Below are 71,186 nucleotides of genomic sequence, written 5' to 3'. Positions count from 1 at the left end.
AATGATAATAACTGAGTGAATGGTAGAGCACTGAAGCTTGTAAAGTCGTTTTTTTCCCATCAGTAAAGCAGAAAATAACCTCTATAGATAAATTGCACAGAAAGTGTTCAATTTATTGGCAACTTAAGAACTTTGCCCTGCAGATATTAACCTTTTTCTTTTTCTTTGTCTCTCTCTCTCTCTCTCTCTCTCCTCTCTCTCTCTCTCTCTCTCTCTCTCTCTCTCTCTCTCTCTCTTTTCTTTAATCTTTTTTCAACTTGAAGAAGGAAGTTTGGTTTTTTAACTCTAGGAAAACAGCCTGGAGGAAAAGTGTGCCTTTCTCTGCTCTCTCTTTTCCTGACTCTGGAGAATCAGGCTTCTGCCTTCCTTAGTCAACAAGACTTAGTCTCTTCCAAGTTACCAAGGATCTCTTAATTGCCAAATCCTTTAGCCCTTTCTCAGGTCCCCATCCTTCCTGACCTCTCTGCAGCCTTTCACACGGTGGATCACTTTCTTCTTTTGCATATTCTCTTCACTCTGGATTTTTGAGACACCCCTCCCCTTGGTTCTCCATTTCCTACTGCAATCTCCTTTGCTGGGTGTCCCACAGTCCTCTGGGTGTCCTTGGGGCCTCTACTCTTCTTCCTCTCTGCTTAGTGACCTCATCAGCTCCCTGCCAATCAATGACCCTTATGTTGATCATTCTCAAATTCAGCCCTGACCTCTCTGCTGACCTGTTTCCAGACATTTCCAACTTCCTTTCAGACATCTGTCTTCCCACAAATAGCTTAAACTCAACATTTCCAAAAATAAAGAAAAACATTCTCTTTCTTTCTGGAGGCAATCAGGGTTAAGTGACTTGCCCAGGGTCACACAACTAGGAAGTGTCAACTGTCTGAAGCTAGTTTTGAACTCAGGTCCTCCTGACTCCAGGGCTGGTGCTCCATCCGCTGCACTACCCAGCTGCCCCAATTCATTCTCTTTCTCCCCAAACCCTTCACTCTTCCAAATGTACCACGGGCTGGTCCAGCATGCCCAGTTCTAACATGGTGCCTGCTGTATCTCCTACCACTTGGGTGAGGGTAGCCTCTTTTGAATGGCTGTCTGGATCTTTAAAAGTGGTATTCTTTTCGGCCATCCTTTTGGGGGTCTCTTGTCTGCTACCCCCAGTTAGATGCCATGGACTGGTGAGAGGGGAGAGACTTGCCTTCCCCTGCTTACCTCTCTTTTACCCCAGATATGAGAAATGGGTGTGGGAGGGGGCAGGCGTTGTTTCTGTTCTCTGTGGTTTGCCCTCAGTTTGAGCCTGAGATGGTCCCCACTGGATCAAGCCATGGTGACCTTCGAGCCAGGATCGTAGGTGGAGTGGTGTTGCCGACCAGCCTGGAATGGAAACCCTGGCACTCAATTGGGGGCTGGGGGAGGGGCTAGGTTGGACATGAAACAAGGACTATGCTCTATGAGGGAGGTAAACTATGAACGTAATCCTCTTCCCCTCCCCAGAGACTGAGGATTGTGCTTCCCACGTGTTAGGGGAGAGTGTTTGTATATTTGTGATTATACCTTTGCAAGTAAACATTCCTTTGTAAAAGGTCCAATGTTCCACTAACGTTTCTATTACTATATATTGAGGGCACCACCATCCTCCCAGTTTCCCAGGCTCATAACCCAGGCATCACCCTCAACTCCTCATTATCTCTCCCCTCCCTCTCCCCCTCCTTCACCCCCCCACATCCAATCCGTTGCCAAGACTTGTTGATCTCACCTTTGGAACATCTCTCAAGTACACCCTCTTCTCTCCCCTGATACTGCATTACCCCTGTGCAGCCCTCGTCTCCTCACTCCTGGACTCTTGCACTAGCTGCTGAAGGGGTCCACCTGCGTCTTGTCTCTTCCCACTCCAGGCCATCCTCCACTCAGCCACAAAAGTGATTTTCCTAAAGCACAGGTCCAAACATGTCACTCCTAAGTCACCAAACTCAAGTGGCTCCATATCAAATACAAAATCCTCTGTTTGGCATTCAAAGCCCTTCATAACCTAGCCACACCCCACCCTTCACTCACTTTCCAGTCTTCTTACAACACATTCTTTGCTACCTACTCTTCAGTCCGATGGCACTGGCTTCCTGGCTGTTCCCCAAACAAGATACCGTCATCTCCTGACTCTGGCTATTTTCAGTGGCTGTCTCACATGCTGGAATGTTCTTCTTCCTCATCTCCACCTCCTCCTGGCTTCTTTCATACCCCATCCAAAATCCATCCTTCTACAGAAGCCTTTCCCCATCCCTCTTAATACTAGCTCCTCCCCTTTGTCGATTATTTCCTACTTGTCCTGTCCATGTTGTTTCCATATTGCCTCCCTAGACTGTGAGTTTCTTGTGCCTTCTTCATATACCCAGCACTTAGCAAGAGCCTGGGACTATTGTTGTTGTTCAGACATTTTTCAGTCACGTCCGACTCCCCATGACCCAATTTGGGGTTTTCTTGGCAGACACAATGGAGTGGTTTGCCATTTCCTTCTTTAGCTCATTCATAGATAATGAAACTGAGGCAAACACAATTAAGTGACTTGCCCAGGGCCAGATTTGAAATTGTGCCTTCCTGACTCTAAGTCTAGTGCTCTTTACACTATACTACCTAGCTGCCATGTCTGGGACATTAGGTACTTAATAAGTGGTTCTGAGAAGCTATGGCATGTGCAGCAGCCACACCCCAGTTAAACCGCCTTGGCAGGCAACTAAACTAGGTTGAAGGTAACCCATAGGTAAATTAGGGGGATGTCTACCCAAAGCATGTGAAGACTTCCCTGGTGGAATGGGCAGATGAGAACAATTTGTTCTAATAGCTACAAAGGCAGCTGAAGCAGGTGCTGTGGAACACCTAGAGCTTGATCAGACATCAAAAACACTAAGGTCATCTGCTTCATCCCAGACCATCACCAGTCATCTTGACTTTTGTCCTGCCACTAGAGCAAGGGGGGGGGGAGAGAGAGGAGAGGAGAGGAGAGGAGAGGAGAGGAGAGGAGAGGAGAGAGGAGAGGAGAGGAGAGGAGAGGAGAGGAGAGGAGAGGAGAGGAGAGGAGAGGAGAGGAGAGGAGAGGAGAGGAGAGGAGAGGAGAGGAAGGAGAGGAGAGGAGAGGAGAGAGAGGAGAGGAGAGGAGAGGAGAAAGGGAGAGGGAGAGAGAACAAGAGAGCACACTTTAGTCTAAGACCTCAATGAGAAATATATAAGGATACTCTTCAAAGTAGAAAAAATTTAAGTACAGTTCTGCTTTAGGCAAATATTAATGCTAGACCACCTAAAGACAGTGTCTCTAACTTTTGATGTCCTAACAGCAGCAACATAGAACCAGAAACTCCTCATTTGGACAAAGACCAGTCTTCATTTTGTGTCAGCTCTGAGGTTCCCTTTTAAAAGCAGACTGCAGCAATTTTAACCTGAGTTTAAAGACATTTTAGACCTCATTGAGGCATAAGAAGAACATTGAGACAGGAGAAGAGCAAGCTAGAAAGAGATTACCTTGCCAGTAGAGCTAAAAAAAAAAATGCTTGTTTCCCCCTCAGGCAGGTATAATTAGATCTGAAATGTCTAATGATTTGCAAGCTTAATTGCATAGATGCAAATATTTTTGTGGTTTGGGGAAAATATTTTAAATGATGGGGTAATTGCTGAAACTGAGTAATTTAAAACTCATGTTCATCTTGGGCAGGATAAATTAATTGGGGACAATAATTATCCGTAGCATAAATTGTGTTCTGGATAGTAATGAATAGTGCCCCACCCTTGTAACTGAGATTTAACGTGCTTTCTGAATGCATAGTGACAAAATTGGCTGAGAGATGAATGGGATTTTTTTATTTGGGTGATGGGGCGGGGGGTGTCCATGTAGATTGGTGTCATTGGATCAATAGTGATGAGCTGGGTTTTTACATTTGTGCTTTAGCTAATAAGATTGTTTTATATTGATGCTATGTATACAAGTTTCTGGCATCATAATTTAGGAAAATATTATAGACACATAGAAATGATGTTAATGGGCGGTGAGGTGGCAAAGGCGATTGAATGTTGGACTTGGAGTCAGGAAGACCTTAATTCAAATCCTGCCTTGGACTCTGTGTGACTCTGCTAGACACTTTTTATCTTAGTTTCCTCATCTGTAAAAATGGGATAATAATGGCCCCTACATCATAGGCTTGATATAAGGAAGAAATTAGATAACTTATGTAAAACTCTTTGCCAGCCTTAAAATTCTATACAAATGCTTGTTATTATCACTATGGCAGCTAGGTGGCGCAATGTATAGCATGCCAGGACTGGAGTCAAGAAGATTCATCTTCCTGAGTTCAAATTCAGCCTTACTGGTTGTGAGATGGGACAGAGAAAAAAACAGATTTATGTTCACTGGAAAAAATTGATCTAACTTAGAGACAGCTAGGTGGTGCAGTAGATAGAGTTCCAGCCTTGGAGTCAGGAGGAGCTGAGTTCAAATCTGGCCTCAGACACTTGACACTTACCAGCTATGTGACCCTGGGCAAGTCACTTAACCCTGATTGCCTCACCCAAAAGCCAAAAAAAAAAAATAATCTAACTTAAAAAAATAAAGACATTATTTGCTCTCTATTCTAGGCCCCGCCATCTTGTCCAAGGAACATTTGAACTAGCTCCTTCACTACCGTCTTCTGCTTTTAAGGACCCTTCCAGTTCTGACATTCTCTGTTCTATGTCCTAAGGTCCTTCAAGTCAATCAATAATTGACAAATCCTATTATTTCTACCTCCCTAGCATCTTTCATATAAGTCCCCTCCTCTCCCCATTCACAAAGCCACCACCCTAGTTCAGTCCTTAATCACCTTTCATATTGACTTATAACAGTTGGTTTGCATGTGTATAATGACCCTCTTGGGGCACACTCACCCAGCTTACGCTGGCACTGACTTTGGGTTCCCGAAGGTGAGGCTGCCATTACTTTCAACATTATAGGAATAATCCTCTTCATATCGGTCCTCCTAACCACTACCTCATCAGCCCCCACGAGGGTGCTTCTTCTTAACAACCAGCCAGTAAACTCAGTTGTTTGGCAGAGGCATCTACTCAAATGGTAGAGCAAGATAATAGTTATTAGAATTTCCCCCAATACTGGGAGCAAAATGTCCCACAAATATACCCAGAGTCTAGGAGCAGAGAAAGAATGGAAATAAATGTAAAAGCAGTGGTAGTGAGGCACATGGGCAGGAAATACATATGGCCAAGGGAGCTCAGAACTCCCACCCAGCTTCAATGCCCTTTCTCTCTCCAGAGGGTCCTCACAACATTCACTATAGGCAGCAGAGTCAGTGATGGATGACATGAGACCTCCATCAATCTCTCCAACTGTTAATGCTTTGCCCACCCCCCCCAAAAAAAACACCTTTGTCTATATTTAAAATCATGCTGCCTCTTCTAATAAATGTAAGCTTCCTGGAGGCAGGAGCTACTTCATTTTTGCATATATATCCCTAGCATAAGGGTGATCAAAGACACAAATACTTGAGGTGGGATGGAGAGGGGAATGAGCAATCAGGGATATGTAACACCCTCTCCAGAGAACAAGAAGCAGAGGAAGGAAGAATGGAGGGCACATGTGCTCCTTACCACAATTTTTTCTGGTCCTCAATGGTTCAGGAGAGTGATGGACTTCTTTCTGCAAAGAAGCACCCCCTGCTATACTCCATCTTGCCTGACCGAGCAGAGAATAACGGATTACCTTTATTGAATGAATTTCCAAGCACAAGCAGAAGACATCAGGTCAGAGAGGAGGTGAGGGAAATGAGTGACCGTGAGTGAACAGGGCACTGGCCAGAGGCTGTTGACAGTGGTGTCATGGCGAGACATTCAGGGCCAGTTGGACACCCTCTGGCTTTCCCTTCCTAATAGGCGCCCAGCCCATGGAAACTGTTTACTCCCTGATTTAACTATCAGGCTGCTTTCTTCACATTATCCTTTCCAAGCACAAGGAAATAATGCGGGAGACAGGCGGGAGGCTCCCGGCTATAGGACTACGACAACCTAACATGGGAAATTTAGAACTTTCAGATGCTTATTCAAGTTCTTATGTTATTGGAGATGCTAATTAAACCACGGAGCTTTTTTTGGGGGGGGTTTGTTTTGGGGGATTTTTTTTAGGCAGTCAGGGTTAAGTGACTTGCCCAGGGTCACACAGCTAGTAAGTGGCTGAGGAAGGATTTAAACTCAGGTCCTCTTGGCTCCAGGGCTGGTGTTCTATCCACCGAGCCACCTAGCTGCCCCTCATGGCTTCTTTTACTGTAATTCATGTCCATGCTCATGAGGGCAAGGTCTGAGAGTGAGAAAGAGTAACTCACCCCTCATAGACACAGGAAATGTTCTCCTGAGTATACACTAAGGTAACAACCACATCCAGTGAGAGAGACTTCGGCTACTTTAAGTTTTTAGGAATATATATATATATATATATATATATATATATTATATTCGGCTACTTTAAGTTTTTAGGAATATATATATATATATATATGTAAATATAAATTCATACACGTGTAACCCAGGCTGGCCTTTTGTCCATGACTCAAACCCTGATCCCATGGGGATTACTGCCAACATCCAAACAGCAACAAACATCCTCCAGCCCATTCCTTGCTGAGGTAAGAGAGGTAAGCAGCTTCTCAGCAGAGACCAACTGAAAAGGTGGTGGAAGAGAGAATGACCTATTCAGTCTCACCAACTTTAAAGATGCAGGCAACCAGTCAAAAGACTTACCTCTACTCATGTGGCTCAGAACAAGGTGGGTTCCACATTAGCCAAAGTGGATGTGCGCAAAAGGTCAGCCTGGGTTATATGTTCAAATGCCTGGACTTTTCTTTTTTTTAATCCAGTGTGAGAAAATCCAGTTAAGTAGAACAAACAGAAGAAAAGTCCGTGAGCTAGGGGAGGAGGTAGTAGGAGAGAGCGTCTCTTTTGCCTGAGGGTCCTAGGAGCTGACGCTTGCTACCACATTAACCTGAGGGCATGTAGGTTATAATATATATGGGCTCCCCTTGGAAGATGATAGTTATGCCCACATGAGTTGGCTAACCACAACTCTAAGAAGCATAGGTAGATATCTCTGGAATCTTGCCCACCCCTCACTAAGAGAGAAAGTGATCGCTACCTTGGGGGGAGCATGAGATGAAGCCACAAGGCTGGCCACTCTGTTCTCCAATCTCTGAAAGAAAAGTATTGAACTAGACATATCTATCTCTTCTCCCTCCCCTCTCCAACAATATTGCCGGTCTAAGGGTACATAGGTTCAGAATAAAGATGTTTTCCTAGCTAGGATCTCCTAAAGGGGAGGGGGGAAGGTTGCTCCAAGCCTCCAAGTACCACCCTGGCCCCTTCCCACCAAATTCTAGTTATATAAAAGACCTCATTCTCCCCATTCCCACATTGCCTTTTCTCAGAAGAATTTGTGCAAGGACACACAGATCAGTAATATAATGGTTAACTGCCTTTATCTTAGAAAAATAAATTTTTTAAAAAAGAGGGGGCAAATTCCAGAGATTGTAGAAAAAGTACACATTTCATAGGGGAAGGGAAAAGCATTTCAATAGCACCTATGTGCCAGGCACTGCGTTAAGTTTTAAAAAAAAGTCATCTCATTTGATCCTCACAACCCTACTGTGCTGCTATTATCCCCATGTTACAGATGAGGAAACTGAGGCAGACAGAGGTTAAGAGACTAGCCTGGGGTCACACAGCTAGCAAATATCTGGGGTCAGATATGAACTCAGGTCTTCCTGACTCCAGGTCCAGTGCTGTATCTACCATGCAGCTTTCATAACCTGGGAGATCAGAGGTGTCAACCTTAACCCAACTCTACAGCTCTGCTTCCATGCCCATGGTGAGGCGTCTGCTCGTTATGCACCCTGCTATTTGTCATTGCTGCTTCCCCTAGCCCCTCCTACTCTCCCATTTCTTCTATACCCACCTCTCATCCTCTCTCCCCAGAGGTTGCACTGGAGCCATCTCAGACTTGATGGGGAGAAGGTGATAGTTAAATTTTCCAGGAGCATTTACACCTGAGAAATTGGCAAACACTAAGAATCAGGGCTTTAGTTTTGTTGATTGTTGAGATTTAAAGTGATGGGGAAAATATTAATAATACAAATTAAATATACAAATGTGTCCAGTTTTTCAAATGGCCAATTTGTTAAATATCGACCAGCACCCCTTTGCCCTTCCTGCCATGTGCAACTTGTGGCTTAGGCAGTTTTTCTGGCTCCTACAATCATACCAGTCATCTCAAGGCCACGTCCCCTCTTGTCTGCTCCCTGGTGCTTGTCCTTGCTAGCTCTTCTGATGGCATGCTGCCTCTGCCCTCTTTCCTTGAGATTGGAGGACAGATTTGTCCATCAAGTCCATCTGTGTTAATCTAGGAGCAGGATTAATCCCCTGGAAGAAGCAAAAGCTGAGGGATTTTTATCCTGATTAGTACGCATCCATCTCCAGCATCCATTGCTAAGGGCTATTGAATCTGTAATGCACTTTACAGTTGAAACAAATGCAAAAGCCAGGGTGGTGCCAATGAGCAATGCACCCACGTATTCCATACATTGTACCAAGAAGCATTGGAGGCCACCCTATGGCCACAAAAGCACTAAATGAAGGCTTTTGATATCTGAGTCAAGAAAAACCTGGAACTGATGAGAAAAAGATTGTACTGGCCCAGGATGGCAGCAGTGATCACTAAGAAGTGGGAGATTTGTGCTTGATATTTTCCAAGAATAGTGTTCCCGATTTGTGCTTCCTATTTGGAGAATATAAGTATTAGAGAACTTTTGGAATTAGTCTGTCTTGGCTACTTCACTCTAAAAGGAGAAAGTAAGAATAGAAACCATATCTCTGTGAAGTCTGAACATTTCAGCAGGTATGTACAGGCATACCTAGCCAGGAACAAGAAAGCTTCCATGGTTGCTAACAGGTGGTGGAAATATTGGCCAGCATAGGGCTCTATAAGGATCTATTTTGACCAAAGCAGAGACTTCTGGAACAAGCCACCCAAATAAACACTAGCATTGCCAGGTGTCAAAAAGTCTAGAACTACACTTTGCCCTCTCCAAGGAGACCCCCAACCTGAGTGTTTTAATTGCATGTTGGGAATAATAAAACCAGAATAAAAATCGCAGTGGAGTCAAGATGTGGCATTTCTACTACATGCACAGCACTCTACCAGGAATGCTATCGCAGGTTTACTCCATTCTTGCTAATATTTGGCCAAGAACCATGTCTTCCTATTGATTTCTGCTTTGGTGTCCCAGAAGGTGGGGAGGAAGCAAATACTCATAATGGATACATGTCACAGCTGAGTAAGAAGCTGAAGGAAGACTACCAACTAGTCATGACTTCAGTCCAGAAGACCTCTGACAGAATGAAATGACAACAGAGAATGCCCAAGCTTATTGCCAAAACAAGGTGTCATCAGTTGTAGGTATTCATCAAGGCAACCAAGTTCTACTGAGAAATCTTGATGACCAAGGGACCCATATATCAGTACTTTGGGATGGAAAGCTAGTCCATGCCAAGTTACTGAGAAACTTGCCTGTTTACAGAATAGTCTTAGGAGAGTTGGGGGTCTATAAAGACAATTTGCCACACTCAACCACCTAGTGCCTTTAGGAGAGTTCATTGGATTCTCTGATGAGCAGCAGGGAAGGAATGATGGACACTCAGCCCAGAGGAGTCTGTATAAGAGACCACCCACCAGTTGTATAAAGACTCTCAGAACCAGACACTGGCTCAGAAAATGATATTTCTGGGGATGAATACACTTTGTACTGGTGCCCAAACAGTCTTGCCTCAGGAGGATCCCAGTTCAGATGAGTAAAAGAACTAAATTCAGAAGCAGCCTCTTTTCTGCCTAGAATTTTAGCTGCCTGTCTTTAACCATAAGGGACAGAGACAATTTGTGCAGCCTAGAAATGCTGACAGCCAGGCTAGTCTGCCAACAAGGTCATGTTTAAGAATACAGCCTTGTGCTACAGTGATGATGATAACGATGATGATGAAGATGATGACGAAGAGGAAGAGGAGAAGGAGCCAAAATCATCAACCAGTTCAGGTACAGGAATAGAAATATAACCAGGTCACCTGCCAGGGCTATTTGATCTCTGATATAGGCTAATCCATGATACTACAGATGAAACTAAAAAGGTTACACATGTAGTCAGATATCAAGTCTAATATTTGCCCATATTATTGGTTCCTTCCACATCTTATATATAAAAATGGTAGCATGTTATAAAGTAGCAAGCTGCATTTTCACTTAGAAAACTACAAATTAACATTATCTGTGTTGTATTATATTTTCATTTATTTTGTTAAATATTTCCCAATTAAATTATTTTAATCTGGTTCAGGCTGCACTTGGGAGTTTTGTGGAGTTTGACATCTCTGTTATGAAGGATAAAGTTTTTGCACAAACAAAATCAATACAGCCAAAATTAGAAGAAAAGTAGGAAATTGGGGGAGGGAGTATATGGCAAATTTCTGTGATAAAGACTTCATTTCTCAAATATATAGGGAACCAAGCCAAATGCATAAAAATAAGAAATATTTCCCAAATTATAAATGGTCAAAGGATATGAAAAGGCAGTTTTAAGATGAAGAAACCAAAGCTATTGATAATCACAAAAAAATGCTCTAAATCACTAATGATTAGAGAAATACAACCTAAAATAGCTCTGAGACACCTCACCACACCCATCAGCTTGGCTAAAACAACAAATGCTGAAGACAACGTGGGAAAACAGGTACATTAATGTACTGTTGGTAGATCTGTGAACTAATCCAATCATTCTAGAGAACAATTTGGAGCTATACTCAAAAAGCTATTAAACTCTTTAACCCAGAGTTACCACTATTAGGTCTATACCTCAAGGAGATCAAGGAAAAAGGAAAAGGAAAAGTATGTACAAAAATAGTTATAGCAGCTTTCTGTGGTGGCAAAAAAAAAAATTGGAAACTGACGGGATGCTCATCAATTGAGGAATGACTGAACAAGTTATGGCATATGAATGTGATTGGAATACTGTTGTGCTGTAAGAAATTATAAAGGGGATGGTTTTGGAAAAACCTGGGAAGACTGGCATGAACTGATGAAAACGGAAGTAGGCAGAACCAGAAGAACGATCTACACAGGAACCTCAATATTATAAAGATCATCAATTGTGAAAGACTCAGTAACTCTGATGAATACGTGACCCACCAAAGGACTCATGATTAAAAATGCTATCTACCTACAGCTAGAGAACTGATGGACTCAGCAGACTGTAGCACTTTTTCTGGTTTTTCTTGTTTCCCCCAAAAAAATTGCTAATGCAGAAATATGTTTTGCATGACTTCATGTGTATAATGGATGTCACATTTGCTGCCTTCTCAATGGATGGGGAAAAGGGTAGAAAGAGAAAGAGAATTTGGATCTAAAATAAATAAAATTTTAAAATGTTGAAGTTCATGGCTAATTTTTAAAAAGGATTTCTATTGATCAACAGTTTTCTCATTTTACCAGTTTTAAAAAAAAAAAAGTAAGCACAAAGAATAAATACTAAAGCTTCACAAAGCTGGGTGGAAGTACCTAAAGTGTGTAAATAATCCACAGAAACATTCAACTTTTCTCCCCTGGGAATCAGGGGAAAGGTGAGGGAAGAGGAGAGTGTAACTGATCTCTCTCCCCAAGCCAAGCTGAATAAAAAATGCAGGCTCTGCCAGGGCAGAGTTCATGCTTTAATCATTTTGAGCAGCTCAGCTCAGGAATCATCATAGCTGCTTGCACTAACCAGACCCCAGATATCTGCTCTCCATGTGTCTATATCCTCACCTCCTGCTTTTGATGGCCTCTTCTTCCTTCTTGCTTGGGTAGCGATCCCCCGAAATACTTCCCCTAACTTGCAACTCAAGACTTGTAGAATGAGTCCCAAAACAATGATTACTCTAGGGTTCTAGGATACCCTATAGCTAGTGACTATTTCTACCATAACTCATAAGCTCCCACCAATATCCTTCTCATGAATAAAATCAGGCAATAGATACAATTAGGCCTTAAAACAAGCCTAAAGCACACTTTACTACCAATACATACAGAATCTACAGACAGAATAGACCAAAACTTACAGAACAATGAAAGAAAGTATAGGATACACTTGTGGCAAAGGCAACGTGCAATTCCTGGTTCTTCAGATTTTTTTTTCTCTTTGTGCGGTCCTCAAATACCTTCCTTTGAGTACATCTCTGCTGCCAAGGTTATTCAGTTGAGTTCTCAGGGTGTAATCTCCATAGTCTGACTTTCTTTGATGTTGCCAGGAGTCACGATCTTAGAACAGCTTTCTCCCTCAGATGACCATCTCTCTGTAGTCATAACTGTCTGGAATGTTTTTGCCTTTGCTTCCCAATGGATTCAGTGTCTCTTACTCATTCCAGTAGCTTCAAGACTATATCGCCGTTGGAGTGGCAGGGAACAGTAGGAGAGAAAAACTCCCTCCTTAGCCCCTGCAGGGGTCTCCTTTACAGGGAATTCCAGGATTATCATCTCTCCCCCTCTCCAACTGCTAAAATTCATCTGGTTCAAAGAACCCAGAGGCATGGCTAACTTGTTTGTTCAGTCCCTTCCTGACTCAGAGAGTTATTCTTACTTTTAGTTAAACACCTCATTAATACCATCCGATTAGGTTGTATGGGGTGTTCAGAAGAATTAGCATCCTTGGTGTGAGGTCTTGCTGAGCCCTTTTCAGAGCTCCTCACCCATCTTTGGAGTCCACCTGTCCCCCAACTCTCACCTGTGGCTCTAAGAAGCTGTAGCATGTGCAGCAGCCACACTCCAGTAAACCATCTCTGCAGATGGACTAAATCAGGTTGAGGGTAACTGATGGGCCTCAAACCCATCAGTGAATTGGGGGGGAAGGGGGTGTCTACCCCAAGCATGTGAAAACTTCCTTAACCAAATGAGTAGATGAGAACAACTGGTTCAAATACTCATGAAGGCAGCTCAAGCAGGCACTATGGAGCACTTAGAGCTTGGTCAGACATCTAAGATGCCAAAGTCATCCACTACATATGAGGCCATCACCAGTTGTCTTGACTTTTGTCCTGCCACTGGACTTTAATGATTTTGCAAGAGAGAGTGAGGCTGATGACTTTATGCAACTCTGCCTCACTTAAATCCAATTCACACATGAGTCAAGACATCACCCATGATGTCTTGGTCCTCTTCAAAAACAAAGGACGTACAACAATACCTTATGATTATGTTGTAGGCCTTCAGAGCAAGGAGGTTGATCAAAGACCAGCCTCTCTCCACTTGGCTTCCTGGTTCTTCCAAGGTCAGAATCCCAAAGGTGAGTGAAGCCTAGGAAATACTAGGTAAGTTACCCACATGCAAATGACTTTCCAACTCCTACTCCATTGTCAAGACATGAAGAGTTAAACATATGTTCAAAATACTTATAACAGTACTTTTGGTGGTAGCAATAAACCTAAAGGCAAGACAGTGTCAATCAACTAGGGCATGGCTGACCATGAAATGATGCCTCCCCAACCAAATTACCTTTTATTTACTTTGTATGTACTTATTTATGCGTATTTGTTTCTTCCTTTAGAATGCAAGCTCTTTGAGGACAGGGATTGTTTCATTTTTGTCCTCATTCCCAAGAACGTAGTAGGTACTATGATGAATGAAAAACCCAAGGGACAGGGTTTCTGGGTAATTAATAGTTAATTCGTTAATTAGATTAGCTAATAATCACTAATTTGATGGTCAGTGGTTTCTCTGGGTAACCAAAGATAAAGACATGAAGAAACTGGAAACTTCAATGTAATTTTGGGAAAGAGGATGTCCCTGAAGGAGAAATCTACCCTGACTGGTAAACAATTAATGAGGAGTTGAGCTAAAAGTCTTCAGCTCTTCCTGTTGACAATGTGGCTTGATTATGAGATTCAGCCACCTCCAGCAATCTGGACAGGGGAATCCATCTCCACTCAGACCACTCTGGTTGGTTTTCTCCTTCATGAGCTGGGTCACCTAAATTCCGTTGGAGAGGCACAAGGGCATGGGCTCATTGATTTGGGGCAGGAATTCACCTAAATTAGATTCTGTTTATACTCTAAACAGAAGTAAGGTCTCCCAGTTGTGTGAGGTCCTGCCCGAGATTGAAGGGGCATGTTCCCCAAACATTAAGGCAATCTCATCCATCAAAGACTGACTGACTGGGCCCTAAGTGAGGAAATAAGGGAGGAAAACACCCGGATCTTAGTTAATAATTAGTTATTAATATAACATGAAAAGGATAACTTCTCTCAGCACTTAAATGCTTTATGATTCTGTGATTACTGCCCTTTAAGCAATGATTTTGAAGAATTCAGAGAAATTTGGGGAGACAGTTGGCACAGAGCAAATGTAAGTAAAACTAGGGAAATCATTCACTAAAATGGGTCTCTGGTAAGTGGAAAATATTGAAGAGAGGGACAGGAGAGGAAAAGAAAACATTGAAAAAGGAAGGAAAACAATGAAAAATTTCAGAGCTCTGAGCAATGCAATGGCCAATTCAGAACTTCAGGGTGGCAAAGTAGGCTTTCTGACTTTCAACACAGAGGTGGCGGACTATGGGTGTGGAACAAACCATACATTTTCAGACATGGTGTGTTCATTTGCTTTGCTGTTTTACTCTACTTGGGCAGTTAAGTGGTGCAGTGGATAGAGCACTGGGTCTAGAGTCAGGAAGACCTGGAATAAGGAGTTCAAATTCAGCCTCAGACACTCAACAAGCTGTATAACACTAGGCACATCACCTAACCTTTTTCTCATCTGTAAAGTGAACTAGAGAAGGAAATGGCAAACCACTCTAGTATCTCTGCCAAGAAAATCCTAGATGGGGTCACAGAAGGTGGGACACTACACAACCATTGACTGTACTTACTTGGTACAAAGGAAGGTTTTAACTGGGGTAGAGAGGAAGTCACTGAAAAGTGACAGTGATTGAAATAGAGAAAAAAGCATCAATGACACCTTTTTTTAAATTTTGTGAATGAAATTTTTATTTACACATTGTATCTAGAAGCAGATACAGAAGTTCTTATACACTTATTTTCCAAAAATGTGCAAGAAATTACTATAATTTTGTTTACAAACCAAAACACATATTAAAATTAATGGACTTCGGATAATTCTCATTCTGTGGTGTGCTCAGTACAAATGGTATACACCTGGTTTGACGTATACACAAGTGTAAACTACAGCAATCTGGATTGCAAGTATTAATTTCATGGCACTCCATCACCACTATAAAATTTCTTTAACTCAACATGTACACTTAATACAAAATTCTACAAGAATTTTTCATGATCTGTGGGTGTATAGTATAGAATGCTTTTCAGACATAGCAACTACACAATATTTGCCATGTTATGATTAATTATTACTAAAAAGGATGTTTATAAAAACATTCTTTACAGGATTAAAAAAGTATTAGAAGAAACAAAATTTGCAATTACTACCGTACCAATAATTTTAATTTGGGATTTAAAAGTTATTCCTGGAACAGGGGATTGAATTATACCTTTTTTTAAAAGGCTAAGTCTTCGAGGGAGAGACCCTGCTTGTCTGGAGAGATCAGGGTGGATTCTTAGGGAAGGGGTTCTGTATCCTGAAGGCAGAGACTGATTTTGAAAGGTGAAGATGAGGGGAAGCATAATCCACTTCTGGGGGATGGATCAGGTAGACACAGGCTTGCAAGAAACAGCATGTCAAGTGTAAGGAACTCAGATTTCAGGTTATTGGCGACATCCAGTGCCGGAAGACAGAAGTAAAGGAAGCCTGGTAAAGAACGGAGATGAGTGGTGAGGGGCTTAAGGGGCAGAGTGGCTGGGATGGCATTTACAGGCAATAGGACCCACCAGGGACTTTTGAACAAGGACGTAATATGATCACATCTGTGTATCAGGAAGCTTATCTGGGCAGCTGAAAGACCATTGGGATTCTACAGAGAAGGACAAAAGGAAGAGTGATTGTAACAGTTCAGGAATGAAGTGATGGAATCAGAACTAGATCGGTGAGCTTGATATTTTCCCTTCTATGGCCCCTCCCAGCTCTGACATTCCCTGTTCTAAGTTCCCTTCCAACTCTGATATTCTCTGTTCTAAAGTCCCTTCCTGTCCGGATATTCTAATGTCTAAGGCCCCTTATGTCTCTGACATTATTTGGTCTGTATGATAAGATCTCTTCCAGTTCTTACATTTTATGGTTTGTTTTGTTTTGTTTTATTTGCTAAAGGTCCTTGTGACACTGCTTGTTCTCTGCTCTAAAGCCCTTCCAGTTCTGATATTATATGTTCTCACTTTCCTTCCTAGTTCTGATGTTCTCTGCTGCATGTTCTAGGGTCTCTCTCAGGACTCACTTTAATCTGGGTAACCCTCATTTACCAGCTTGCATGAGGAGGAAGTTGTGATGAAATCCTAGGATTTCCCCAAGGGTAACATTCAACTCTGAAATTCTAAGATTTTTTTTAAAAATGCACGTCATTGTAAGCCCAGAACAAGGTGACCTGAAGATTAGGAGATCATCTTCCACTTAGCACTTCTCTCACCAAGCTGCTCCTAAGGAAATGGAGAGAGACACGATCCAGGCCCTAGGCCCACTGAGCCCCTGCCTGAGAGAGAGGCAGAACCTAGACATGGATGCATGGTGACTGGAACAGGGCAGAGTGAGCATGAGGCCTCGGGATGACAGACAGACAGAAGAGGGGAGGGAGAGTCAGAGATGAGAGAGGCAAAGACAAACAGTGCAAAAGAGCCAGAGTGGGGAGGGAGAGAGAGAGAGAGAGAGAGAGAGAGAGAGAGAGAGAGAGAGAGAGAGAGAGACAGAGAGACAGAGACAGAGAGACAGAGAGAAGAGAGGAGAGAGGAGAGAGAGAGAGACACACACACACAGAGACAGACAGAGAGAATGAGAAACCCAGTGAGAGAAACCCAAGAGTCAGAGAGATTGATAGAGGCAGAAAGTCTGGAACTGTGGGTGTTACCTCAGTGGTCCACCATGCCTAGGCCTGCCCCAGCCATAGTTCATTTCACACTCCCCTGTTATCTTATCACCAGATGCCAAGTTACTATTTGGCTCACACCATCCCCTCCTAACTTTCCAATTCCTAAACAATAAACAAATCAACCCCACCATAGTTCCTGGAAAGGGTGTGGGTTCTGGAAAGCTGACTCCTTGAGGTGGCTCCAATCACCATTCCTGTGACTTTCCAAACCACAGTCCCCTTCCTTGGCCCCAACTCTCCAATAGGAGTAGTTTCCAGTTAGAAGGTGAGCTCCTTGCAGGCTCGCTTGGTCTTCAACCTAGTTTTGGTTCCCAGGACTCAGCACAAGGCCCAGCCCATAGTACATGCTTAGTTAAGGCTTCTCCTTCCTTTCCTTCATTTATTCATTCACCTGATGGGCCAGTTCAGCATTATCCTGGTCCTCCTAGGTCTTTCTGCTTTAGCCAAGAAGGGAGACTAGGTGCCTTTGGGAGCCCACCCTTGTCTGGGCTATGAGCACAGAAACTGTCTCCAGGCAAGGAGTGATTGTGAACAAGTCTCAGGACACAGATCAATAAAAGCAGTGGATCTCCAGAGAAATACAAAGAGAAGCAAAAACGCTGGAGAAAAAAAAATGATATGCAAAGACAAAAGGCACAGAGTGACAGGTATGAGTAGAGCCATGGGAAAGACAGCCATGGAGACAGAGGCTTTTAAGAAAAAATTAGAAGAGAAAAAGACAGACATAGAAATTGAAAGAGATAGAAAACAGGGACTGTGATAAGACAGACAGGGATTGATAAAGTTGGCAGAGGCAGAGAGGGATAGTCCAGAACACCCTAGGCTAGGAGCCAGGAAACCTAGCCGCTAGCTGGTAAGTTCCCCTCTGGTCCTCAGCTTCCCAGCAATCGAAAAGTGCTAGACCTGGGTTTCATTCCTGGTTCTAATGTGACCTGAGCAGATCACTAACCTCTATGAGCCTCAGTTTCCACATCTGTAAAATAATTGTGCCTCCCTGGAGTCATTGTGAGAATCTAAGGAAACAAAGTGTGAAAAATTACTTTCCTTTAAGTATCATGTAGATAGCAGCCATTATCTCACTCTCAGGTTTTTTGAAAAGGCTCTAAGGACAAGGGAGTTAATCAATAGTTGAGGGGAGAGAATAAACATTTATACCACTGCCAGACAGCCTGTACTAAGCACTTGATCTTCACAACTACCCTGAGGGGTCTGTGCTGTTATTATCCCCATTTTACAGTTGAAGAAACCAAGGCAAACAGAAGCTGTGTGACTTGCCTGGGGTCACATAGCTACTAAGCATCTAAGCCAAGATTTGACCTCAGCTCTTCTGACTCCAGGTCCAGTGCTCTGTTCACTAGCTGCCATAAGGGCCAAGTGACTAGCTTGGCACAAGAGTTACAGAACCTTGCCCAAGCAACAAACTCCATGAAAATTAAAAAGCACCAGATAGAAGCCAGGAACTACATGAGATAACAAAAATATTAAAACAAAGTCAAAAGGGTAGAAAAACAGAAGAAAATGTAAGGTATTCCATAGCAAAAAAAAAAAAAGATTGACCCGAAAAACAGACAAGGAGAAAAAAACTGAAGAATCTACTTAATTTAAGGACTAAGTGAATACCATGGCCAAAAAAAGAGCCTAGACATGTTATTTCAAAATATTTTAAGAGAAAATGCTCAGATCTGTTTGAACCAGAGGGCAAAGTGAAAATAGAAAGAATTCACCAGTCACCTCCTGAAAGAAATCTCAAAATGAGAACTCCCAGGAACATCAGAGCCAAAATCCAAAGTCAAAGACTATATATTGGGGCAGCTCAGTAGATACAGTAGATAGGCCTTGCAATCAGGAGGACCCGAGTTCAAATCCAACCCCAGATATTTGACACTTACTAGCTCTGTGACCCTGGGCAAGTCATTTAACCCTGATTGCCTCACCAACAAAAGAAAGAAAGAAAGAAAGAGAAAAGAAAGAAAGAAAAAAGAAAGAAAGAAAGAAAAGAAAGGAAGAAGGAAGGAAGGAGGAAGAAGAAGGGAAGGAAAGAAAGAAAGAAAGAAAGAAAGAAAGAAAGAAAGAAAGAAAGAAAGAAAAAAAGAAAGAAAGAAAGAAAAAAAGAAAGAAAGAAAGAAAGAAAGAAAAACTTTGTCAGAGACCAAATATTGCAAGCAGCCAGAAAGAAAGAATTCAAGCACTGAGCACCAAGAACCCCAGGCAGGATCACACAAGATTTAGCAGCTACTACTATAAAGGAGCAGAGAATTTGGAATACGATATCCTGGAAGGCAAAGGACTTGTAACTTACCCAGAAAAACTAAGTATAATGCTACAGGGGAAAAGGGGGCGAGAGAAATAGACCTTTAATGAAATAGAGGACTTCCAAGCATTCCTGATGAAAAGATTGGAGCTGCAGAGAACTTTGAATTCCTGTTCAGAGGAGCAAAGAGAAACCAAAAAGTCAACATGAATGAACAATATTAAGTATTAAACAAGGATAGACACTCTAACATAGGAAGATCATACATGTATCACCTCTGATTCCTCTCTTCATCAGGGTCCACAGAGGGAGTCTAATTAGACCAGGCCCGGAAGTCATTCTGTTATGTCCTGATGATCTTAAGAGAAGAATGGAAAGAGAGGGAAAGAAGTATACAGAGAGGGAAAGGAAGGTTAGAGGAAATTATCTCACATAATCAAGGTACACAAGGAAAAATCTTTACAAACTATAGACATTTATACAAAGGAGGTAGAGAGGAGTGGCTGACACTTGAACCTTATGCTCATCTAAACTGGCTAAAGGAAGGTTGTCTGCTGTCTGTCTGTCTCTGTCTCTCTTTCTTTTCCTCCCCTCTCTCCTCTCTTTCTCCCTCTCTCTCTTTTTCTCTCCCCCCTCTCTTTCTCACTCCTCTCCTCTTTTTCTTCTCTTTCTCCTTTTCTATCTTCCTCTCTTTCCTTCTCTCTCTCTCCATATTCTCTCTTTATCCTCTTTCTCTCTCTCCTTTTTTCTCTTCCTCTCTCATTCCTTCTAATCCTGTCTCTCCTTCTCCCTCCCTCTCTCTCTCTCTCTCTCTCTCTCTCTCTCTCTATCACACACACACATACATACAATTGTGTACAGAAATACATTTAATTCAAACAGAGAAATAACAGGGAGAGTGGAGAAAGAAGGTGTGGAATTAGAGAGGGTAGATCAAGGGAGGGTTCATCTTAACAAAAACAAAATCTAAAGATATACAAAATTATTTATATTTCTTTTGAGGTGGCAAAGAATGAGAATCTGAGAGAGTACCCATAAACTGGGAAATGGACGAACAAGTTATGGTATGTAAATATCATGACATGCTATTCTGTCATAAGAAATGATTAAAGGGATGTTTTCAAAGAAAGCTAGGAGAATATGTATGATATATCCATGTATATGTTGTATGTGTATGTGTGTGTGTGTGCATGTGTGTGTGTGTATGGAAAGAGACAGACAGAAAAAGAGACAGAGACAGATAAAACAACATGGTAAAGACAAACAATGTTGAAAGGCTTGAGCATTCTGATCAGCATAAGGACCAGCCATGATTCCAGAGGAATCATGCTGAAACAAGCTACCTACCTCCTCAAAGAGAGGTAAAGGACTCAGAGTACAGAGAAAGACAAACATTGTTTTGGAAAATGGCCAAGGTGGAAATTTGTTTTCACTGATTGATTTCTCTTGATATGTGTTTGTAACAGGGCTTGTTTTCAGTCTTCAAAAGTTCCTGGGTTTGAGGTAGGAAGGTGAGAAAGCAGATTTTTACTGATTGAAAAAAATGTACTTTAAAATGAACCAAAGGGGCCAGAAAGCGCTGGGACTGGAGCCCCAAGAGCTCAGGCACTGAGCTCAGAGGCTCTACTTTATACCAGGAGGCTGGGCAGGAGAAAGCCTAATTACACAGGGCTGGGCTGCTTCTGACACACACCTGCAGGCTCAGGTCTTGCAATGCTGCTCCTACTCTTGCTATGCCTCCTGCTCCTCGCTCTGGCCCTTCACAGCAAGGGATCAAGGAACCCTCGGTGCCAGCTGCCCCCTGGCCCCACACCCCTACCATTGCTTGGAAACCTACTACAGCTTGGTCCTTCGAGTTTGGACAAACGACTCATGAAGGTAGGAGATAGCACCAGGGAGGCAAGAGCTGGATTGTAAGGGGTCCTAGATAATGGGGACCTGAGGATAGATTCATCTGAAAGGAAACAGGAAAATGCCCAGTTAGGTGCAGCAGAGGCAGACACTGAAAGCCACAGAGACAGAAGGAGAAGGGATATTTATGGGATCCTAGAAGTTGGGACTGGGAGACCCAGATCCAAGTGGGGCAGGCATTGGGAAGTCAAGACACAGTCACCCCTGGGGTTGGAAAATCAGGGTCCCAGAGACCAGGATGGGGGGAGCTGGAAGACCCAGACTTCACTGTCTCAGGACCTTCCTAAAGGTCATACTGGTGGGGAGAGTCAAGGACTAGACTGGGGGCTTGGCACACTCAGAGGCTGGGATGCCTTGGCCCTGAGGTCCTGAAGTTGAAGGTAGAGGACCCAAGACACAGACTGAGGGCTGAGGTATCAGGGGTCAGTAGGTTCCTGGACAGCTAGGGGATGCCCTAGCGCATAGAGTGCTGGGCCTGGAGTCAGGAAGACTCACCTTCCTGAGTCTGATCTGGCCTCAGACACTTCCTAGCTGTGTGACCCTGGGCAAGTCACTTCACCCTGTTTGCCCCAGTGTCTCAACTGTAAAATGAGCTAGAGATGGAAATGACAAACCACAGCAGTGTCTCTGCCAAGAAAACCCCAAATGGGGGGAATACAGTTCCAGATGGGCTATAGGGACTGGGTGCAGGGAAGCCAGGGACCCTCAGGCTTTCAGGTAGGAGTCTGATCTGGGTCCCTGTCCCCTGCAGCTGAGCAAGAGCTTTGGATCCGTGTTCACAGTGTACTTGGGCCCACAGCCAGCCGTGGTGCTGAGTGGAGCCAGCACTCTCAGGGAAGCTCTGCTTCTGCAGGCAGACGCCTTTAGTGGGCGCGGTGGCATGGCCTCTTTTGACCGCTGCACCCAAGGCAAAGGTGAGGGGGGTCAGGTACAGAGCCTCCCTTCATGCTGAGGCCCTGGCATCATGTCTTCATCTCTCCCCATATCTCTCCGTTCCCCCTCCATGAATTTCTGCCTCCTTTGGGTCTTCATGACTCACGTCTCCCATTTCCCTCAGTCTCCATTCCATTTTTCTCTCTCTCTGGACCAGTACCCTGGTGACTGCTCTCCCAGTCTCTGCTTTTCATGTCTCTGCTCTACTTGTGCCTCTCCTCCCCACTCTGCCTCCATCTCTGTTTGCCATGTGCAAGTCTCCATGTCTCCATCTTTACTCTCCATATTTCTGTCCTACCCTATCTCTGCCCTCCTGGCTCCCTCCCCATTGTCACTGTGTCCTCTATCTCTGTCTCCCAGGTTGGAGTCTCTATTCACTCCCCTGTATCTTTGCCCTCAATATCACTGCCCCCTCTTGTTTCTGCCCTAATATCTCCTTTCCCTTGTCTCTCTCTGTACCCATATCTATCTCCTATGTCTCTGTCCCCCATCCCATTCTGTCTTATCTCTCTGCCTTTGCTATCTCTGTCCCCTTTTGTCTGACTTCTGTCTCTGCTCCTTCTGTGTCCTTATCTCTTGTTCCCTCTCTCCCTTGTGCAGGAATTGTATTCTCCAATGGCCACCTTTGGCACACACTCCGAACCTTTACTGTGGGATCACTGAAAAAGCTGGGGATAGGGAGCCGGAGCATTGCCGAACGGATCCAAGAGGAGGCAGCTGCCCTCATTCAGGAGCTCAGCCTCATCCAAGGTTCAGACCTGAGACCTCAGGAACACAGGTGGAAAGGGAAAAACAGAGCAGCAGGGATGGCAGTGAGGACAGGGGCACAGAGAGATATAGGGAAAGAGATACCACTTATATGCCAAGACAAAGAGGTTATATTATATAGAGTACAGAGATATAGAGACATAGGAATGTGAAAGAGAAAGAGAGAGTCTGGGGAGGTAAGCCACATGAAAGTCAAGTTTGATATGGGAGAGCAAGGGGGAAGGGGAGTGAGGGGAGAGGGGGGCCTGAAATACACCTGACTCCTCCCCTCATGGCCTCCCCCCAGGAGCCTCATTTGACCCCCTCTCCCACATTCGCAATGCTGTAGCCAACGTCATCTGCTCTGTAGTGTTCGGGGAGCGATATGCTTATGATGACCCAGATTTCCGGATTCTACTGAACTTGCTGAATGACAACTTCCAAATCCTGAGTTCCCAATGGGGCCAGGTGAGCCATAGCTAGATCTCAGTCCCCTGCTATTCCCAACTCAGACTCTTCTGAAAACCCAGGACTATAGTGTATGGCCCACACAAGAAGACCTTAACTGGAGAGGGGGGGGTAAAAGGAGGCAGAGGGGGTGGGAGCAGGGAAACAATCCAAGCATTGACACATCCTGGAGATCCTCTTAAAAGAGGAGGAGAGCCCCTGGTAGAGGGGTAGGGGAGATAAAGAAGAGAATCTGAGGGTTCGAGACAATGCCCAGGCTCATGTGACTACTAAGTATCTGACATGACATTCAAACCCAGGTCTTCCTGACTCCAAGTCCAGAACTCAATCCATCGTGCCATGAAGACCCTGAAATGACTTGGACATACTGTACAGCAGGGGTGGGAGGAGGGACCCTCATGGAAGCTGGTGCAATGACCCCTAAACACACACACACACACACACACACACACACACACACACACACACACTCCTCATCCTCTTCTTTCTTATCCCCTTACCCAGATGTACAACATTTTCCCCTCCTTCCTGGACTGGATTCCTGGCCCCCACCACCGCATCTTCAGTAATTTCAACAAGTTACAGGCTTTCATTTCCAAGGAGATCAAGAAACATGAGGAGAACAGACAGCCTGAAGAGCCTCAAAACTTCATTGATTGCTTCCTGGACCAAATGGACAAGGTTTGGTCCCTTCCCTGTATCTTCCCTGCCCTCACCCCTAAATACCCAACAAAAATGTTAAAAGGCTCAGATCCTCCACCAAATAGCCACTTCTCCCATAAACTATGACCCCATTTTCCTGCCTTAGGCAAAGCAGGATCCCAGGAGTCATTTCTACATGGAGACACTGGTGATGACAACACATAACCTATTCTTTGGTGGCACGGAGACCACAAGCACCACCATCCATTATGGACTCCTGATCTTACTCAAATATCCCAATGTGACAGGTAGGTAACCTTGGGCAAATCACTCCACCTTACTGAGCCTCAGTTTGGCCACTTGAAAAAGAAGGGGATTGATCTGGATGGTCTCTAGGGATCCTTCCAAATCTCAATGCTATAATCCAGGGGACCATGGGAGTAGGAGAAAGGGGAGTCCCTCAAAACACATTCCTCTTCCTCCTTCCACCTTTCTCAGAGAAGATCTAGGAAGAGATATTCATTGTTACAGGGCAAGAGAGTCCCCATGACAAAGCCAGAGACCACCTATCCCACACCACTGCAGGTACTTAAACCCCAAGGGTCTCAGTTCTGCCATTAGTATATCATACTAATACATACACAATGAGTCCCCCAGACAAGGTTGTCCAGGCTCAAGGTAGTTTATGTGTCTGCATCCATTCAAAACAACAGCTTGTGAGCCCCCATCAATGTGTTTACTTTTACTAGACAGAGGACACAAGTATTACTTCCTAACAGAGGCATTTTAATGAAATAATGTGGTAAGAAAAGTAGCAAGGAAACATTTTCTCCTCATACATAACACATTATCCTGAAAATATATATATCTCATCAGGAGAAAAAGTGAACACACTATATGTAGCTGGGGAAGACTTGGCTAGGTCACCCACACAAAGGGTCAGTTCATCACTCTTGACACTACAGGGCTGCTGATGACTTCTGATAATGTCATCTTGCTTCTCCTGCCAGGACTGCTCCAGACTGGTGCCCTGTGGTGTGCAGTCTCTACCAGGCATGTAGCCTTAGGTGGATACTTCATTGTTTCTGGATGTTGCTGCCTGATGGCTTTGAAGGGATGATGCTCAGCATTGCATCTTACCTGGGGGCTTTGTGGATAGAGCATTAGGCCTGGAGTCAGGAACACCTGAGTTCAAATCAGATCTCAGATACTTACTACCTGGGCAAGTCACTTAACCTCTGGTTTGCTTCAATTTCTTCAAATGGGGATAATAACAGCACCTTCCTCCTAGGGCTATTGTGAGGACCAAGTGAGCTAAGAATCGGAACTCATTTAGCCCATTGCATGACATAGAATAAGCACCATATAAATGTTCAATCTCTTCCCCTCTCCCTTTCTGCCACTGGTTCCCTGGTCCATAGGTGTCGCTGGTCACTCTCAGGTGTTCTACTGCGCATGATCTATGAGATCATGGAGCTATTCTCTGCTTCTAGCTGTAATTGGAGTCCCAGGGTTAACTCTTCAGAACAGGCGTAGGATGTACCAATACTGTTTGGGTTTAAAGCCTTGACGTTTTTCTGCAACAACCTTTTTTTAAAAAGAGCTTTTTTTTAAAATAACAAGCATTTTTCCTCTCCCTCCCACTTCTCACCTGAACTGAACAACAACAACAACAACAACAAAAAGCTTCATAACAAATATATTTAATCAAGTAAAGCAAATTCCTTCATTGGCCACGTCCAAAAATGTATCCATGTTCATTCTAATTCCATTACTTCTGTGTCAGGAGATGGGCAACATGCTTCATCTTTGGTCCTCTGCATTATGGTTGGTCATTGTGTTGATCAGAGTTCTAAAGTGTTTAAAAATTGTTTTTCTTTATCATATGTGTTACTATATAACTTGTTCTCCTGGCTCTTTTCACTTCACTTTGCATCATTTTGTACAGCTTTTCCCAGGTTTCACTGAAGCAGTCCAGGTCATCATTTCTTATGGCATAATAATATTCCATCGTGTTCATGTACCAAAATTTGGCTATCCACTCCCCAAAAGACAAGTTTTCCATTAGTTTCCAGTTCTTCCTTACCTAATTTTTCCTCTCCTTTCATTTCCCTCGGATATATGACTAATAGCACTATTGCTAGGTCAAAGGGTTTGCATAGTTTAGTAATTTGGGGGATGTCGTTCCAAACTGTTTTCCTGAAGGGTTGGACCAGTCCATATTCCACCCACAGGGGATCAATGTACCTGCTTTCTCTCAGGCGCTCCAGAATTGGCATTTTTGTGTTTTGTCATCTCTAACAACTGGAAAAGTGTGAACTAGAACCTCAGAATTGTTTGAATTTCTACTTCTCTAATTGCTAGATATTCTGGAACGTTTTATATGATTATTGATAGTTTGAATTTATTCTTTTGGAAACTGACTATTCATGTACTTTGACCATTTATTTATTGGGAAATGGTTCTCAGTCTTTTATATGTGAATCAGTTCCTTATATATCTTGAATAGGAAAAGTGAGTCGAGCTCTTGGGCTCTAGCATCTCCCAGTTTCTCAATTCTAAAACTCCTTTGCTCTCTCAAAATACCTAGAGGTCTCAGTAGAGAGAGCGCTGGACCTGGAATTAGGAAGACCTGAGTTCAAATTTGGCCTCAGACACTGGCTTTATGATCCTGGGCAGATCACTTAATCTCTATCTACCTCAGTTTCCTCAACTATAAAATGGGGCTAACAATAGCACCTATTTCCCAGAATTGTTGTGAGGATCAAATGAGATAATATTTGTAAAGTGCTTACTGCAGGGCTTGGCACTCAGTAGGCACTTAATAAATACTTGTTCCCTTCCCTCTTCCTTTTTCCCATGTGTAGATATGAGTGGGGGAGGGGTGGGAGCAGAAACAAAGCTAAGCCCAGAGGTCCCAGGTTATTGCCTCCTTATGGTCTAGCCACATTCCTGGAGTATCCCATGCGTATGCGCCAGCAAAATCTATCCAGGTTTTGAAGCTTCTCTACATATAAAAGGAGGGGATGGGAACCGGAGGTCCTTCCACGTCTAACTTCTACGATATACTGGTGGGGCCCCTTCAGAGGCCTTCGATCCTCCTTCTCCTTCCATTTTCCCAGAGAAGATCCAGGAGGAGATTGACACTGTGGTGGGTCGAGATCGGCTTCCCTGCCTGCAGGACAGAGACAATCTACCCTACACAAATGCTGTGATCCATGAGATCCAACGTTTCATCAGTGTGCTGCCTATGGGTCTTCCTCACATTCTCACCCAGGACACCCACTTTCGTGGCCACTTCCTACTCAAGGTGCCCAGCTCAGATATGTACTCTATTTGTGGAAGGGAAGAAGAGGGCTGACAAGGAGAGAGGCTTGGCTGGCAATATGGTGGAGTCAGGCAACCTGGGACCCCAGACCCATCCCCATCTTGATAGTTCAGTCCTGTAGTAGTTGGCTTGCTGAGGGAAGGCAGAAAGCTGTATGCTCTGATTCCAAACAGTCCCCCAAGCTCCACCCACTCTGAATGGGAGTGCCTTTGTGCACCTGATGTCCCAAACCAGCCTGGATCTGCTAGGGCTTACAATATCTACACCCTATCCACAGGGCACCACCATCCTTCCATTACTGATCTCTGCACATCGGGACCCAACCCAGTTCAAGGACCCAGAAAACTTCAACCCAAACAACTTCCTGGATGATAAGGGGGCCTTCCAAAACAATGACGCCTTCATGCCCTTTGCTCTAGGTTGGAACAGGGGTTGGCATGGGGGGTGGTGGCAGTAGTGGTGGGGGAGGGGCAGGAGGAATTCGGAAAAAGCAAAGAACTGGGCAAGGGACAAGAGCATCTCTAGGGAAAGGGCTTTCAAAAGGGAGTCACAGAGTAACCTAAATATGTTACCTCAGACAACGGAAAAGCTCTCTGAACCTCAGTTTCCTCCTCTGTTATTTATATCAGCTCACAGGAAGGTTTTGAGAAAATGCTTTGAAAGATTCAAAGTATTTTATAAATGTGAGCTGGTATTATCATCAAAAGGTGGAGAGAATTTAAATGTAAGTTGTGTTGCCCACATGGGACACGTCTATCCACATGAGATGTCTAAAAATATAGCCCAGCATTCAAGGGGAGGTATTGATAGATAGGTGGGAGGGGAAGGGCAATTAAGCCCCAGAGCACACCCAGGCACAGAAGTACTTTCCTCCAGACTGAGGTATGCTAGACTAGGACTGAATCTGCCTCCTTAAATATTGCCCATCTAGGGGCACTAGGTGGCGCAGTGGATAGAGCACCAGCCCTGAATTCAGGAGGACCTGAGCTCAAATCCGGCACTATATATACATATAGCCCATCTAGGAGTACGTTTAAGTCCAGAGCACAATCGGCCACAATCCTTCAAAGGGGGAAGGGTATCGGCCTCAGACACATAATACTCACTAGCTGTGTGACCCTGGGCAAGTCACTTAATCCCAATTGCCTCATCAAAAAAAAAAGGGGGGGGAGGAAGTGTAGCCTTCAGTTTTCATTTGCCAGGTTGGTTCCTTCCCACCAAATGTTAGTCAACAAAAGACCCTTGCAAATAGTGAATAGCAAGTAGCCCTAATTATACAAGAAAGTAGTAAGCAGAACCTAGAGAAGCCAAACAGATTAGAATATACCAGAAAATATACACAGTGAATGAGCTCTCCCACTGAGACCAAGATAACTTAGCTCAAGATCTTAGCAGAATGCCTGGCACATAGTAAATAATTAAAGCATATTTACTGATTGACAGACAGCTCAAGCCAAGAAAAGGATGGTCTTATTCAAGGGGAAATTCACCAAAGTCTTTCAGGAGGCAAGCTAGAAATCAGGGACCAGTTGGGGAGCTTGCTTTCATCGTGCGGCTATGCCTTTCAAAGTCTTTCTCTCTCCATTTGTCTGGAGCTGGGCTCAGCTTTAGAGATCTTGGAGTGATGTGAGAAGAACATGTCTCCTCTTCAAGCTTCTTGAACCAATTCTCCCCCTGACACAGGCACACAGCACTGCATCAGCATTCTCCCTCAATCAGGAAAGTCTCATGCAAAATACTCAGGCTTGGCTAGAAACCCAGATTACATAAATGTTCGTTCTAACCCCTTTCTTTGGGCTGATTGAGAAATGGACCCACAAAGTGAAGTGATTTGCCCTCAGTCACAGAGTAGGCAGATGGCAGATAAGACAGAGAGAAGCTTGAAGAATCTGGGAAAGAAGATGGGAAGAGATTCCAAGGAAGGGGCAGGTAGGCTGTGTCACTGATAACTGCTGCCTGGTGTCTACAGGAAAACGCATCTGCCTCGGGGCAGGCCTGGCTCGCATGGAGATCTTCCTCTTCCTCACCACCATCCTGCAGCGTTTCACCCTGTGTACTGTGAAGAGGCCTGAGGAGATTGACCTCTCCCCCAAGTCCACAGGCCTGGGCAACGTGTCCCCACCCTATGAGCTTCTCCTGAAGATCCGATGAGCTGCTGCCCAAAGGGGTACCTGTCACATACAACTCCCCCACCTCACCAGCTCTTTGTCTTTCATCCAATAAAACCCAGAGTTTGGACAAAGAGCTGGTTACTCATTGAGGATGGGGAGAGGGGAGGAGGGGTAGGAGTGAACGGTGGTAGAGAGAGAGGCAGCAGATTACACAATTCTGAAGTGCCAATACACAATTATGCAGCATCAAGGCACCCCCTCCAACACTTGGGTCTCCAAAAGAAAACTATCCCTGATGGTCTCTCTGGGCCATATCCATTCAAGAGCCATATCTCAGCAGCCCCCACTGATGTGTTTACCTTTACTAGGCATCCAGAGAATGCAATTAGTTCAAAGCAAAAGCATTTAATGAAATAGCACAGTAAAAAATGTAATAATACAACATCCCCCCCATAAATTGGGGACATCTTCTCCAACAAATACTCACACCATCAGCAGAAAAAGTAGACACGTGTAGGGATAATGCATGAGAATGCATCTAGAGGGAATACGTGTGGCCAACAGGCTGTTGCAGAGAGGCACATGAGGACCACAAGGCTAGGGCACACATGTAGGAAACACATTAGGCAGGGTGCACACCCACTAATGCTAAAGGGATGATGGCATCTTCTATCAATGCCATCACAGTGCTTCTGTTGCTCCTACTCTCTTCTGTGGCTTCCCATTGGCCACACCATATGGCTCTGCCGTATTTTTTTCTGGAACCCAGAGGCTGTGTCAGCTCTTTTCAAGGCAAAGACAACCACTCTTTAGACTACGGAAGACAGAGTTCCCTCCTTAAGACAAGAGTTCTCTCAACTACCAGAGTCACGGTCCTAGGAGCCAAGTTCCTTTGGAACACAGACCAGCCCAGACAGGTAAGTAGAGTCCCTAGGTATTTAAATCTGTCTTTGAATAAGCTCCCTACTGCTGAGCAGAATCAAAGCCCCTATCCCAGGCCTCTATCTGACTTTGGTTTGGAAAATTTCCTTTAACTCCAATCAGTCCCTAATTGTCGATCTATATTACCTCTGAAACCATTTCAGGGGGTCTGCATTCCAATCAACCACAAAAGTCTGAATGGTTCTGAGGCACCAGGACTTCTCTCATCCCCCACCTCCACGACTCCCTACTTCAAACTTTCTGTCCCAAATTCCTGACTTTCACATGCAAATGTAACTGGCAACAAACCTCCCTGGCTTTGAGATGCCTTTCATTTGTCTCCAGAGAGGATACAAGTCTAGGCCCAAAGGTCCTGCCACCACGACCTCCAATCTCCAGAGGAGGCCTAGGCCAAAGCATACCAGAGTCCAAGGGCATTGAAGGGCTCCCTTCACATTCCAATTTAGGGCAAGGAAGTCCCCTCCATCGAAACCCTAGCCAGATGGAGGCTATAACACACCCCAGCCTGTCAAGATTCCAACCTAACAGTAACTGTTGCCAGACTGAGGGAGCTCAGGTACTAAACCATCCCCCTCTCCATCAAGGTCCCCTCTCAGCTCTGAACCCATGCATGAGCGGGGAGGAGGTTCAGTCCTGGGGCAGCCTGTTGTTTTCGAGTCATTTCAGTTGTATCCAGCTCTCTGTGACCCCATTTGGGGTTTTCTTGGCAGAGACACTAGAGCGATTTGCCATTTCCTTCTTGGGCTCACTTTACAGATGAGGAACTGAGGCAAACAGGGTTAAGTGACTTACCCAGGGTCACATAGCTAGTGAGCATCTGAGGCTGAATTTAAACTCAGGTCTTCCTGACTCCAGTGCCACCTAGCTGTCCTGGGGGAGCCTGACCACCTAAAGAAAAGGGGGTCAGATTCTTTTGTCTCATACTCTTCACCCCATATGCCATTCCAGTGCCCCAAGGGAAATTACTTGCTTCTTAGGTTTTGTCTCATGTCTAAGATCTTCACAAAAGAGGAGTGGAAAGGTACTCAAACTACAATATAAATCAGGCATAGGCAGCTATTTATTTCCTCCGCAAAAAAGAAAGGCTAAACACAAAAGACTCTCATAAACACACATTAACAAAGACTTAAATGGCACACAGCAACTACTTTTGTATAACCACTGTTATACTCTCCTGGGGGTGATAGCCATCATCAAGACATGATGTGGAACCGCTGAACAAGCATTTTACATTTCATCTCAGCTCCGCACTATTTAAATAATTCTCTCCAGGTCCGTGTCTTCTGCTAAGCAGCTTTGACTAAAGGACCCAGAATCTCCCAACCTCTCAGACTCACAGTGTTGCCTCCAAAGTTAGACAACATTCATCTCAGAATCACTGTTTAGTCATTTTTGCTTTGGGAAGGAATCCCAAAGCAGCAGCAGAGGCAGCCAGGTGCTCCACGGCCTTAGCTCCCCTGGCCTGGCCAAGTCTCAGCCCTTGCTGACACTTTGGAGAGAAGGTTGACAATACCCTCCCCTAAAGGGAGTTTAGAATAGTCTAGGCAGAATTTCCAAATGGGAAGAGGAGGGATGGGAGAGGCTACATCACTCTTTATTTTTAAGAACCACCAAGTCATTCCTGCTCAGCATCCAGTAATAGGGCTGTTCCATCATTCCAAAAGCCTCCAGTTCTTCAGCACTGAGCTTTTTCCCAGAATTGACCAGTGCAGAGGCTCAGCACTCCATGGGGCAGCTTCCTGATATACTGGTATCTCATTATGAAAGAACAGGGCCACTGTGGACCCCACTGAAGGAGCGTGGCAGAGGAAGGGGGACTATTCATCTTCTTTTGGCAAAAGGACCAGTGGAAGCAAATGCTGCCTCTCCCTTCCCGGCACCCTCTGTAACCTGGGGTACTGGAGACTTCTGCTCCCTTTAGTGGCAGACAGAACCCACCTCTGACCTACTTGGGGAAGATAGAAAAGAGAGACAAAAATAGAAGCAGAAGCAGGAAGAATGACAAAAACAAGGAGCATCATGACCAAGAGAGGTCCTGCCCCTCTCGCAGGCTGGCTGGGCTGAGACAGTGCTATCTGAATGCACTTCTATCCCTGCTGCACAGGGATGTTGGAATAATTGAGAGGAGAAAGGGCATAAAGGCCCATAGACATGTCTGAAGAGGCCTGGCCAAAAGAGAATTCATGAAGGCCATTGGAGCAGGAGGGTGCAAGGAAGCTAGGGACTTGATGAAGGCCAATAATTAGGGGGAAATGTGGTTGGCAGGCTGGAGAGAAATGGGGGATTTGGAGATAGAGTCAAGGAATTGGGGGTAATTGGGGGGTCAATTTGATAGAACAGGAAGGAACTAGGGAAGAGGTACTAAAAGCCCCTAGAAATGGCCAGCAAAGAGACACCTAGTAGGTTTGTCCTTAGCTATGAGCTAATGAGAACTCCCTGACTGATTTCATTTTGTGGGAAAATCTGAGGATCAGATCAGACCAGACCAGCAGCCTGTCAATTTTGGCAACTACAGACCAGACCCCTGAGAAATTCTATAGCAAAGGAACCCAAGTGGTTGGTAGGGAGGCACAAGGAGGTAGCTGGAGAAGCCAAGAATGAATGTCAGAAATTAGACTGAAGAACCCCTCTCCCCAGTTCCCTACCCCACCCCCACCCCCATCCCACCTCCACACTGTCTTAGCACCTGCTCTGGGGATGCTTTTGAATTGGCAAGCTCGGTGTCCAGAAGGTGACTGACTCCTTTCAAAACTCTAGGGGTACCTCTCAGGGACATTAGCTTCTAGAATCATTGTTCACAAGCCCCAACCAGTGTGCTTCCCATTAGCAATTTGCCAGCCAAACTCAGTCAGCTTTTAGAAAAGATATTAACTAAAATGTATGGTAAATCAATCAATAAATAAATGTTTATTAAGCACTTACCATGTTCCAGGAACTGTACTAAGAACCAGTGGAACAATTCCTTGCCTCAGACTAGAGGCTGCATGCACATACAGGGTCCCTGAGGAGAGTGGATTCAAATGCCAGTACAAAGAACATTTGTAGCAAGGATGTAACTCATACTTCCCGGTTATTGGAAGTCTTTCTCCGTTGGTAAAGTTCTCTAGAAGTCCCCATTTGGTGCAACTCTTGGCTGAGATCCTAGGATCCTTCCCTTTCTGGAATCCATAGCCATCCTTCTCTTCACTACAAGGGAATTGTTGCATTACCTGAAGTTAATTCCTCCCTTTCATCTGTCCTGGTCCATGTTTGTCTTCTTTGTCTTCTCCCTAAGCTCCCAGCTGGATGAACAGGGACACTGTTTCCTACTGGCCTGTTCCCTTTGATAACATGGCCAAAGGAGGCATCACCCCAACCCCTACTGCCCTCTGGTACCAGCACAAGGGTATCCCTCTTCAAGGAGCTCCTGAGCTTGGAGCTCTCCACCTTCTGTCTGCTTAACTGTTAGACTGACTTCCCACTGGCATTCTCCAGCTGTTCAAGACTCTACAGGTATGGCTAATTTGTTTGGTTAACTGATTGGCTATTCCCATCTTGACCCAATCAAAGCTGTTCAAGCCTTGGAAAGGAACCATAGGATATGAACCATCCTGATTACCCATTTAAAATTTTATCATCCTCTAACACGGATTACATTAAGATTATGTTACATTACATTATATTACATTACATTAATTGGAGAAGACAAGAACATCCCCTCACTCTTGTTCTCTCCCTCTCTCTCTCTCTCTCTCTCTCTCTCTCTCTCTCTCTCTCCCTCCCTAACTCTCTTGCCCTCTCCTTTCCTCTCCCCTCTCCCCCCCCCTTTCTCCCCACCCCCTCCTCTTTTTTGGTCCATATGGTTGACTATCCAGGCATGGCCAAATTGGCCTAGTGAAGTTATCAATTCATAGTAGGTCTTGTCAGAGAAATATCTGTATTCCTATCATCTCCAGGATCAAATATAAAATCCCGTTTTATGTTGCAAGTCCTTCATAGCCTAGTGCCCTCCTACATTTCTAGCCTTCTTACACCTTACATCCCCATCATGTACTCTTTGATCCAGTGACATTAGCCTCCTGGCTGTTCCTCCATCTCCGGATTTTGCAGCTTTCTGCTGGCTGTCCCCAGGGAAGACAGAGAAGAGTGGCCCGCCTCTCTACCTCCTGGCTTACTTGGCTTCCTTTAATCTCAGCTAAAATCCAACCTCCTACAGAAGCCTTTCCAGATCACCGTTCATTCTTGTGCTCTCACTCTGCTGATCATTTCCAATTAATCCTCGGTCTATTCTGTTTGCACATGTTCACCCGCATGTCATCTCCCTCGGGCTGCGAGCATCTTGAGAGCAGGGACTGTTGCCTCTCTTTGTATCCTCAGAGCTCAGCACAGTACATAGGAGGTGCTTAATAAGTGTTCGCTGATTAATTTTATTAAAATATTTAGTCCAGGGGTCAGCAAACTAAAGCCAGAAGTCAAAATCTGGCCCAATGCCTGCATTTTTAGTATGGCCCACAAGCTAAGAATGTTTTGGTTTGTTTTTTTACATTTTTAAAAATAATCTTAAAATTATTTTTAGAATGTAAAAACTTTTCTTAGCTCAGGCACCATACAAAAACAGGTGGTGCAATCCTTTAATCCGTTCACATTTCAAATGATGAGTTGGTTTTATAGTTTCTTCTTTTTCTGTTATTTTTTCCTAAATCATGATTTTTTTCTTTGTTCTTCCTCTGTAAAGACAGTATCAGTTATTTCGTTCGTTATTTTTCCTTAATCCACTTTAAGGCAATCCTATTCATTGCCACAGGCTCTCTTCCCCTCTCTCTTTGGGCTCCTGTCCACCATTCACCTTGGCTACTCCTTTCTTCATTTTGTAGTTTTACTTGATTTATTAATTCATTTTTCCTTTCTTTCTTTTATCTGATTATCTAATTCTTCCCTTTTTTTCCTCTCAATTAAGTAGTTAGGTAAATTCCTCCTTCTCTTCCATAATAAAAAAGGAAAAATGAAAAAATTCTCCTTCTATTCTTCTTCCATTTGGTTTATTATATATTGTTATATTATAGATTATATGTATTATTATACATTATATTTTTGTTTCATTTTCTGTCTTTTTCTTTATTTTGTTTTTGTTTTTTGTTTTTGGCTAGGCAATGGGGTTAAGTGACTTTCCCAGGGTCACACAGCTAGTAAGTGTTATGTGTCTGAGGCCGGATTTGAACTCAGGTCCTCCTGAATCCAGGGCCGGTGCTCTATCCACTGCGCCACCTAGATGCCCCTCTGTCTTTTTCTTTAAAAAGGATTTCTTTCCCTCATTCTCTTCATTACTTCTCTTTCTTTTCTATTTTAGACTTTTATTCATAGTCCTTATACTTATTTTATTCCTTCCTTAGTTTCTGTATTCCTTGTACAATTAAAGCTTCTAAGATACCTACTTTGAGTTCCCTTTTTTAAAGTTTCTCTGTTATCACCTTGTAGAGTTCATCCCCTGCCCCCTTTTTTCTTATGACTCGATTCCTGCAGGAGACAGAAAGGATAGGAAGTTTCCCCTGCCCTTGATTATGTACTTTATTATTCCCCTTTGCACTCCCCAGTATCATTTTTTGCCCATTAGCCAAGAAGCCCCACCACCCTCCTGGGTTTCAGTTGCTCCCAGAAGCTCTGGAAGCTTCACAACATTCTCTCAGAGACAGTGGTCACTCCAGGCAACTCTAAGCAAAATCCTTGTGGATTATACCTGCCACAAGGTTCCCATCAATCAGTATACAATATCTTTCGGCCCCCATGACAGTGTTCTTCAGTAAAAACTTCTCCCACCGCTGAACTGGGATTTTTCTCGCTTTCTGTTATCTGCGCCTCAAAGCCTGTTTGTATGGGACTCTTCTCATCAGTAAAGATTAATTACCTCAAAACCAAGCCTGAATGAGGGGTAAAGTTTGGGAGAGCTTGTAGGAAGAGAGACTGTGGTCTTCTGTCCTCCAACTTTAAGGGAGAAGTCACACTGTCCTAGGTTCTCTCAGATCCCTTGAAGGACAGAAAGACTCTGGAAAGAAGCCAACTTATGAAGAAGACCCAGAAGCCTTGATCATGTTCCTCTTCACAGCTTGCTTCAGTACTAGAGGATATGGGGGATTTCCCCTTGGATGAGACTCTCTCTCTTGGTTGAGATGAATTATTTTTCTCCCAATGGGAGATCTCATTCTCATATGTATTTGTCCTCTGCTTTCTGTTTAGCTGTTAGCTAGGATAAATGTCTTTCTTTGCTTTTTGCTATGTGTCTTCAGCGTAGAACTATAATCTGGTGGGAAGGGAATGAAGCCTTGGATATATAGCTTGGGGCCTTCCTTTCCTGTTGAGGGATAGCCATCAGGAGCCTTGCTTGAACCTAAAAATTATTTCCTGTAGACTAACGATATTTAAGTGCAGATAGATAGAATTCTAGCTTAGTATCCTCTCTGTGGAGAAAGAAGATTGGCTAACTTCTGGTCCAAGTTCCTGCTTCCTCTTGCTGGCAGGAATCAAAGTCTTCCTTAGAGAAGGGTAGGGGAAGAAACTCTAGAGATATCTATTCTTGTCTCCCTTCAAGCTATTTCTGATGGACCCATGTGAACACACATAACCTACACAGGTAAAAACAATAAAGAGCACCCTCACGTACCCTACATCTCCCCTTGTTTCAATCCCTCCCTTTGCCATCTCATCCATTCTCCAAGAGTCTTTTTTCTTCCCAAGAGACTACCAGAGTAATTTTCCCTTCATCATTTGCCATTGACTTGAACAGGGGACATCACAGTCTCTTCTATCTTCATCTTCCCTGGTGTAGGTTTTGTAATCAAGATTCATGTAGTCAGTCAGCTTGTATGCTTACCAAAAGAAGTGAATGACAGGCTCATGACAACGTGAATGCCACTTGTAGGAAAGGGCCATGCCACCATCATCAGTGCATATGCTGCCACCATGATGTACCCTGATAAGGTCAAAGAAAAGCGTTTTAAGACCTGGAGACCCTCAACATCAATGTGCCAAAAGAGGACAAGCTTATAATTCTGGGTGACTTTAATGCAAGAGGAGGCACAGACTACCAGACATAGCAAGGTGTCATTGGGAGGAACAGAGTTGGAAACAGCAATAGCAATGGTCACTTCCTACTAAGGACTTGTGTATTTCATGATCTTTTCATCACTAACACTGTCTTCCATTTATCTAAATACAATAAAACTTCATGGATGCACCCTCACAACAAACCTTGGCATTTAATAGACTATGTCACTGTAAAAAGAAGAGACAGACAGTTTGTGAGAGTGACAAAGGCAATGTCTGGCACAGAGTGCTGGACTGATCACAGACTTATCCTCTCCAAGCTAAATATTTGCATTCAACAAAAGCAGTGGACCCAAGACAAGACATCTACCATAAGCAGATCAGAGCACTTCTCTTTGCATGAAGTTTGTTGCTAACTTGAAGGGAAAGCTGAGCCAACACACAGTTGGCAACAGTGGAGCAGAAACGGAGTGGGCAGCTTTCAGAGACTGGGTGTACAGCACTGCATTTGCTCACTTGATTCAGAACTCTCACAAACATCACGATTGGTTTGATGAAAATGATAGGGAAATTCAGAAGCTACTAAATCAAAAACTAAAACTCCACATGGTTTACCAGCAGCATACTTCATCTGACCCTAAGAAGGCAGTGTTTATGTTTTGATGGAGTTACATCAAAAGTAAAGTACAAGTGAAGCTTAGAGAGATGCAGGATTTTGGTTCAGTAAGGCAAATGAAATTCAGTTTTACACTGATAGTAACAGTCTAAAGCACTTTTATGATGCCCTGAAGGCTATTTATGGGCCAAAGACCTATGATGCACCTCAATAGACCGTCGATCAATGTTGACCCCATTGACTGTTTACCTTAAGTTGAAATCAATCCCTCTCTAGCCAAATTTCCAACTGAAGAAGCGGTTTTGAATGTCATTAGGCTCTTTTCATGTGGCAAAGCACCTGGTGCTGATTCTATTCCAGTTGAGATTTACAACATTGGGAGCGGGGAGGATATTGCTCATATAAAAGCTGACTAAAATTTTCCGGGTTATACCACAAGAGAAGGTTATCACCCAGCAGTTCAAGGGTGCCTCCACTGTCCATCTCTACAAAGGTAAAGGAAATAGATGGTCCTGTGACAATCACAAGAGGGTCTCTTCCTTAGTTGTTGCCAGAAACAGTCTTGCCAGAGTCCTCCTCAATAAGCTAATTCTTCACCTGAAAGACGGTCATCTACCCGAGAGCCAGTGTGGCTTCAGAAAGGGCCAAGGCATGATTCATATGGTGTTTTCTGCCAGACAATTCCAGGAGAAATTGTCTGTACACAATGTTCATAGATCTGAGTAAGCGTTTTGATACTTCAGTGAGGAGGGCTTATGGAAAATTATGCCAAAAAGTTTTGGCTTCCCAGAGAAGTTCATCAGTATTATACGTCAATTTCATGACAGCATGCTTACCAAGGTTCTGGATAATGGACATTGCTCTGATGCTTTCCCAGTCACCAATGGAGTGAAGCTGAGCTGTGTGCTTACTCCCATGCTTTTTAGCATGATGTTTTCAGCAATGTTGTCAGACACCTTCAATTACGATGAACACAGCGTCAAGGTCAGCTAATGAACTGATGGTAAATTCTTTAACTTGAAAACACTACAAGCCAAGACCAAAGTGGAGGGAGGGTTGGTGCATGATTTTTTTTGTTTGCTGATGATTGTGCACTCAACAGCCTCTGAGGCTGAGATGCAATAAAGTATGGATTAATTCTTTGCTACTTGTGCTAATTTTGGCCTAACAATTAACACCAAGAACACAGAGGTTCTCCATCAGACACCACCACACCATCCATACCTGGAACTATCAGTTACAGCAAATGAAGATTGAATACTGTGGTTAAGTTCACTTACTTTGGCAGTGTACTTTCCAGGGATGTATACATTCATAATGAGGTGGATGCATGCCTTGTCAGAGCTAGCTCAATGTTTGGGGGACTCCAAAGGAAAGTGTGAGAGAGAAAAGGTATTGGACTACTAAACTGAAGGTCTACAGAGCCATTGTGCTGACCTCATTGTTTCATGCCTATGAAACCTGGACAGTGTATTAGCACCATGCCAGGAAACTGAATCACTTCCATTTGAATTGTCTTAGGAAGATTCTGAAGATCCCCTGGTAGGATAAGGAACCAGACACTGAGGTCCTTTCTCAAACTAAACTGCCATACGTTCCAACTCTACTGCAGAGAGTGCAACTTGATGGGCTGGCCATGTTGTTCAAATGCCAAACATAAATTTGCCTAAAAGACCATTTTACAGAGAACTCACACAGGACAAGTATTCACAGAAGAAGCAATACAAGGGCACTCTCAAGGTCTCTCTTAAGAATTTTGGAATTAACATAGGAGATACTGATGCAGGACCACCCAGCATGGTGTGCCTTCCTCAGAGAAGATGCTGTACTTTATGAGCAAATAAGAATTGCAACAACTCAAAAGAAACGTGAGATGCACAAATTTAGAGAATCCACCCCCCCGTGTTCACAAGGACTCTTTGTGCCAGACCAGCAGTACAGCCTTCCAAGATCATATTGGTGTGATCAGTCACAGTGGGACCCACTGTGCCCTGATTCTAACACAGCGATGCCATTTTGGTCTGCTTCAAGAAGGAAGGAAAACAACAACTCGCCAACTTTTTGAAAGAAAGTGCTAGGCAGGCTCTCTATTGTTACGCTGTTCTTGTTGTTAACTCTTTCCTTTCTTTTTCTTCTGCCTTCCTTACTTGTTATATTGGTTTGCTTTTCTTACTTATATTTCTGTTGTCAGGTATTTGCAAAGAAAATAATCTGCTCGTGTGTTGTTTTCCTTGAAGGAATGCTTCAAATGCCTCCTTTTTTATTGAACAATTTTTATCTTTTTTTTCAATGATGATTAGACGCAGGTTTCCAGGGTATGTCATCTTGAGCTCCTTTGCTCTTTGGAACACAGTAGTCCATTTCCTACCATGGTTTCTGGTAGTTGCAGAATTGTCTTGTGTTATTTAGGGAATCTAGCTCTTCTTGAGAAAGTGGCATGGCTGTCCAACTAGAGGACAGAGGAGCAGAGGTCAGGTTGCCTCTGTGTGCATATGTGTGTGTAGGTGTCTCCAGATCTGAAAAGGAGTTGAACAGAGTTTTGTGTCTTCCCGCCCCCCGCCCCGGGAAACTGAATCCCTTGATAAAGTCACATTCTTAGCTGGAGGAACTGAAGACTTTTAACCCACGTCCTCATAATATGTCCACCCCTCATTAATTGTTCACCAATCAGGGTTGATATTCACCTGTCAGGCCACCTCCTTTTCCAAAGGTATTTAACTCTGGAGTCAGTAGGACCTGAGTTCAAATCTGGCCTCAGACACATGACACCCACTAGCTGTGTGACTCTGGGCAAGTCACTTCACCTCAATTGCCTCACTAAAAAAAAAAAAATTAAAGATATTTAAACATTCAGAGATCTCCACTGATCATCAATCTATTATTTGATAGCCTAATTAATAAACTGATTATTGATTACTCAGAAACTATCTCTCCAGCTTTTCATTCATCTCACCATCATGCTTCCACTTCGGTTCCTAGATTGTTTCACATGAGCATCTTCTGAATATACAACATTACTCTGCCCCCATTCTTTACCTATTCTGTTCTTTTGAATAAGGTATTCAAAAGATTCATTGGTTTATTACCATACCAGAGCTTTTCATGTCTTGGACTGTCAAGACAGCTGAAACTGTTCTATCTCTTGCGCACAATTCCTACCCTGGAGAGGTTCAAGAGGTCATGAGGTATATCCATCCAGTCCTATATTCCAATCAGAGGCCTCATCCCACCAGGGCACACACTTAGTAGCACTGGAACTCAAAAGGACCTTATAGGTCATCTCCTTCCACCTTCCCATTTTACAGACCAGAAAACTGAGGTCCACAGATGGGAAGTAACTTATCTGGTGTCATACAAATAATATCAGAGGCAGTTTCTGAACTCTGGTCCTTGCGACCATTCCAGCATTTCTCCCATTCCACTCTCCTTGAGGTCCAATTTGCCTCTTTCCATTGGGACCTCCAGTACGTCTTACTCATTGAGTAGACTTTGTTTGCACATGTATAGATATCTGAGGCCATGGGCAAACAAAGTCTAGTGCTCAGCTGCTCTTTTCCTTACCTTGTAACTGTTCTCTCTGACATCTAGCTTAGCAAATATACATAGGAAACTCCCAACTTCCACTATTATCCCAATCAGTTGTTTAATCTCCTACACCCCAAAAATTGTTTGGGTGTATGTTAGGGGCAATATCTACTCCATGCAGTAAGGCTAGTTTTCCCCCTAAACAACAATGAAACTGTCCTAGAGACCTAAATCCACTCCTGGGTTAAGAGACTACACATTTTCCTTGAACCCCACAATCTCTCAAGCCTCCCTGAAATAGGAATTACGCACAAGAGACAATACAATTTAAGACACCAAGAACCCTAATGAGGTGGTTAATATACACACTCCACCCACTGCCCAATCCAATTCATTTTCAATTTAAATTCCTTTTGATTAGATTTCCAAGACAATACATTCTTACCCAGTTAGGTGAGATGCACCCCATCCTTGGCCTGACATCTACCATACTTGTAGAGCCCAGAAAGGCTTTGTTTTTGCTACCCACATATTTGAATTTATCCGCACACCTAGAATAATTCAATGGGGCACTGGCCGGAGCAAAATCCTGAGACCCTACCCTAGAAATGAGTTTGTTCTTAATTTCTCTGTGAAAGAAGGGACATAGGAGATAAGATGGCTTCAAGGTCACAAAAGACTCCATTGGAACAAGGAGTTTAATGACAGAATAAAAGAAATCTTATCTGGCCTTTGCTTTCTCTTCACTTGGATTTCTGTTACTACTTCCATTGATATTCACCCAAATGTTCTCCACTGTACTTCCCACCTCTGGTTCCTGGATGTTCTCCCATGAGTCTGTCTTCTTAATATTCAATGCTACTCACTCTCCTTTTTCTCTGTCATCATACCTTTGAATAAAGTATAATCTTCCAGGATCATATTTCCCTCATAAATCTCATCCCAACAACTCTCAGTGATACCTATGAGGTCAAAATTAACTTCTGACATGAGGTTTTCTACTTTGTCTTATTTGTGTCATGGACTGGAGAGCAAAGAGTTCCCCAGAACTCAGAGTACTCAGGTTTATCTATCTCCTCCACACTTGTCATCTCTATGCTATACATTTGTGTGTGGCCTTCTGGGGCCAATGGTTTTATTAATGAATCAATCAATTCATTAACAAGAATTTATTAAGTACCTACCATGTGCCCAACACTGTGTAACTGGGGATGCAAAGACAGAAGAGAAACAGCCCCATCCTTCAAAAACTTGATATTCTAATGGACTATATTACGTTATATTACTAGCTCCTTTCTTGGATTTTTTTCTCCTTTTAACCTCTGATGGTCATTATTATTCTCTGTCCTGCATTGAAGCTATGGTAGTTAGCTCGGTGAATATGTGAATGAACCTGCATATGAAGTTTTGTATGAATATAGGAATGATCCTATAAACAGTTTTCTCTCACCTCTTTCTTTTTCTATTTTTGATTCAATTTGTAAGACCCTAGGCAAAACAAAAAAAAATGTTTACCACTCCTTGTTCGATCCACTCCATCCATGGTGAGGATCTGTCATTCCTGTGTTTTAAGCCATGATTCAGAAACACACATCCAATTCTTAAACACCATCTTCTGTTGCTTGCCCTAAACCTTGTAATTTTCAGCAATGTGTTCTAGGTTGCTTATGGCAGGATATTTTGTGCTCATGTGACTCTTCCAGAAGTGGATAGCAGTCATCTGTACTGACAAGTCTTGGAAGATTTTGTATCACATCTTAGCTATGTGTCCCAGAAAAACAAAACGGAAGCATACTGTAAGAAAACATGGATCACAAAATATACATGTTCTTATATACAAAGCACATACAAGGATAGGGGTTGACTTGAGTAAATCAATTGTTATCCCACCCCATTTAAAGTAAGTGATAAAATGCTGCACTCTGATGCCTTAAGAGCCTCAATCAATCAATCAACCAGATTTTAGACTAAATGTGAAAAAGCCATGACCACCTGAAGTGAGGTTGGATGGGAAGAGTGTTCGAATTGACTGAGAAAAAGTAGGAATGCCCTGTGGGGCTCATATGAGTTGACTGACAAGGATTAAGTGCTCACTATGTGCTAAGCTCTGGAGATATGAAGAAAGCAAAAAAACAGTCCCTGACCTCAAGGAGCTTACATTCAAATGGAAGAGACCATCTGCCCATGCCAGATATAGGCGATATAAGTACAAGGTTATTTCAGAGAGAACCACCAGCTGTGAAGGCTGGGGAGGCTGGGCAATCAGAAAGCACTCTTGAAACATCTGAGCTGAGTCTTACAGGAAGCCGGGGAAGTGAGGATGGAGGTAAGGAGAGAGCTCCTCCAGGAAGCTAGTTCAGAACCAGGGGGGATTCAAGCAAGCAGAGAACAGAGAATGTTTTCGCTAAACCTTTTAAGAAGGCATCCCTCAGCAGAAGGAGCAGAGTCTTAGACGATGCTTTGGGTCTCATTTCTCCTCTCCATCCTCAGATGGAAGAGAAAGCTCAGTGTTCTGGAAAACCTCCCACCTCCGTATTGGCATACTAGCAATCTCCCCAGATGATTAGGGAAGGAAAGAAACAAAGTCAAAGTTCCACCCTTGAGATGCTAGTGCCTTCCCTCTCTTGATGATCTCTAGCTCCCCCTGTCTAAATCTTGTTTCTAGGTAGTTATTTACAAGATGTCTCCTCCCTCAGACTGAGCACTACTTAAAGGCAGGAATTTTGCCTTTCTTTGTAACCCCAGCCCTTAGCACAGGGCATAATAAGTGTTATTGTTCAGTCACTTTTTGGTTTTTTGGGTTTTTTTTTTCACTTGTGTCCAACTCTCCGTCACCCCATCTGGGGTTTTCTTGGCCAAGATACTGAAAGTGGTCTGCCATTTCCTTCTCCAGCTCAATTTACAGATGAGGAAACTGAGGCAGACAGGGTAAAGTGACTTGCCCAAGGTCACACAGCCAGTAAGTGTCTGAGGCCAGATTTGAACTCAGGAAGATGAGTCTTCCTGCCTCCAGCCCCAGCATTCTATCCACTGCACCATTTCACTACCCACATGGTAAGTAGAAGGCATTTCATTTAATAAATATGTGTTGACTTGAACCTTTTGATGCTTTATGTTACTGCTAGCTTCTATCAATACCCAGAGGCAGCTAAGTGGTACAGTGGAAAGAACACTGAAGGAAGACCTGAGTTCAAATCCTGCCTCAGATTCTTATCAGTTCTGGGTCACTGGGCAAATAATTTAAGCACTCTTCATCTCGGCTTCATCATCATATGGGTGTAACGATAGTACCTACCCAGTAGGGTTTTTACGGGAATCAAATGAGATATTATATGCAAAGCACTTTGTGAACTGTATATAAATAAATAGTAGCTATCATTCTTCTGATGCAGTGGATAGAGTGATGGGCCTAGAATCAGGAAAGTTCATCTCCCTGAGTTCAAATCTGCCCTCAGGCACTTACCAGCTGTGTGACCCTGGGTAAGTCACTTCACCCTGTCTGCCTCAGTTTCCTCATCTATAAAATGAGCTGGAGAAGGAAATGGCAAACCACTCCAGTGTCTCTGCCAAGAAAGCCCCAAACAGGGTCACGGAGAGGCAGACAGGACTGAAATAACTGAACAACAAATCATGATCTTCTTCTTCTTCTAACCTATGGGCTGGACGCATGGGGCTGTCACGGTGTCCAGGGCCTGAGCCCTGGCTCTCTGCCCGGCTTGAACAAGCTGGTGGCCAGATAACCCTTTAGTCTTCCCCAGTGGGAGGAGGAATAGCTCAGGTACTTATGAGAGGGCTAGCCTCAGAAACGGTCAGACTTTCCCCATAGTGGCAGGTCTTGGCTGTCCAACCTTCTAAGCCCTGCCCTCAGAAGAAACAGCGTCAGGTCCCCTAGCGGAGAGAGATGGTATTCGTTCAGGGATCCAGCATCGTGGTCACTTTTGTCACTCCAGATCTGTTTCCAACATGAATACTATAGCCAAAGCATCTCTCCCCTTAGACATCGTCCTTCCAGCTTTTTTCAGTGTTTTTTTTTTTAAACCTTGTTACTTGTACTTGACTTCCATTCACAAGATTATTATAGCCAGGGTGGGATGGGGGTGAGAGGATGCTCACCATGCTGCAAAGCTACTTCACAATGTGGGGGGACATAGAATTCTGCAAAGGGAGCCTGTCCATCCTCCTTCCTTGCATAATAGCTAACATTTATATAACACTTTTAAGGTTTGCAAAGCACTTTCCGAATATTATTATGCTTCCTCACAGCTCTGAGAAGTATGTGCTTTCATCAGCCCCATTTCACAGATGAGAAAACTGAGGCAGATGGTGTTTAAGTGATTTAGATAGAGCTAGTAAGTGTCTAAGCTCATACAAGAACTCAGAACTGACTCTGGGTCTGGTTTGATCCTCAGCTGCCTCCGTGAGCAGAAGCCTATGTCTATATGGTACCAGCTTAGTAAGATAACATCTTCCAGCTATGGCCACAGCTAGGACAGTGACTTTGGCAAAGAACAGATTTCCTCTTGTTGTTGTTATTATTGTTCAGCCATTTCAGTCACAGCCGACCCTCCTTGACCCCATCTGGGGTTTTCTTGTCAGAGATACTGGAGTAGCTTGTCATTTCCTTTTCCGGCACATTTTACAGGTGAGGAAACTGAGGCAAACGGGGTGAAGTGACTTGCCTAAAGTCACCCAGCCAGTAAGTGCCTCAGGTCAGATTTGAACTCAGGTCTTCCTGACCCCAGGCCCTGCGCTCTATGCACTATGGTGCCACTCAGCTGCCCAAAAGAATAGCCTAGGTCAGCCTTTTGACTGAGTCCAAGTTCTACAGAACAACTTCTTTTATTGAGGGGATTTGTTCTGTGAAATTTGGATTCAGTCAAAGGGCTGCACTTGAGGACCTAGAGGGCCACACATGGCCTTGAGGCCACAGGTTCCCCACCGCTGGAGTAGTCGATCATAAAAAAAACAAAGCAGTAAGTTAAAATTACACAAAGTTTAAGAGGTTTTGGTTAAGAAAACATATCAATGCAAATAGAAAAAGGGAAATCATCTACGGCAGGGGGTGGGAGCAGGAATATATTTTGCATCAAATAAGGACAAGGACTGGGAGCGAATCTGTGATTTCATTGGCCTGGGGAACTCCCAGGTGGGGAAACTCTCTCCATGGGAGCAGGTCAGTACCCTCTCTGCCTCTCATAGTATTAGTCTGTTGCATAGAGCACTGAGAGGCTAAGTCAGCAGGGTCACCCAGCTGGCTTGTCCATCAAATATCACTGATGAAAGTCTGATATCCAAGATCTATAGAAATATCTCAACTGTAGAGGACACAGAGCCATTCCCCATAAGATGAGGGATAAAAGGAAATGTGAACAGGGAGTTTTCCAAGCAATCTACTAGCAGATGATAGAGTCTGGGACTGAACCCATGGTTTCACTGGTTCAGGAAACTCATAAGTAAAAAAGTCCCTTCACCAATGCAGGTGAGCACCTTCTCTGAGTTTTGTGGAGCTTATGTGACTTTCCTAGGGTCACACAACTACTGTGTATGTTATAAGGGTCTTCTCAGCCTAGATGCCTATCCTCTATCCACTATTCCACGTGGTCTGTCACCGTACAAAAACAGGCTCCAAATCGCCAATAATAAAGGGAAATGCATGTTTGAAAGAGCTCTAACATTTCCCCTCACGTCGAGCAAATTGGCAAAAATGACCAAAAATGGAAAGGGTCAGTGTTGGAGGGACTGTGGGAAGAAAGGCCCAGGAGTATACCATTAGCGCAGCTGTGAACTGGTCCTATCATTCTGAGAAGAAATCTGAAATTTTGCCAGAAAAAAAAATCACTAAACTGTTTACCCCCTTTGACCCAGCAATTCCACCACTGAGCATGTAGCTCGATAAGGCCGTCCTTCTTACTCAAAGAGGTCCAAAAATGACATTACGCTGTCAGGGTCGAAGTACAGTGTGCCCCACTGGGGCTGATCAGACCAATACGAGCTGATTCCCTTGGCCCATGGACTGACCTCTTTGCAACAAGGAGCACAGAGCCAGGGGGGCAGCTAGGTGGCACAGTGGATAGAGCACCGGCCTTGAAGTCAGGAGGACCTGAGTTCAAATCTGGCCTCAGACCAAACACTCGACACTCACTAGCTGTGTGACCCTGGGAAAGTCACTTAACCCCAATTGCCTAAAAAAAAAAAAAGGAGCACAGAGCCAGAGCACCATGACGAGAAAAAAGAAACACTGTCTGTATTTATGCCTCTTCCTTTCTTTTGGACTTCTGGGTGAAGTCAAGAGCTGCCCTGAGCCCTGGGGACAATGGGACAATTAATCAGGCGTGCAGAGTGGGGCAGGAGGGGAGAAAAGGGGAGGAGATTATCCTCATCCGGAAGATCATGGATCTAGAGCAGGGAGGGTCTTATGAGGCTTTCTAAGTCATCCCACTCCCCACCCCCATTTTAAAGATGAGAAAACTGAAGCCTACAGACATGCGAGTGACCTGACCGAGGTAACACCGATAGCAGGCATCCAGGGAAGGATTTGAACCTGAATCTCTAACTGGAGTATTCTCTAACTAGAGAATAAGGAAAAGAAGTGGGTCAATATCCTGCTACCCTTGTATGGATGGAATAGGAGAAACTCATGGTTTTGCTGGCTTCGCCCTCCCTCTTGTGGCCTGAAGCAGTGTTGCACTCTGATAAACGGGGTCAATTCCTCCAAAGACATTCAAGGGCCCCCAGGAAGGAACAAGCTCGAGTCAAGCATCACCTGGTGACTAACTCGGACATTTCATCCCGAGTTGAACTTCTACCCAAGTATCAACAGCCATAAGCCAATGCTCTAAGTAGCTGTTCTTCAGCTTTTTGGTCTCAGTAACCCATCACACTCTTAAAAACTGTTGAGGGCCCCAAAGGGCTTTTGTCTATGGGATACATGTGTGTACATATACATATATTCACATATACACACATACAAATACATGGGTCTGTACATATATGTGGGTATATATAACGGGTTATGTTGGTGAGCTGTTTCAGTCATATCTGACACTTTGTGACCCCATTGGGGTTTTCTTGGCAGAGATTCTGCAGTGTTCTGCCATTTCCTCCTTCAGCTCATTTTACAGATGAGGAAACTGAGGCAATCAGGGTTAAGTGACTTGTCCAGGGCCACACAGCTAGTAAGTGTCATGCCAGATTTGAACCCATGAAGATGGGTCTTCCTTGTTACAGGCCCTGTGCTCTATCCACTGCACCATCTAGGAAGATAATTTGACAGCTGAATTCTACCCAGCTGGATGGATCGGAGTGGGGAGAGACTAGAGGGAGGGAAGCCCACCCCAAAACTATTGCAATAGTCCAGGACTGAGGAGATGAGGGCCTGTACCAGAGTGACCGCCTTGTCAGAGAAGAGAAGCGGGTGACTGGAGAGATGTTATGAGAGTAGACTAGGCAACTGGTAATGAGGAGTGAGAGAGTTAGGAGTCAAGTGAGGTTTCAGCTTGGATGACCAGAAAGATGGTGATACCCTCAACAGTAATCAGGAAATTAGGAAGAAGGGAAGGGCTGGGGAGAAGATAATGAGCTTAGGTTTGTACATGTCCACTTTAGTATGTCTACAGGATATCTGGTTCAAGATGTCCAAGAGGAAGTGGGAGAAGCAAGACTGGAAGTCAGGAGAAAGGTGAGGACTGAATCCATCAATCTGAGAATCATCCACAGGGAGATGGTCCTCGAATTCACTGAAGTTGGTGATGAGAGTACTAAAGTAAGGCAGAGGGAGGAGAGAAGAGATCCCAAGATAGACCTTTGGGGGATGCTCACCATTACGGTGTGTGACCTGGACAAAAAGCCAGCAAAAGACTGAGAAGGAGCAATCAGGCAGATTGGAGGAGATCCCAGAAAAGCAATGGCATGACAACCTAGAGAGAATTCATGTCAGAAACTCTTCCTGAGTCCCTAAGTACAACACTCAGTCCTATACACTCTGCCTCTTTTCTGAAGAACCTGTTCTGGATCTCACATCCCAGACGGGAGTCGATCTCCACTGACTCACAGAATCAAAATTTGGAATTGGAAAAGATTTTAGAGGTTATCTGATCCACCACCCCCTGATTTGTTTATTTTTTTTAATTTTAGACAAATACTAAAACTTAAATATATAACAAGAAAAGAATAAGTAACATTATAAACTTAAATATAAAATAAGAAAAGAAAAAACATGTCATGTGCACAGCAGAACATAGGAAAGGATTCAGAATGTTTAGCAGTAACTTGTCATTTCAAGAAAGCCTATATGTTAAATATTGTGCATGATGTTGAAAGTCGTCCATCTTTTCTTTGCTTCCTTGTAGTTTTGTTTTCTTCTGTTCTCTGCTGTACTTTTTACTTTGTTCTTTTTTTCCCCCCTTCCTCCACCCTACTTCCCACCCCAAGGTTACAATTAAGCATGGATATATTTATATATAGATAGTGATATATACATACATGTATACATGTATACACATACCTACATACATATAAACACATACCTAAGCAATTCTACTCCTAATCTTTGTTTTCTATGTTTGTGTGTTATCTCTTACTTCCTATTTCTCCTAACTCCTCTACTTTATTTCTACCTGCTACCTTGCCCTCCTACTCCTTACCTCACCCCTCCTCCAGCAATCTCTCCCTTCTCCTCCCATTCCCCTCTATGCCTTCACTCTCCCCTCTAAAGATCCCTCCTTCATCCTCTCCCCCCTCCCTATCCCCTCAGAGTTTAATTTCTTTCTAAATTTAGAAGATTTTTATACTCTTCTAGATGTGTATGTATTTTTATGTATACCTCTTGAACCCGTTGCTAATGAGAGTAGGTTTGCAGAACTAACAGTCCCCCCTCATCTAATTCCTCTATATTGATTCTTCCTCTTATACCTCGTTTGTACAAGATAATTACTCTTTTAGCCATTCTTGAACCATTTTACTATTTAAAGTCATCATACTCAGGTCTACCCCAGTCTTTCTTATGAGCTACCTAATTACCAGTAACAGTCTTAGACATAAGTTTTACATTTTACGTACATAAAAGTAAACATTCTACCCTTATTGAGTCCCTTGTATTGGGTCATTGGTATGTACCTTATATTTCTCTCGGTCTAGTTTGTCAAATCTTCTACTGAGTGCAGGGTTGGTTTTTGTTTTGTTTTCACAAAGTCCTGAAAGTCTGACAATTCATTAAATGTTCACTTTTTTTTTTCATTTGGAATTATGCTTAGCTTTGCTGGGTATGATATTTTCAACCAGAAACCCAGTTCTTTTGCTCTTTGATATACAGCGTTCCAAGACCTGCGATCTTTGAATGTCGCCACTGCTAGGTCTTGTGTGATTTTAATTGTGGTACCACCCTATGTAAATTGTTTTTTTTTTCCTGTTGCTCGTAATATTTTGTCCTTGACCTGGTGGTTCAGAATTTGACTATAACAGTCTTGTGAGTCTTCCTCATAGCATCACTTTCAGGTGATGATCAATGGACTTTTTTTTACTTCTGCTTTCCCCTCTTGTTCTAATGCTTCTGGACAATTTTCTTCAATTATTTCTTGTATTATTGTAGCAAGATCCTTTTTCTGATCACAGTTTTCAGATAGTCCAATTATTCGTATGTTTTTTTTTCTTGATCTGTCCTTCAGATCAGTTGTTTTTCTTAGGAGATGTTTCACATTCTCTTCTATTTTTTCATTTTTTATATTTTGTTTTTTTTATTTCTTCATCTCTTATAACTTCACTGGCTTCCCCTTGCCCAGTTCTGGTTTTCAAGGAGTCATTTTCTTCCTTAAGATTCTGGATCTCCTTTTCTAATTGGTTGACTTTCTTTTCATAATCTTCTTGTTTTTCTTGGGTTATTCTTATTTTTCTTTTTAGTGTTTCCTCAGTCTCTCCCATTTGATTTTTAAAGTCTTGTTTTTAAGTTCTCAATGAATTCTTTTTGAGCAGGTGACCATTTGACATTACTCTTTGAGATACTGGAGGGGTTTGCCATTTCCTTCTCCAGATCATTTGACAGATGAGGAAACTGAGACAAGCAGGGTTAAGTGACTTGCCCAGGGTCACACAGCTACTAAATGTCTGAGGTTAGATTTGAATTCAGGAAGATGAGTCTTCCTAATTCCAAGCCCCGTGCTCTATCCACTGTACCACTCAGCTGCCCCTTTACTTTTATTTTACTATTATTATACAGCATTTTTTCCATATTTGTTGTTATTCTTTATATTGTTATAAACATTGTTGTAGTCACTATGTAAGACACAGTTTATCTGCCTCTACTTATTTCACTCTATTTCAGTTCATATAAGCCTTCCCCGACTCTCTATATGTTTCATATTCATCACTTCTTCCCAGACAGTAATATTCCATCACATTTAGGTATCACAACTTGTATAACCATTCCCCAATCAATGGGCATCTACTGCATTTCCAGCTCTTGCAGCTACAAAAAGGGCTTCTCTGACTATCTGAGGGACATATTGGACCTTAGACCTTCTTGGGATATATGTCTAGCAATGAGATATCTAGGTCAAAGGCTATGGACAGTTTAGTCACTTTCTTAGTATAACTGTTTCATTGTATTTCATCACCTGTGCCTGGAATATAATAGGAGTTTGATAAATATTTGTCTATTAACTGGTCTTTCCACATTGCTTTCCAGAATTGTAGAAATAATTCGCAGCTCCACCAACAATGTATTGGTGTGTCTGTCTTTCCACAGGCCCTGCAACATTAACTATTCTCATCCTTCATTATCTTTGCCAATTTTCTAGATGTGAAGAAAAAACTCAGAATTATTTAGATTTGCATTTCTTGTATCATTAGTGATTTGGAGTAGTCTTCCAAAAATTACTAATAGTTTGACTTTAAAAAAAAAACTTTTCACATTTCTGTTGACCACTTATCCACTGGAGAATGCTTTTGGGTTGTGATGTGGGTGACTTATGGGCTCAGGTCTCCCCCGACCCTAATCTCCACCAAAGACTCTGGACTGCAGCTGACCCAAAGAGGGTCAGTTTCTCTCTTTGGATAATTGCTTCCATCTGGAAATCTCCAGAAAAATCTCCAAATATTCTCATTGTATAGCTTTAGAGGCAACAAGGTGCAGAGGACAGAAAGCCAGCCTTAGAATCAGGAAGGTTGGGTTCAACTCTAGACATACTGTCTCAGTGACACGGGGGAAGACATTTAACCTTTCAGAGCCCCCCAAGCAACTCCTTAAGATTATAAATTGCTGAACAGCTGCTAATTTAAATTGAAAGAGGGAGGTTCTTCACCAGGAGTTCATGACATTGGTGAAATTACAGGTCTGGACAAAAGGTAATAGCTTATATTTCCAAAATGAATATAGCAAGTGTTCCCAAGTCTTTTACAGGCACTGAATGTCCTAGATGCATTTCAGGTATAGGACAGCCTTTATTTGCTGCCTGAATAAAATGTATAAAGTTCCAAAGGAATCAAAAGAAGCTATGAACATAAAACCTCTATAACTATATAACTAATGAATGCATAAAGCACTCAGACATCTTGTTAGACTCCCTTCTACTCCATGAGTGAACAAAAAGGTCTTTATTAAATGCTCACTGTGTGCTAAGCTCAGAGGTAAGGAATACCAAAGTAAAGTAAAGAACCTGACCATTCTAACGGGAGAAGACAACACATACAGGAGAGTGGTAGCCAGGGAGATTTTGGTTTAGAAATTTACAAAGATGGTGAGAGGGGCTATGGGGAAGCAGGATGACATACCCTTTCCCTGAGCAGTGACAGAGGAGATTTGATTATGTACCAGAACTGGAACGCATTGGGCTAGAGCAGGCATCAGGTGAGAAAATGTCTGGAGCGTGAAGAGAATTCCAGAGGGACCCTGGCACTAGATGTAGTCAGTAACCAAGACGAACGCCAATCAGGACAGCTGGTGTCCAGGGCAGGAGTTCTGGACATGGAAGGGTGGGGGGAAGCTGTACACACCCTCCCCTTCACATCTGACCTGTACTGACAGAACGACTCCAGGCAAAAGCAAGGAGACTAGGAGATCTCCTGATCCCCTTTGACAACGATCAATGGCACTTACTACGTGACTGCTGCTAAGCTGCTGAGGATACAAATGCAGAAGTGAGACAGTCCCTGCCCTCAAGAAGCTTCCGTTCTTCTGGGTGTTCACAGACGAGTAAACATGAGACAGAGATTAAATAAATACACAGTGATGGGGGGCAGGAAGAGGCAATATAACCATTGGATGAATCAGGAAAGGCCTTTTCAAGGGAAGGGAAAAGGAATAAACATTTATATAGTGCCAGGCACTGTGCTCAGCACTTTACAAATATTATTTCATTTGATCTTCGTTTGATCTCCCCCTGAGAGGTGGGTGCAATTACTATCCCATTTTACACTTAAGGAAACTGAGGTAAACAGAGGTTAAATGACTTGTCCAGGGTCACACAGCTACGAAGTGTCTTGAGGCCAGATTTAAGCTCAGGTTTTTCTGACTCCAGACCCAGCACTCTAACCACTGCACCACCAGCTGCCTTTGAACTGAGTCTAGAAGTGAATTAGGGGTTATAAGAGGCACAGGTGATGAAGAAGAGGGTTCCAGGCAGGAGGGACAACCTTCATGAAGGGAGGGGATAGACTGTCACAGAATGTCACAAGGAATAACAATAATCAGGGGGAGTGTGTCTTGATGAGTGATGTCATCAACCTGGTAAGAGAAGCTCTAGCCAGAGTGTAAAGGGTTGTAGCCCTAATTCCAAGGAATTTCCATTTTATTCTACAGACAATGGGGAGCTGCATAAGCTCCTTGATGGAAAGAACGCCATGGTCAGAAGTATATTTTAGGAATGTCAAACTGGCAGCTTTGCGGAAGGCAGATTGAAGAGAGGGAGAGATAGATGCGAATTCAATTAGGAGGCTATTGCCATAGTCCAGGCCTGGATGAGGTTGGTTTGGGTGTGAGCAAAATGGAGGGGACATATAGAAGAGATGCTGAGGAATTGTAAGATGTTGGTCAGAGCCAAAAGTGAGGAGGATTCTGGGGTTCTGAGCCTGGGTGACTGGAAGAGCAGTGGTGTCCTCCACAGAAATCAGGAAGGTACTTGGACAGTGCATTTAGGAGGAAAGAGGGTTCCAACGTCTTCTGGACTCACTGAGTTCATGTTGGCGCTCCCTCCAATGCCCCAGCCTTCCAGTTCCTTGAGCACCTCAGATGCCGTGATCTGCTCTTCCACAACTCACGGGGATGGTCACACTCTGAACTTCATCACCACCCCCAAGTGCTCCACAGCCTTGACCAAAAATGCCCACATTCCTCTCCTAACCCTAACCCTTCTTCCTTCTCTCCCCGTGTATACCTCCCCCCGTCCCTGCCATGCCTTCACTCCACCATCATCTCAACCCACATCCCTGCTCTGCCTTCCCTCTCTTCCCAGTCTCAACCCTATAGTTAACCAGGTCAATTCTTCACTGTCCACTATCAAATCCTTCACTCCCTTATCCAAACACAAGGAATCCATTGCCAAACCCCATTCCTGTATGACTCCCACCATCGGCCTCCTCCCCTCCTACTCATATTCCATACTGAGCTAACAAAGGTTGCATAACTGTACTGACTAGATCAACTATAAATCCATGTTATCTCTTCTTCCTTCTTCCTTTACTGGAAAAAGAAATTTTGTCCAGTCATGATGATTCTCTCTTTAAGCCTTCTCGATCTCACAACCCCTTGACCTCACCCCCAGCCTCACCGGCTTTTCCAAAGCCTCAGACACTGGGGTGGCCCTTCCTGTCACAGCTAACCCCTCTACCTGCATCTTTAATCCTGGCCCTTCCATCTTCTCCAGCAGATTACCTCCATAATCACCCCACCAGCTAATCGCCAGCCTCTACCTAATGTCTCTTCCAATGTCACCCACATGACTAACTCCCTACTATCTTTTAAAAATAATCTGTGCACTAGACCTCATCAACACATATCTCTCCTCCCTTTCTTAGCCACACTCCTTGAAAAAGCTGGATAAAGCCTTGGGCCTGGAGTCAAGAAGTTTTGAGTTCAAATTTGGCCTCAGATACTGAGTAGCTATGTCACCCTAGGCAAGTCACTTTGCCCCTGTATGCTTCAGTTTTCTCAGCTGTAAAATGGGGATAATAATAACACTTACCTCCTTAGGAGGACCAGATGTGATAATGTTTGTATAATGCTTAGCACAGTGCCTGGCACATAGTAGGGACTTAATTCCTGTTTTCTTCCTTCTACATTCCTCTCACTGCCCATGGTTCCTCTTCTCTCACTCACCATTTACTCCTTAGCTTTGTACTTCATATATATATATATATATATATATATATATATATATATATATATATATACACAATTATGTACAGAAATACATTTCATTCAACAGGGAAAGTGAAGAATGGAGGTGTGGAATTAGAGAAAGGGTAAATCAAGGGAGGGATTTGTCTTAAGAAAAACAAGATCTGAAGATGCAAAAAATTATTTATAGTTCTTTTGAGGTAACAAAGAATAGGAATCTGAGAGGGTACCCATACATTGGGAAATGGACGAACAAATTATTACATGTAAATATGATGAAATACTGCTGTCTTATAAGAAATGATGAAAGGGATGGTTTCAAAAAACTACGAGATATATTCATACATACATATATACATATATATATATATATATGTGTGTGTGTGTGTGTGTGTGTGTGTGTGATGGAGAGAGAAAGAAACAGACAGAAACACTATGGGTGAAGACAAACAATGCTGAAAGGCTTGGGCATTCTGATCAGCATAAGGACCAGCCATGATTCCAGAAGAATCATGGTGAAACAAGCTACCTACCTCCTCAAAGAGAGGTAAAGGACTCAGAGTACAGAGAAAGACAACATTGTTTTGGAAAATGGCCAGGGTGGAAATTTGTTTTCACTGATTGATTTCTCTTGGTATGTGTTTGTAACAGGGCTTGTTTTCAGTCTTCAAAAGTTCCTGGGTTTGAGGTAGGAAGGTGAGAAAGCAGATTTTTACTGATTGAAAAAAATGTACTTTAAAATGAACCAAAGGGGCCAGAAAGCGCTGGGACTGGAGCCCCAAGAGCTCAGGCACTGGGCTCAGAGGCTCTACTTTATACCAGGAGGCTGGGCAGGAGAAAGCCTAATTACACAGGGCTGGGCTGCTTCTGACACACACCTGCAGGCTCAGGTCTTGCAATGCTGCTCCTACTCTTGCTATGCCTCCTGCTCCTCGCTCTGGCCCTTCACAGCAAGGGATCAAGGAACCCTCGGTGCCAGCTGCCCCCTGGCCCCACACCCCTACCATTGCTTGGAAACCTACTACAGCTTGGTCCTTCGAGTTTGGACAAACGACTCATGAAGGTAGGAGATAGCACCAGGGAGGCAAGAGCTGGATTGTAAGGGGTCCTAGATAATGGGGACCTGAGGATAGATTCATCTGAAAGGAAACAGGAAAATGCCCAGTTAGGTGCAGCAGAGGCAGACACTGAAAGCCACAGAGACAGAAGGAGAAGGGATATTTATGGGATCCTAGAAGTTGGGACTGGGAGACCCAGATCCAAGTGGGGCAGGCATTGGGAAGTCAAGACACAGTCACCCCTGGGGTTGGAAAATCAGGGTCCCAGAGACCAGGATGGGGGGAGCTGGAAGACCCAGACTTCACTGTCTCAGGACCTTCCTAGAGGTCATACTGGTGGGGAGAGTCAAGGACTAGACTGGGGGCTTGGCACACTCAGAGGCTGGGATGCCTTGGCCCTGAGGTCCTGAAGTTGAAGGTAGAGGACCCAAGACACAGACTGAGGGCTGAGGTATCAGGGGTCAGTAGGTTCCTGGACAGCTAGGGGATGCCCTAGCGCATAGAGTGCTGGGCCTGGAGTCAGGAAGACTCACCTTCCTGAGTCTGATCTGGCCTCAGACACTTCCTAGCTGTGTGACCCTGGGCAAGTCACTTCACCCTGTGTTTGCCCCAGTGTCTCAACTGTAAAATGAGCTAGAGATGGAAATGACAAACCACAGCAGTGTCTCTGCCAAGAAAACCCCAAATGGGGGGGAATACAGTTCCAGATGGGCTATAGGGACTGGGTGCAGGGAAGCCAGGGACCCTCAGGCTTTCAGGTAGGAGTCTGATCTGGGTCCCTGTTCCCCCTGCAGCTGAGCAAGAGCTTTGGATCCGTGTTCACAGTGTACTTGGGCCCACAGCCAGCCGTGGTGCTGAGTGGAGCCAGCACTCTCAGGGAAGCTCTGCTTCTGCAGGCAGACGCCTTTAGTGGGCGCGGTGGCATGGCCTCTTTTGACCGCTGCACCCAAGGCAAAGGTGAGGGGGGTCAGGTACAGAGCCTCCCTTCATGCTGAGGCCCTGGCATCATGTCTTCATCTCTCCCCATATCTCTCCGTTCCCCCTCCATGAATTTCTGCCTCCTTTGGGTCTTCATGACTCACATCTCCCATTTCCCTCAGTCTCCATTCCATTTTTCTCTCTCTCTGGACCAGTACCCTGGTGACTGCTCTCCCAGTCTCTGCTTTTCATGTCTCTGCTCTACTTGTGCCTCTCCTCCCCACTCTGCCTCCATCTCTGTTTGCCATGTGCAAGTCTCCATGTCTCCATCTTTACTCTCCATATTTCTGTCCTACCCTATCTCTGCCCTCCTGGCTCCCTCCCCATTGTCACTGTGTCCTCTATCTCTGTCTCCCAGGTTGGAGTCTCTATTCACTCCCCTGTATCTTTGCCCTCAATATCACTGCCCCCTCTTGTTTCTGCCCTAATATCTCCTTTCCCTTGTCTCTCTCTGTACCCATATCTATCTCCTATGTCTCTGTCCCCCATCCCATTCTGTCTTATCTCTCTGCCTTTGCTATCTCTGTCCCCTTTTGTCTGACTTCTGTCTCTGCTCCTTCTGTGTCCTTATCTCTTGTTCCCTCTCTCCCTTGTGCAGGAATTGTATTCTCCAATGGCCACCTTTGGCACACACTCCGAACCTTTACTGTGGGATCACTGAAAAAGCTGGGGATAGGGAGCCGGAGCATTGCCGAACGGATCCAAGAGGAGGCAGCTGCCCTCATTCAGGAGCTCAGCCTCATCCAAGGTTCAGACCTGAGACCTCAGGAACACAGGTGGAAAGGGAAAAACAGAGCAGCAGGGATGGCAGTGAGGACAGGGGCACAGAGAGATATAGGGAAAGAGATACCACTTATATGCCAAGACAAAGAGGTTATATTATATAGAGTACAGAGATATAGAGACATAGGAATGTGAAAGAGAAAGAGAGAGTCTGGGGAGGTAAGCCACATGAAAGTCAAGTTTGATATGGGAGAGCAAGGGGGAAGGGGAGTGAGGGGAGAGGGGGGCCTGAAATATACCTGTCTCCTCCCCTCATGGCCTCCCCAGGAGCCTCATTTAACCCCCTCTACCACATTCACAATGCTGTAGCCAACGTCATCTGCTCTGTAGTGTTCGGGCAGCGATATGCTTATGATGACCCAGATTTCCGGATTCTACTGAACTTGTTGAATGATAACTTCCAAATCCTGAGTTCCCAATGGGGCCAGGTGAGCCATAGCTAGATCTCAGTCCCCTGCTATTCCCAACTCAGACTCTTCTGAAAACCCAGGACTATAGTGTGTGGCCCACACAAGAAGACCTTAACTGGAGGGGGGGGTAAAAGGAGGCAGAGGGGGTGGGAGCAGGGAAACAATCCAAGCATTGACACATCCTGGAGATCCTCTTAAAAGAGGAGGAGAGCCCCTGGTAGAGGGGTAGGGGAGATAAAGAAGAGAATCTGAGGGTTCGAGACAATGCCCAGGCTCATGTGACTACTAAGTATCTGACATGACATTCAAACCCAGGTCTTCCTGACTCCAAGTCCAGAACTCAATCCATCGTGCCATGAAGACCCTGAAATGACTTGGACATACTGTACAGCAGGGGTGGGAGGAGGGACCCTCATGGAAGCTGGTGCAATGACCCCTAAACACACACACACACACACACACACACACACACACACACACACTCCTCATCCTCTTCTTTCTTATCCCCTTACCCAGATGTACAACATTTTCCCCTCCTTCCTGGACTGGATTCCTGGCCCCCACCACCGCATCTTCAGTAATTTCAACAAGTTACAGGCTTTCATTTCCAAGGAGATCAAGAAACATGAGGAGAACAGACAGCCTGAAGAGCCTCAAAACTTCATTGATTGCTTCCTGGACCAAATGGACAAGGTTTGGTCCCTTCCCTGTATCTTCCCTGCCCTCACCCCTAAATACCCAACAAAAATGTTAAAAGGCTCAGATCCTCCACCAAATAGCCACTTCTCCCATAAACTATGACCCCATTTTCCTGCCTTAGGCAAAGCAGGATCCCAGGAGTCATTTCTACATGGAGACACTGGTGATGACAACACATAACCTATTCTTTGGTGGCACGGAGACCACAAGCACCACCATCCATTATGGACTCCTGATCTTACTCAAATATCCCAATGTGACAGGTAGGTAACCTTGGGCAAATCACTCCACCTTACTGAGCCTCAGTTTGGCCACTTGAAAAAGAAGGGGATTGATCTGGATGGTCTCTAGGGATCCTTCCAAATCTCAATGCTATAATCCAGGGGACCATGGGAGTAGGAGAAAGGGGAGTCCCTCAAAACACATTCCTCTTCCTCCTTCCACCTTTCTCAGAGAAGATCTAGGAAGAGATATTCATTGTTACAGGGCAAGAGAGTTTCCCATGACAAAGCCGGAGACCACCTATCCCATACCACTGCAGGTACTTAAACCCCAAGAGTCTCAGTTCTGCCATTAGTATATCAAGGAGGAGCACCCCACCCGATACACAATGAGTCCCCCAGACGAGGTTGTCCCAGGCTCAAGGTATTTTATGTGTCTGCATCCATTCAAAACAATAGCTTGTGAGCCCCCATCAATGTGTTTAATTTTACTAGACAGAGGACACAAGTATTACTTCCTAACAGAGGCATTTTAATGAAATAATGTGGTAAGAAAAGTAGCAAGGAAACATTTTCTCCTCATACATAACACATTATCCTGAAAAAATATATATCTCATCAGGAGAAAAAGTGAACACACTATATGTAGCTGGGGAAGACTTGGCTAGGTCACCCACACAAAGGGTCAGTTCATCACTCTTGACACTACAGGGCTGCTGATGACTTCTAATAATGTCATCTTGCTTCTCCTGCCAGGACTGCTCCAGACTGGTGCCCTGTGGTGTGCAGTCTCTACCAGGCATGTAGCCTTAGGTGGATACTTCATTGCTTCTGGGTGTTGTTGCCTGATGGCTTTGAAGGGATGATGCTCAGCATTGCATCTTACCTAGGGACTTTGTGGATAGAGCATTAGACCTGGAGTTAGGAACAGCTGAGTTCAAATCAGATCTCAGATACTTACTACCTGGGCAAGTCACTTAACCTGTGATTTGCCTCAATTTCTTAAAGTAGGCATAATAATAAGCACCTTCCTCCTAGGGCTATTGTGAGGATCAAATGAGTTAAGAATTGTAAAGCTCTCAGCATAGTGCCTGACATAGAATAAGCACCATATAAATGTTCAATCTCTTCCCCTCTCCCTTTCTGCCTTTGCTTACCTGGTCCATGGGTGTTGCTGGTCACTCTCAGGTGTTCTACTCACGATCTCTGAGATCATGGAGCTATTCTCTACTTCTAGCTTTAACTACAGTCCCAGGGTTAACTCGTCAGAATAGGAGTAGGATGTACCAATACTGTTTGGGTTTAAAGCCTTGAAGTTTTTTTCTGCTACAGCCCTTTTAAAAACAAACGTTTTTATAGCAAGTATTTTTTCTCTCCCTCTCATTTCTCGCCTGAACTGAACAAGAAAGAAAAGACAAAGAAAGCTTCATTACATATGTGTGTGTGTGTATTCTAATAAAGCAAATCCCTTCATTGGCCATGTCCAAAAATAGATCTTGGAGTGATGTGAGTTCTGCCTCCAAGAGAGCATGAAGAACATATCTTCTCTTCAAGCTTCTTGAACCAATTCTCCCCCTGACACAGGCACACAGCTTTGCATCAGCATTCTCCCTCAACCAGGAAAGTCTCATGCAAAATACTCCAGGCTTGGCTAGAAACCCAGATTACATAAATGTTCATTCTGACCCCTTTCATTGGACTGATGGAGAAGTGGACCCACAAAGTGAAGTGATTTGCCCTCAGTCACAGAGTTGGAAGATGGCAGATAAGACAGAGAGAAGCTTGAAGAATCTGAGAAAGAAGATGGGAAGGGATTCCAAGGAAGGGGCAGATAGGAGGTGTCACTGATAGCTGCTTCCTGGTGTCCACAGGAAAGCGCATCTGCCTCGGGGCAGACCTGGCTCACGTGGAGATCTTCCTCTTCCTCACCACCATTCTGCAGCGTTTCACCCTGTGTACTGTGAAGAGGCCTGAGAGATTGACCTCTCCCCCAAGTCCACAGGCCTGGGCAACGTGTCCCCACCCTATGAGCTCCACCTGAAGTTCTGATGAGCCGCTGCCCAAAAGGGTACCTGTCACACACAACTCCCCCACCTTACCAGCTCTTGTGTCTTTCATCCAATAAAACCACAGAGTTTGGACAAAGAGCTGGTTACTTCTTGAGGGTGGAGAGAGGGGAGGAGGGGGGAGGAGTGAACGGTGGTAGAGAGAGAGGCAGCAGATTACACAATTCTGAAGTGCCAATACACAATTATGCAGCATCAAGGCACCACTTGGGTCTCCAAAAGAAAACTATCCCTGATGGTCTCTCTGGGGCCATATCCATTCAAGAGCCATATGTCAAGAGCCCCCACTGATGTGTTTACCTTTACTAGGCATCCAGAGAATGCAATTAGTTCAAAGCAAAAGTATTTAATCAAATAGCATAGTAAGAAATGTAACAATACAACATCTCCCTCCCCCATAAACTGGGGACCTCCTCTCTCACAAATGCTCACACCATCAGCAGAAAAAGTAGACACGTGTAGGGATAATGCATGAGAATGCATCTAGAGGGAATACGTGTGGCCAACAGGCTGTTGCAGAGAGGCACACACATGAGGACCACAAGGCTAGGGCACAGATGTAGGAAACACACATTAGGCAGGGTGCACACCCACTAATGCTAAAGGGATGATGGCATCTTCTATCAATGCTATCACACTGCTTCTGTTGCTCCTGCTCCCTTCTGCGGCTTCCCATTGGGCATTGTTGTTTGTCCTTCATTCTTGAAGAGGATTGTGACAGCAGGGAGGCAATGCTATGACATGCAAGTGAATTGGGTTTAAGTGAGGCAGGACTAGTGCAAGGTCACCAGCCTCACTTTCTCCTCCAGAGCCATCCGGGTCCAATAGGAAGACATAGATCAAGATGACCAGAGATGGTCCTGGATGCAGTGGGGAACCTTGGCCTTTTCGAGTTAAGGCCTTTAACAGGTCTCAGTCTGACTGACACAACACCCATTCAGTGATTAAGGCTGGGGAAGAAGTGAGGCAGAGAATGGCCTCTTTACCTAGTCAGAAAACAAAAATCAGTCTGGGAGGGGAAGACCCTCAGGGTTTCTGGCCAAAACAGAAACAGCCGCTATTTACACTCAGTCTGAACCAAGAGAGCCCAAACAATGACCACGGCGGGCTTGGCCTGGGACCTATTGCTGACCAGTCAGTGAGAGCCAGAGTGATTTGGGTTAAGGCTTTTTGTGGTTGTTGTTTGCATGACACCAGGGAGCCAATGGATTTCAGGGAGCGCTGGGGTAGGTCACCAGTCTCACTTTCTCCTCCAGAACTATCTGGGTGCATGTGGCAAGATATAAATCAGGATGACTGAACATGGCTCCTGGCTGGGTCAAGGCATGGTCCTTAAGAAATAAATCCAGCCCATAAATGCCAAGAGATCTTGTGAGGTTTCAACAATCAAAACGTACATTCTTATGGGCAGAGCACCGTCAAGTAAGGGTATGATACCCTATGTGGACAGAGGTAAAGGAAGGGAAAGAGAGAGAGAGAGACAGAGAGACAGAGAGACAGAGAGAGACAGAGAGACAGAGAGACAGAGAGAGACAGAGAGAGAGAGAGAGAGAGACAGAGAGAGAGAGAGAGAGAGAGAGAGAGAGAGAGAGACAGAGAGAGAGAGAGAGACAGAGAGACAGAGAGAGAGAGAGAGACAGAGAGACAGAGAGAGAGAGAGACAGGAAGGAAGGAAGCTGTGTTGCCCAACTGGCATACAAGTGAATTGGATTTAAGTGAGGCAGGGCTGTGCACAGTCACCAGCCTCACTTTCTCCTCGGGAGCCATCTGAGTGCAGTGGCAAGACATCCCCATTGGGCATACTCATAAATGGAAACTCTGCCATATTTTTTCTGGAATCCAGAGGCTGTGTCAGTTCTTTTCAAGGGAAAGACAACCACTCTTTAGACTAGGGTAGACAAAGTTCCTTCCTTAAGGCAAGAGTTCTCTCAGCTACCAGAGTCATGGCCCTAGGAGCCAAGCTCCTTTGGAATACAGATCAGCCCAGACAGGTAAGTAGAGTCCCTAGGTATTTAAATCTGTCTTTGAACAAGCTTCCTACTGCTGAGCAGAATCAAAGTCCCTATCTCAGACTTCTATCTCACTTTGGTTTAGAAAATTTCCTGGGTGGAATAAGAAGTTGCTCTCACCCTCCCTCATTGACCTCTGAAAGCCCAGAAAATATAGACCCAGGAAAAAAGGAAAAAGACAGGGCACTGCAGTCTTGTAGCCCAAGAAACTTGACAGATTAACGGGAAAGGCCCCTCTCACTCTGGGGGAGGGGGAGCAGTATAGGAAGTCATCTGCAAGCCCCACCTCAGCATACCAGGGAGAGATCTTGAGACCCAGGTTGGTGGATCAGGCAAGTGCCAACACCAGGACCCCCTCCCCGCCCAGAGCCTCAACGCAGGCAGGGGAACTGGTAGATACCAGCTAGGAAAACCACCACATGCACTGCGGTCTCCAGCAGCGAAATCACCAGGTACTCAACACAACTCTGGGAAGCGCAACTCTAGAAGGCAAAGCTCCAGGCTGACAGAAACCCACCAGCACTGAAATAGGAGGCACAAAAAGTCAATGAAGAAAAGAACTCCTTAAAAAGTAAAATGGGCCAAATGGAAAAGAAGGTACAAAATCTAATAGAAGAAAACAACTCCTTAAAAATTAGAATGGGGGGAGGCAGGACTCTCTTGCTTTGCCCATGTTTGGATCTGGGCCACAGTTCTGGGCAGCGGTGCTGGGGTGAGGAGGAGCGCTGGCTTGGTGGAGCTTGTAGTGGTTGTGGAGAGGAACCCCTCCTCACAGTTACAGGACAGAAAGGAGTACTTGTAGTCGCAGGCCAGGAAAGGAGTAAACACCTTGCCCCTTATCATACCACCTTGGAAGAACTGAAAATTTACAGGTCCCTACAAGTATCTCTGAAAACAGCTGTACAAACCCCTGAAGCTTGGGACAGTACATTCTCCACATTGGAAGCAGATTTGTACCTTAACAAAGAGTTTAAAACTCAAGTAATTGGCCGGGATCATGAGCAAGCAGCGCAAAAAGAGTCAGACTATATTATCTTACTTTGGTGAAAAAGAAGACCAAAATATACAACCAGAAGAAGACAACAAAGTCAAAGCCCCTACATCCAAAGCCTCCAAGAAAAATATGAATTGGTCCCAGGCCATGGAAGAGCTCAAAAACGATTTTGAGAAGCAAGTTAGAGAAGTAGAGGAAAAACTGAGAGTGATGCTAAAGGAGACCCAAAAAAATACTGAAGAAAATAACACCTTAAAAAATAGCCTAACCCAAATGGCAAAAGAGGTCCAAAAAGCCAATGAGGAGAAAAATGCCCTAAAAAGCAAAATTGGCCAGATGGAAAAGGAAGTCCAAAAGCTTACTGAAGAAAATACTTCCTTAAAAATTAGAATAGAGCAATTGGAAGATAGTGACTTTATGAGAAATCAAGACACAGTAGAACAAATCCAAAAGAATGAAAAATTAGAAAACAATGTGAAATATCTCATTGGAAAAACAACTGACCTGGAAAATAGATCCAGGAGAGAGAATTTAAAAATTATTGGACTATCTGAAAGCCATGATCAAAAAAGAGCCTAGACATCATCTTTCAAGAAATTATCAAGGAAAACTGCCCTGATATTTAGAACCAGAGGGCAAAATAGAAATTGAAAGAATCCACGATCTCCTCCTGAAAGAGATCCCCAAAGGAAAACTCCTAGGAATATTGTAGCCAAATTCCAGAGTTCCCAGGTCAAGGAGAAAATATTACAAGCTGCCAGAAGGAAACAGTTCAAGTACTGTGGAAACAATCAGGATAACACAAGATTTAGCAGCTTCTACATTAAAGGACCGAGGGCATGGAATATAATATTCTGGAGGGCAAAGGAGATAGGATTACAACCAAGAATCACCTACCCAGCAAAACTGAGTATAATCCTTCAGGGGAAAAATGGTCATTCAGTGAAATAGAGGACTTTCAAGCATTCTTGATGAAAAGACCAGAGCTGAATAGAAAATTTCACTTCCAAATACCGGACTCAAGTGGAACATGAAGAGGTAAACAGGAAAGAGAAATCACAAGAGACTTATTAAGATTGAACTGTGTACATTCCTGCATGGAAAGATGATATTTATAACTCATGAGTCCTTTGTCAGTATTAGGGTAGTGGGAGGAAAAAAATTATATGTATGTATAGATAGATAGATAGATAGAGAGAGAGAGAGAGAGAGAGATAGAGAGAGAGAGAGAGGAGCACAGGTGAGTTGAAGATTAAGGGGTCATATCTGGAGAATAAAATTAAGGGATGAGAGAGGATTATACTGGAGAAGAGAAAGGGAGAGGTAGAATGGGGTAAATTATCTCACAAAACAGACAAGAAAAGTTTTACAGTGGAGGGAAATGGGGAAGGTGAGAGGGAATGAGTGAATCTAATTCTCATAGGATTTGGCTTAAGGAGGGAATAACATACACAACTGGGTATGGAAATTTATCTCACCCTACAGGAAAATAAGGGGGGAAGAGGACAAGAGAGCAGGAGGATGATAGAAGGGAGGGCAGATTGGGGGAGGGGGTAATCAGAAGCAAACTCTTCTGAGGAGGGACAGGGTCAAACGAGAGAATAGAATAAATGGTGGGCAGGATAGGATGAAGGGAAATATACTTAGTTTTTCACAACATGACTACTATGGAAGTGTTTTGCATGACTACACATGTATAACCTGTACCAAGTTGCTTGCCTTTTCAATGAGGGTGGGTGGGGACGGAGGAAGGGAGAAAATTTGTAATCCAAGTTTTGAAAACATATGTTAAAAAAATTTTTTAATTGTTTTCACATACAAAAAAAGAGAAATTGAGGGAGATACAGGAAGAAATAGACAGCAAAACTATACTAGTGGAGGACCTCAACCTCCCTCTCTCTAACCACAAAATAAACAAGAAAGAAGTTAAGGAGATCAATAGAATCTTAGAAATGTTAAATATGGTTGACCTCTGGAGAAAACTGAATGGGGATAGAAAGGAATATACCTTTTTCTTGGTGATATATGGCACCTACACAAAAATTGACCAAGTACTAGGGCATAAAAACCTCACAACACAATGCAGAAAGGCAGAAATATTAAATGCATCATTTTCAGATCACGATGCAATAAAAATTACATGTAATAAAGTGCTATGGAAAGATAAGCTAAAAATTAATTGGAAACTAAATAATCTAATCCTAAAGAATGACAGGGCAAACAACAAATCATAGACACAATCAATAACTTCATCCAAGAGATTGACAATAATGCGACAACATACCAAAACTTATGGGATGCAGCAAAAGCAGTTCTTAGGGGAAGTTATACATCTCTAAATGCTTATATGAATAAAACAGAAAAAGAAGGAAAAAATTGGGCATTCAACTAAAAAAGCTAGAAAAAGAACAAATTAAAAATCGCCAATTAAATACCAAATTAGAAATTCTGAAAACAAAAGAAGAGATTAATAAAATTGAAATTAAGAAAACTATTGAATAAATAAATTAAATAAATAAATGAATGAATGAATGAATGAATGAATAAATAAATTAATTAAATAAATAAATAGTACTAAATAAATAAATAAATGAAACTAAGAGCTGGTTTTATGAAAAAAAATAACAAAATAGATAAACCTTTGGTTAATTAGATTTAGAAAAAGAAAGAAGAAAACCAAATTACCAGCATCAAAAATGAAAAGGGTGAATTCACCACCAATGAAGAGGAAATCACAACAATGATTAGGAGCTATTTTGCCCAACTGTATGTCAATAAATTCGACAATCTTAATGAAATGGGTGAATATTTACAAAAATATAAATTTCAATATTCAATACCTAATAAATTTCAATTATCAGTATAATTGACCATATCAACAACAAAACTAACAGAAATCATATTATTATCTCAATAGATGCAGAAAAAGGCATTTGACAAAATACAGCACCCTTCCTTATTAAAAAACACTAGAGAGCATAGGAATAAATGGAGTCTTCCTTAAAATGATAGGTAGCATATATCAAAAAACATTAGTTAGTATTATATGTAATGGGGATAAGCTAGAAACATTTCCATTAAGATGTGGGGTGAAACAAGGATGTCCATGATCACCACTGTCATTCAATATTGCACTAGAAATGTTAACTTTAGCAATAAGAGAAGAAAAAGAAATTGAAGGAATTAGAAAAGGCAAAGAAGAAACAAAGCTATCACTCTTTGCAGATGATATGATGGTATATTTAGAGAATCCTACAGAATTAAGTAAAAAATTACTTAAAATAATAAACAAACGTAGCAAAGTTGCAGGATATAAAATAAACCCACAGAAATCATCAGCATTTCTATATATTACTAACAAAGCCCAGAGCAAGAGATAGAAAGAGAAATTCCATTTAAGATTATTGCAGACATTATAAAATATTTAGGAGTCTACCTGCCAAAACAAAACCAGGAACTATATGGACGCAATTACAAAACACTTTTGACACAAATAGAGTCAGATCTAAACAACTAGAAAAATATCAGTTGCTCATGAGTAGGCCAAGCTAATATAATAAAAATGACAATTCCACCTAAATTAATCTACTCATTCAGTGCCATACCAATCAAACTACCAAAAATTATTTTATAGAGCTAGAAAAAACAATAACAAAATTCATCTGGAAGAGCAAAAGTTCCAGAATATCAAGGGAATTAATGAAAAGAAATGCAAGGGAAGGTGGCCTAGCTATACCAGATCTTAAATTGTATTATAATGCAGCAATTATCAAAACTACTTAGTATTGGCTAAGAAATAGAGTGGTGGATCAGTGGAATAGGTTAGGTATGCAAGACAACAGTAGTCAATGAACTATAGTAATCTACTATTTGATAAATACAAAGACTCCAGCTTCTGGGATAAGAAATCTCTACTTAAAAAAAACTGCTTGGAAAACTGGAAATTAGTATGGCAGAAACTACGCATAGACCAATATCTTACACCCTATAGCAAGATAAAGTCAAAATGGGTACATGATTTAGATATAAAGACTGATACTATAAGCAAACTAGAAGAGTAAGGACTAGTTTACCTTTCAGATCTATGGAGAAAGGAAAAATTTATGACCAAACAAGAAATAGAAAACATTATGAAATGCAAAATGGATAGTTTTGATTACATCAAATTTAAAATTTTGCACAAAGTCAATGCAACCATGATTAGGAGGGAAGCAGAAAACTGGGAAAGAATTTTTACAACCAATGTCTCTGATAAAGGCCTAATTTCTAAAATGTATAGAGAACTAAGTCAAATTTATAAGAATACACATCATTCCCCAATTGATAAATGGTCAAAGGATATGAACAGGCAGTTTTCAGAGGAAGAAATTAAAGCTATGTATAGTCATATGAAAAAAAAATGCTCTAAATCATTATTGATTAGAGAAATGCAAATCAAAATTACTCTGAGGTACCACATCACACCTAGCAGTTTGGCTAACATGACAAAACAGGAAAATGATAAATGCTGGAGAAGATGTGGGAAAATTGGAAACTAATGCATTGTTGGTGGAGTTGTGAACTGATCCAACCATTCTGGAGAGCAATTTGAAACTATGCCCAAACAGCTATAAAATTGTGCCTACCCTTTGACCCAGCAATAACACTTCCAGGGCCATACCTCAAAGAGATCATACAAATGGGAAAAGGATCCACATGTACAAACATATTTATAGCAGCTCTTTCTGTGCTGGCAAAGAACTGGAAATTGAGGGGATGCCCATCAATTAGGAAATGACTGAACAAGTTGTGGTATATGAATGTAATGGAATACTATTGTGCTCTAAGAAATGATGGATGAACAAGATGCTCTCAGAAAAACCTGGAAAGACTTGTATGAACTGATGCTGAATGAAATGAGCAGGACCAGGAGAACGTTGTACACAGCAACAGCCAACCTGTGTGATGACTGACTTTGATAGACTCAGCTCTTCTCAGCAATGTAAGGATCTAAGACAACTTTACAAAAGACTCAAAATGGAAAACGCTATCCACAGCCAGAGAAAGAACTATGGAGTTGGAATGTAGATGGAAGCAGACTATTTGCTCTCCTTTTCCTTCATTGTTTTGTTTTATTGCTTCATTCTCATGGTTCCTCTGATTAGTTCTAAATGTTCTTTACATCATGACTAATGTAAAAATATGTTTAATAGGAATGTATAAGTAAAGCCTATATCAGATTGCACGCTGTCTTGGGGAGGGAGGAGGAGAGAGAAGGGAAAAAATTTTAAACTCAAAATCTTATAGAACTGAATGTTAAAACTAAAAATAAATTATTTTTAAGAAAAGAAAAAAAGAAAAATTCCTTTAACTCCAATCAGCCCCTAATTGTCAATCTATATTTCCTCTAACACCATTTCAGGGGGTCCGCATTCCAATGAATCACAAAACTCTGCATGGTTCTGAGGCACCAGGACTCTCCTCATCCCACCTCCAAGACTCCCTACTTCAAACCCTCTGTCCTAAATTCCTGACTTTCACCCACAACCATAACTGGTAACAAACCTCCCTGGCTTTGAGATGCCTTTCATTTGTCTCCAGAGAGGATACAGGTCTGGACCCAAAAGTCCTGCAACCACCTCCCCCAATCTCCAGAGGAGGCCTAGTCCAAAGCATACCAGAGGCCAAGGGCAATGAAGGGCTCCCTTCACATACCAGTTTAGGGCAGGGCAGCCCCCTCCATCCAACCCCTAGCCAGATAGAGGCCATAACACACCCTAGCCTGTCAAGATTCCAACCTAACAGTAACTGTTGCCAGACTGAGGGAGCTCAGGTACTAAACCTTCCCCCTTTCCATTAAGGGGCCCCCCTCAGTTCTGGACCCATGCGTGAGTGGGAAGGAGGTTCAGTCCTGTTGTCACTGAGTCATTTCCGTCATGACCCCATCTGGGGTTTTCTTGGCAAAGATACTCAAGTGGTTTGCCATTTCCTTCTCCAGCTCACTTTACAAATGAGGAACTGAGGCAAACAGGGTGAAGTGATTTACCCAGGGTCACACAGCTAGTGAGTGTCTGAGGCTGAATTTAAACTCAGGTCCTCCTGACTCCAGTGC

At 43.5% G+C, this 71,186-nt stretch overlaps 2 protein-coding genes and 1 long non-coding RNA gene across 8 annotated transcripts; all 3 read left to right on the top strand.

The window, feature by feature from the left end:
* Positions 1 to 20,827: 20,827 nt before the first annotated feature.
* Positions 20,828 to 29,582, top strand: LOC110202925 (cytochrome P450 2F2-like). Of its 3 annotated transcripts, none has more exons than XM_020979305.2 (9): positions 20,828 to 21,189; positions 21,974 to 22,136; positions 22,756 to 22,905; positions 23,210 to 23,370; positions 23,875 to 24,051; positions 24,179 to 24,320; positions 27,135 to 27,322; positions 27,618 to 27,759; positions 29,310 to 29,582. In XM_020979305.2, exons 1-9 carry the CDS (start codon positions 21,025 to 21,027, stop codon positions 29,489 to 29,491), a joined length of 1,470 nt encoding a protein of 489 aa, XP_020834964.1. In that variant the 5' UTR covers positions 20,828 to 21,024; the 3' UTR covers positions 29,492 to 29,582. The 3 variants fall into 3 exon arrangements, with proteins under 3 accessions (XP_020834964.1, XP_020834953.1, XP_020834970.1); XM_020979294.2 differs by having other exon boundaries at positions 27,099 to 27,322; XM_020979311.2 differs by lacking the exon at positions 21,974 to 22,136 and having other exon boundaries at positions 27,099 to 27,322.
* A 26,982-nt stretch (positions 29,583 to 56,564) lies between these two features.
* On the top strand, positions 56,565 to 62,171 carry LOC110202955 (cytochrome P450 2F2-like). 4 transcript variants are annotated; one of them, XM_078145823.1, is made up of 7 exons: positions 56,565 to 56,940; positions 57,730 to 57,892; positions 58,512 to 58,661; positions 58,964 to 59,124; positions 59,623 to 59,799; positions 59,927 to 60,068; positions 61,898 to 62,171. In XM_078145823.1, the coding sequence occupies exons 1-7, from the start codon at positions 56,776 to 56,778 to the stop codon at positions 62,065 to 62,067; spliced, it is 1,128 nt and encodes a 375-aa protein (XP_078001949.1). In that variant the 5' UTR covers positions 56,565 to 56,775; the 3' UTR covers positions 62,068 to 62,171. The 4 variants fall into 4 exon arrangements, with proteins under 4 accessions (XP_078001949.1, XP_020835026.1, XP_020835034.1 ...); XM_020979367.2 differs by having other exon boundaries at positions 61,611 to 61,992; XM_020979375.2 differs by having other exon boundaries at positions 61,436 to 61,992.
* LOC144454251 (uncharacterized) lies at positions 60,140 to 60,839 on the top strand. The gene is made up of 2 exons (XR_013482587.1): positions 60,140 to 60,346; positions 60,783 to 60,839. It is a non-coding gene; the product is annotated as an uncharacterized LOC144454251 (long non-coding RNA).
* Positions 62,172 to 71,186: the final 9,015 nt, after the last annotated feature.

The sequence above is a fragment of the Phascolarctos cinereus genome, unplaced genomic scaffold (assembly GCF_003287225.1).
Source record: "Phascolarctos cinereus isolate Bilbo 61053 unplaced genomic scaffold, phaCin_HiC Scaffold_726;HRSCAF=1367, whole genome shotgun sequence".
NCBI classification, from domain to species: domain Eukaryota; kingdom Metazoa; phylum Chordata; class Mammalia; order Diprotodontia; family Phascolarctidae; genus Phascolarctos; species Phascolarctos cinereus.
Note: the sequence above shows the minus strand (reverse complement) of the source record. Positions and strands in the feature narration are given on the sequence as shown.

Coding starts and splice junctions, on each gene's coding strand:
- LOC110202925 (XM_020979294.2), top strand. CDS start 21,025: ATGCTGCTCCTACTCTTGCTATGCCTCCTGCTCCTCGCTCTGGCCCTT. Junction 21,190..21,973: donor TGGACAAACGACTCATGAAG/GTAGGAGATAGC, acceptor TGTCCCCTGCAG/CTGAGCAAGAGCTTTGGATC. Junction 24,321..27,098: donor CAAATATCCCAATGTGACAG/GTAGGTAACCTT, acceptor GGGCCCCTTCAG/AGGCCTTCGATCCTCCTTCT.
- LOC110202955 (XM_078145823.1), top strand. CDS start 56,776: ATGCTGCTCCTACTCTTGCTATGCCTCCTGCTCCTCGCTCTGGCCCTT. Junction 59,125..59,622: donor TGAGTTCCCAATGGGGCCAG/GTGAGCCATAGC, acceptor CCCCTTACCCAG/ATGTACAACATTTTCCCCTC. Junction 59,800..59,926: donor TCCTGGACCAAATGGACAAG/GTTTGGTCCCTT, acceptor TTCCTGCCTTAG/GCAAAGCAGGATCCCAGGAG.